Source organism: Heteronotia binoei, chromosome 11 (genome assembly GCF_032191835.1).
Source record: "Heteronotia binoei isolate CCM8104 ecotype False Entrance Well chromosome 11, APGP_CSIRO_Hbin_v1, whole genome shotgun sequence".
Classification (NCBI taxonomy): domain Eukaryota; kingdom Metazoa; phylum Chordata; class Lepidosauria; order Squamata; family Gekkonidae; genus Heteronotia; species Heteronotia binoei.
In genome coordinates this window covers 5,523,461-5,594,697 of record NC_083233.1, presented here as the reverse complement: position 1 = coordinate 5,594,697, position 71,237 = coordinate 5,523,461, and the positions used below count along the sequence as shown (strand labels likewise).

Below are 71,237 nucleotides of genomic sequence, written 5' to 3'. Positions count from 1 at the left end.
AGTGGAACAGGCTTCCTCCTCGGGAGGTGGTGGGCTCTCCTTCCTTGGAGGTTTTTAAACAGAGGCTTGATGCAATCTGACAGCAAGGCGGATCCTGTGAATTTAGGGGGAGGTTTTTGTGAGTTCCCTGCATTGAGCAGGGGGTTGGACTAGATGACCCTGGAGGTCCCTTCCAACTCTATGATTCTCTGACACCCAGAACTGTGCTCCTGTGCGTTCCTGCTCAAAAAAACCCTGCTCTGAAAATCTTGTGAGTCTTGAGGGTGCGACTGGTCTTGAATCTAGAGTCTCCTGGGTTGTTTGTTTTTTTTTTTGGGGGGGGGGGGGGGTCAAAGACAGGCTGGAGTTGGGCAAATGACAGTCCAGAGGCCCTTGATCTGCCCCTCCGTCTGCCGAACCCCCTGCTCCTCCCCACAAGCAGGAGAGTGGGAAGCTCACAGGAGATGACCAACAAATTCTGGGATTATAAAATCTAATATTATAAAACCGAAAATAGTTTTAAAAGTCATTTCCTCCAGTTTCTTGAGTCACCAGGTGGGGGTGAGCAGACAGACTCCTTGGGAAATGGAGCTCCGGTGGGGGGGGCATTATTTCTTGAGAAGGCCTTGGCCTTCATTCCTGTTGGATCCAGCAGAACATGGAAATTAGGCCCCTCAGAGGGAGAGCCGGAACATTTTGGGCTCTCCTGTGCAGCTCAGGGAAAGTGCAAAGCAGGGTCTCCAAGACGGTTGCCAACCTCCAGGTCTCTTAGGCGTAATTCAACACCACAGCCTTGTGCAGTCAGGAAGTTTTCTGCTTCAGGCAAAATTCCAAATAAACATTCCATTTATTAAACATCCCAATCATGATGAGTTCAGCCGCTCTGAGCTGCCTCATTTTGCATATTTGCTTTGCCCCAGTTTAACAAATTCCTCTATGCAATTTCCAATGGGGACATTCACAATCCTGTCTCCTTCCGTACGGTTATGTAAAGAGGAGAAAGCTTCAGTGGGAGAAGCGGGTCTAAACTTCACCCAACTCCTTTTGAGCTGCAGCTAAAGGCTGCCAGCCTGAAACAAGAGAGGTCCAGCTGAGGCTGCCGATTTCAGGTTGGGAAATGCCTGAAGATTTGGGGGCAGAGCCCGGGACAGGCCTGAGTTTTGGGAGGGGAAGGAACTCAGCAGGGGTGTGATGACTCAGGAAACATTTGGGGGTTTGGGGATGGAGCCAAGAGACTTTGGGTTGGAGCCGGGAGGAAGGGTAACAAGCACGACTGAACTCCAAAGGGAGTTCCGACCATCACATTTAAAGGGAGTATACACCTTCTCTCCATTGGAAACAATGGAGGATGGGGCACTTTCTTTTGGGGCTCATAGAATTGGGCCCCCTGGTCCAATCTTTTTGAAACTTGCAGGGGAGGGGGGGTTGAGGAGAGGCACCTATGCTGAAAATTTGGTGCTTCTACTTCAAAAAACTGCCCCTCCAAGCCCCAGATACCCATGGATCAATTATCCAATATACCCTATGGGTGCCAGTCCCCAAAGGGTATAATGGAGCACCCAGCAGCTGTTCTCCTCCACCCACTTACTGATAGTCCTAAAGTGGGGGAGGGGTTCCAAACCAGGGGATCCCCTGCCTCCCCCCAACTGGGGCTCCAGTTCACTTTCTGCAGCTGCCATTTTCTTCAGAGGGATTGACAGGCTGGCCTGCTCGGGACCTCAACAGGGGGTAATGCCATAAAACCCACCCTCCGAAGCAGCCATTTTCCCAGGTGAATTGGCCTCTATACTCCAGAGCTCTCCAGGCTTCACCTGGAGGTTGGCAACTCTAGGACTTGTTCACTGTACTCTGGAGATGACCTCATCCTGAGACAACCCCAGGACCCACCAGATTTGCAATGGTTGCCAACTCCCGAGCAAGGAGACCTTGGTGATCTGGGGGCGGAGCCTGGGGAGGTGGAGTCTGGGAAGAGGAAGGAGCTTGGCAGCCAAGTGGTGCCCTAGAGTCCACCCGCCCCCCCAAAAAAACCCCACAGCCCTTTCCTCCCAGAACACTGATCCTGGAAGTCTAGAGGCCAGCTGGAATTCCAGGGGAGCTCCTGGCCTCACTTGGAGGCAACCCTAAACATCCCCCCCCCCCAAAAAAAAAAACCACCTGCCAGATGAACACAGTTCTGCAAAACATTCTGAGAGCCTTTGGAGTGTGAGGTCTCCTCATGTGGACCAGAGAAAGCTGTTCCACCATGTCAACACACCAACTGAAAGCACTCCAGCACGAGCCGTGGTTGGATTCTCTGACCTGCCTCAAAAACGGGATCTTTGAGACCTCCTGGCAGGATGCCTGTAGCTTTGGGGTGGGGGGAGAGCGCCGATGGTGCGGCTGTTGAGAACTTCAGAATCGTAGGCTACCTGAAGGGTCACACTGGGCCGCTGCCACATATTGAGCCGCTCATTCAACTGGGAAAGCTGCCCTGGAGAAGGGCAGGGATGTTTAACACTTTTATTCTGCAGAACAAAATTTGATCCAAAGTTCGAACTTCTGATAACAGTGAAATGGGAATTACCAGTCCATACATATAGGGAGAGTGTGAGCAGCAAATTAGCGTCCAGCATAATGAGGATGTTTGACAGATTCAAGGACCAAACAGGAATAAAAAATTTGGTTTATATGGTTACCATTTGTTTGGGTTTAATTCCCGGGGGAAACATAGTGAAGAAAATAAATATGTCAGACCTGGAGATTGATGTGCAGATGTCTCAATTACGGAATGCTGGCAGTAGTTAATGGAGACCCTGCCATTACTCTCCATCCGTCTCCTCTCAAGCACGAAGGGTCTTGGTTAATTACTGCCAGCATTCTGTCAAGCATGAGATCTCAAAATAACCAGTCCTTAAATCTTGAAACAAAGTTTGGTTTATTGATAATCCATGTGGCTCATTCGAACTGAGAATTGGAACTGATACTGTGTAACATTAGAATATATGCTTTAAGATGGCACATCAAAGGTTCTATAAACAATTCTACATTCACATGTGAAATTCACACGCTGGGCTCCTTATCTATACTGCGACTAGCACATCCTGGGTTCAGGCCTGGCTGAGCCTGAGAACAAGTCCCAGGAGGTCTTATCTTCAAAGAGGACATTCCTGCATCTGTTAGTAAAAGCGAAAGAAGAAAGGTGAGGGTTGCTACTTTGATGTGCCTAAGTTTAATTCAGGGTTAGTAACAATTCTTTAATGAGCTCTATCTGCCCGGGTTTGATGTTAGAGTTTTCCTTCTCTTGGCTGGCGAGGTTGGTGAGCCCAGCCTGCCCATCCGGTTATACCGCCGGACATTCGGTCGCACCATGACGTGGCAAACTCTGTGAGAAACGGGGGGGACCAGCGTGAAGGTGTTGCAACGGATGCAGTAATGCAGGAGAGGCCATTGCAGTGACCATCTGCCAGGCATAGCCGGACAGTGACCACGCGGCGTTCACTACACCGGGAAGGAGAGGCTATGTATTGCGCATACACTTTCCCTGGGGAAATATTAATGTAACACCTACCACCTGGAGGACTCGCTGCCGGCATCCCGGCTTACTGGGCCATGGCAGATGACCCCAAGGTGAAAGGGTGGAGCCAGTACCGCGCACACTGTGCTTCACCTAAAAATTTCTCTGCGCAGGCCTGAAGGGCATATCCACATCCACAACCCACAACACACCAAGTCCTGCAGCGATGGGCAAGGGGCGAAACAGCAGGTGGAAGATGCCACTGGAAGCCGCAGTCCCAATCCTGCATGTAGGCGGTTCAGGGTATTGGTCGCCTGATGCTGACCCGGAGACGAAAGCATCTTTCGGCAGCACCCTGAACGACCAAGCAGCCTTATCTAGGGACAGCACTGCTTGCTCCACACGGAGAGGGGCCTAGAAAAGGTGGCCTAAACAAAGCTTGTCTCCCCCACCCCAGTTGGCTAGCCGCGGTCAATGGGCATCCTTACTTGCGGTCAAAAAATAACAACAAAGAAAAGGCATGCACCTGCCTCACAAAGTGTGCAAAGACTTAAGCTTGCGTGTTGGAACATCAGAACCATGCTTGACACAGTAGACAGTGGTCGCCCTGAACGACGCTCTGCTCTAGTTGCCCACGAACTTCTCAGGTTGAATATTGACATAGCAGCTCTCAGTGAGGTCCGTTTCCCTGAGGAAGGTAGCCTTCAAGAACATGGTGCCGGCTATACCCTCTACTGGTCGGGTAAGTCAAAGGCTGAGAGCCGCCTTTCTGGCGTTGGCTTCATGGTCAGGAACTCCATTGCCTCCAAACTCGAAAACCTGCCAACAGGTCACTCAGATCGCATCATGTCCATGCGCCTCCCACTTCAAAGCAAGCAGCATGCAACACTCTTTAGTGTGTATGCCCCAACCCTTCAAGCAGATCCTGCAGAAAAGAACAAGTTCTACGCTGATCTACGCAACCTCGTACGGAAGACCCCTACACAGGACAAGGTGATCATCCTTGGCGACTTCAATGCCAGAGTAGGTAAAGACTCGGAAGCCTGGAAAGGAGTACTTGGCAAACACGGCATTGGCAACTGCAATGATAATGGGCGCCTCCTGCTAGAATTCTTCACGGAGCACCAGCTCACCATCACCAACACTATCTTTCAGCAGAAGAACAGCCTGAAGACAACCTGGATGCACCCACGGTCCAAGCACTGGCACCTTATCGACTACATTCTGGTGCACCAGAGAGACCTTCGAGATGTCTTACACACCCGAGTAATGCCCAGTACGGAATGTCATACGGATCATCGTCTTGTACGCTGCAGTCTCCGTCTTCACTTTAAACCCACACCCAGGAGAGGAGGTATCCCTCGGAGGAAGCTTCAGGTTGGCAGCCTTCAGTCAGCCGAAGTTAAAGCTGCCTTCCAGGCAAAACTCCAGTCAAGAATTGAGGACCCCAGTTGCCCCACAGACCCTTCTCCAGAAGCACTCTGGGAACACCTAAAAACTACCATCCTGTTGATCTCTGAAGAAGTCCTCGGGTTCTCCACAAGGAAGAACAAGGACTGGTTTGACGAGAACAATCAAGAGATCCAAGAATTACTAGCGAAAAAGAGATCTACCTACCAAGCATATCTTGCTCAGCCCTCCTGTCCCAGGAAAAAAGCAATCTTTTGCGCTGCATGTAGCAACCTCCAGTGCAAGCTTCGAGACATTCAGAACGAGTGGTGGACCAAGCTTGCAGAGAGAACCCAGCTGTGTGCAGACACTGGTGATTTAAGAGGGTTCTACGAAGCCCTGAAGGCAGTATATGGCCCATCATATCAGGCTCAGAGTCCCTTGCGTAGTGCAGACGGCCAAGTGCTCCTCACAGACAAGGCATCCATACTGAACCGGTGGTCGGAGTATTTTCAGGCTCTCTTCAGTGCCAACCGCGTAGTTCAAGATTCAGCAATCCACCTCACCCCACTTCAACCAGTGAAAACAGAGTTGGATGAGATCCCCACCCTAGAAGAGACTATTAAAGCCATCAAGCAACTGAAAAGTGGCAAGGCAGCGGGAGTTGATGGAATCCCACCAGAGATCTGGAAGCATGGGGACACAGTACTACATAGCACACTTCACAAAGTACTTGTCACCTGCTGGGAACAAGGCAAACTACCACAGGACTTTCGCGATGCAATCATCATCACTCTACACAAGAACAAAGGAGAAAAGTCAGACTGCTCCAACTACCGGGGGATAACCCTGCTCTCCATCGCAGGCAAAATCCTTGCCAGAATACTCCTGAACAGACTGGTGCCCACCGTTGCAGAAGAACTCCTCCCAGAGAGCCAGTGCGGCTTTAGAGCTAACAGGAGCACCACCGACATGGTATTTGTTCTCAGGCAGCTCCAAGAGAAATGCAGGGAACAGAACAAGGGTCTATATGTGACTTTTGTTGACCTTACCAAAGCTTTCGATACCGTTAGCAGGAAAGGCCTGTGGCAAATCTTGGAACGTTTAGGATGTCCCCCAAGGTTCCTCAGCATGATCATCCAGCTACATGAAGACCAGCGAGGCCAAGTCAGACACTGCAACGACCTCTCAGAGCCCTTCCCAATAGGCACAGGTGTAAAGCAAGGCTGCGTTCTCGCGCCAACTCTCTTTACGATCTTCTTTAGCATGATGCTTCAAAGAGCCGCAGTAGATCTAGATGATGATGATGGTGTCTACATCCGCTATCGCACCGATGGCAGCCTGTTCAACCTGAGGCGACTAAAGGCTCACTCCAAGACAATGGAAAAACTCATCCGAGAGCTACTATTTGCTGATGATGCTGCACTCGTCTCCCACTCGGTATCAGCTCTGCAGCATATGACGTCCTGCTTTGCAGAGGCTGCCAAGCTATTCGGCCTAGAAGTTAGTCTGAGGAAGACAGAAGTTCTCCACCAGCCTGCACCCCAGGAAGATTATCACCCTCCCTGCATCACTGTGGGTGAATCAGTTCTGAAGACAGTCCAGCAGTTCAGCTACCTGGGGTGCATCATCTCCTCAGATGCCAAGATCGACAAGGAGATTGACAACAGGCTGGCAAAGGCAAATCGTGCATTTGCCCACTGCACAAAAGAGTGTGGAGCAACAAGCATCTGAAAAAAGGCACAAAGATCAATGTTTACAAAGCGGTTGTGATGACAACCCTCATCTATGGCTCCGAATCGTGGGTTTTATACCGTCATCACCTGCGACTCCTTGAGCGCTTTCATCAGCGCTGCCTTCGCACCATCCTCAACATCCACTGGAGTGACTTTGTGACCAACACTGAAGTCCTCAAGAGGGCGGAGGTTACAAGCATCGAAGCACTGCTGTTGAAGACGCAGCTGCGCTGGGCAGGGCATATTTCTAGGATGGAAAACCACCGCCTTTCCAAGATTGCTCTGTATGGCGAACTTTCCACCGGCCATCGAAATAGAGGGGCACCAAAGAAGAGGTACAAGGACTCCTTGAAGAAATCCCTTGTCACCTGTCGCATCAACCATCACCAGTGGTCTGACCTAGCCTCAGATCGCAAAGCATGGAGGCACACCATCCACCAGGCTGTCTCTTCCTTTGAGAACGCACGCATAGCTGGTCTTGAGGACAAAAGGAGATTGAGGAAGAATCGCACTGCTACAGCACCAACCCCAAATCAGACTTTTCCCTGCAGCCACTGTGGCCGGATCTGCCTGTCCCGCATTGGTCTTGTCAGCCACCAGCGAGCCTGCAGCAGACGTGGACTACTGCACCCTTCTTAAATCTTCGTTCGCGAAGTCAAGCCGAGAGAGAGAGAGTAACAATTCTATATTCTGAATACTATAATAGAGAATAAAGATACAATGCTTGACACATTCCACAATTAAGGATACATGATCTGTCCATCAATCTCCAAGTCTGACATACTTATTTCCTTTACTATGTTTCCCCAGAATTAACCGAAACAGCTTTAGTGTGCTGTAGTGGTTAAGAGCGAGAACTTTAATCTGGAGAACCAGGTTTGATTTCCCATTCCTTCACGTTCAGCCAGCTGGTTGACCCTGGGTCAATCACAATTCTCTCAGAACTCTCTCAGCCCTGCCTACCTCACAGGATGTCTGTTGTGGGAAGAGGAAGGGAAGGGGATTGTAAGCTGCTCTAAGACTCTGTTGGGTAGTGAAGGGTGGGGTGTAAAACCAACTCTGCCTCCTCCTCCTCCTCCTTCATGTATAGACCGGTAATTTCCATTTCATTGTTTGATAGAATTAAAGAACCACAGAGTTGGAAGGGGCCATACAGCCAATCTAGTCTGGCCCCCTGCTCCATGCATGTAGCCCAAATTATAGAGGAAAGATGAGCTTGTTCACCCACAGCAGCAGCAACAAAAAAGCTTGCAGAAGGTGTACAGAAGATAGCAAACACAAAGGCTGGAGAGACGGAGATGCTTACCGACTGCCCGACGCCGTTTTCCACCTCGTCCTGCCACCATGGTTTCAACACTTTGTGGCCCTATTTAGCCACGACTCTAGCTATGTTACTTCCCCTGAGCCCTCAGAAGCTAATTTACCTGACTGGCCTCTGGTCTCTCCAGAGAACATCAAGGAGCTCATTGCACAATTAAAAGCAGGGAAGGCCCTTGGCCCGGACATCATTCTTCCTGAAATATTAATCACAGATCCGGATTGGTCCCCCCCCCCCCCCCGGCAGCTCTGTTCACTTTTGTTGACAGTACAGCCATGATACCTCAAGCAGGACAGAACTCAATTTATAAAAAAGGGGATCACTCTAATCCGAACCACTTCAGACCCATAAGCTTGCTTTCTGTTATAGGCAAGCTATATGATAAATACCTTTTGGCCACTTTGTGGATGTCACAACATAAAATCTTAGGTCCCAAACAGATAGGGTTCTGCAAAGGAAAGTCCACCCTGGACCATTGTGCCGTATGATCCCATCTAACATGCAGCCTTTTTAGACTTAAAGGGGGCTTTTGATACAGTAGATAGGAACTTCCTATGGTCCAAACTTATTCAGTTTAATATCGACAAAAGACTTCTTTTAATTATCAACAAACTTTACACTTCTAATACTTCCCAAATCAAATGTTCCCTGGCTGGCCAGCTAACTTCCAAGATCCCCGTTGAGAAAGGTGTTAAGCAAGGTTGTATTTTAGTTCCCTTCTTGTTTAATCTTTTTTCTTAACAACCTAACTGCACCTAACAGATTCAGACAGTCATAGCCCCAAGCTTGGAGCAATCCACGTCCCTTTATTACTTTATGTGGATGACACTGTGCTTTTATCCTGTTCCAGAATAGGTCTAAGGCGGTTGTTGTCTTGATGCGCAGCTTTCCTCACAAACAGTAAGCTCCAGCTGAACCATGAGAAATCTAAAATTGTAGCCTTCTCTAAGAGAAGGAGCTCCTTTAGCTGATCCATCGGGGAAAAGGATAGAACAACTTAAGCATTTTAAAAAATTAGACATTAATTTCCAGAATAATGTGCGTAGTCTGCACATTGTAACTATGCTATGAAAGTCGCCAATGTTAGTGTGTCGGCCATAGCACGGTTTTTCTATGGCAGAGGAAATCAATTTGTGCCAGTGGCCATAAAGATCTTTAAGACCAAACTGATTCCACAACTACTTTATGGTATCCCAATCTGGATCCATGCTTTTGACCAATCCATTGAACGAATCCATTCAAAATTCCTGAGGAAACTCTTAGGCTGACCAAACTGCATTCCATACGCAGTAATATGCTTGGAAACTGGCATGTCTATATTGGCAACTGGAGCTTGGCTTGCTACTGTCAACTTCTGGCTCCATCTACACTATCTCTGAGCCAGAAGTCTACACTATCTCTCCCTCTCATGGATTGCTGCCTTAACACGGCAAGAGGGCTTGCGCGGTTCAATGAGGCTATGGGCTATGCCATGCAGGGCCACCCAAGATGGAAAGGCCACAGCTGAGAACCCAGACAAAATGCGATCCACTGGAGAAGGAAATGGCAACCCACTCCAGTATCCTTGCCAAGAAAACCCCATGGACAGTAACAAAAGGCTAAAAGATACGGGTGCTGGAAGATGAGCCCCTCAGGTTAGAAGGTGCCCAATATGCTACTGGGGAAGAGCAGAGGGCAAGTTCAAGTAACCACAGAAAGAGTGAAGCGGCTGGGCCAAAGCCGAAAGGACGCTCAGCTGTGGATGTGTCTGATGGTGAAAGAACAGTCCGATGCTGCAAAGAACGTGGAACGTGCTGAATTGGAACATGGAATGTAAGATCTATGAATCAAGGTAAGCTGGATGTAGTCAAACAAGAGATGGCAAGACTGAACATCGACATCTTGGGAATCAGCGAACTAAAATGGATGGGAATGGGTGAATTTAACTCAGAGGATCACTACATCTATTATTGTGAGCAAGAGTCCCATAGAAGAAATGTTGTGGCCTTTATCGTTAACAAGAGAGTGAGGAAGGCAGTAATGGGATACAATCTCAAAAATGACAGAATGATCTCGGTCCGTATCCAAGGCAAACCATTCAAAATCACAGTAATGCAAGTCTATGCCCAACCACTGATGCAGAAGAGGCTGAAGTGGACCAGTTCTATGAAGATCTACAACACCTAGAATTAACACCAAAAAAAGATGTCCTCCTCATCATAGGGGACTGGAATCCCAACGTGGGAAGTCAAAAGGTAACCAGAACAACTGACAAGTTTGTCCTTGGAGAACAAAATGAAGCCGGGCAAAGGCTAATAGAGCTTTGTCAAGAGAACAAGACGGTCATAGCAAACACCCTCTTCCAACTGTTAGGGAATTCTGTTTGAAATTCTATTTCTTTATCTCAAGCAGTGCGATGGATCACTGGATCAAATAATCATTGAGAGGCATTTAACATGAAAAAGCAAAAACATATTTATTTCTACAGGGAAAGGGCACTGGGAGATAAAACAACAAATACTAAAGAACTACATCCTCACACTAGAAGATCATGTGCTTAATGGAGAAATACCTCCTCCTTCTTCTTGACCTCTCTGCCTGAACCAAGGAAGTCACCCGACTAACTGACCAAACAGACAAAACAGGTTTTCCCGCTTCTAGACCTTGATTGACAGCAGACAGTATCTTCTTGCTATGTCATGCAAACAATAGGGAATCAGGCACAGTGTTAACCCTATAATGACTGGAACTGTAGAACATTGTAAAGGACATACAAAACAGATACATATTTCCAACACCAGCAACCTAAAAGGTGACTCTACACATAGACATCACATGGGCAACACAGAAATCAGATTTATTATATATTCTGCTTGACACTGAATAGTCAAAGATGGAGAAGCTCCTTACAGTCAGCAAAAACAAGACCAGGAGCTGACTGCAGCTCAGATCATGAGCTGCTCATCGCAAAATTCAGGCTTAAACTGAAGAAAACTGGAGAAGCCATTAGGCCATTCAGATTTGACCTTGATCACAGCTCTTATGAATATACAGTGGAGGTGAAGAATAGGTTTAAGGAACTAGAGTTGATAGAAAGAGTGCCTGAAGAACTATGGACAGAGGTTCGTGATATTGTACAGAAGGCAGCAATCTGCACCATCCCAAAGAAAAAGAAATGCAAGAAAGCAAAGTGGCTGTCTGATGAGGCTTTACAAATAGCTGAGGAAAGAAGGAAAGCGAAAGGCAAAGGTGAAAAGGAAAGATTCACCCAACTGAATACAGATTTGTAGAGAACAGCAAGGAGAGATAAGGAGGCTTTCCTGAAGGAACAATGCAAAGCAGTAGAGGAAGATAATAGTGTGGGAAGGACAAGAGATCTCTTCAAGAAAATTGGAGAAATCAAGGGAACATTTTGTGCAAAGATGGCCATGATAAAGGACAAAAATGGTAGGGACCAAACAGAAGCAGAAGAGATCAGGAAGAGGTGGCAAGAATACACAGAAGAATTATGCAAGAATGATCTCAATGTCCTTGACAACTATGACAGTAAAACCACTAACCTTGAGCCAGATATTCTGGAGTGTGAAGTCAAATGGGCCTTAGAAAGCATTACTAACAACAAAGCAAGCTGAGATGACGGTAGCCCAGCTGAGCTATTCGAAGTCCTAAAAGATGATGCTGTTAAAGTGATGCACACATTATGCCGACAAATCTGGAAAATGCAACAGTGGCCACAGGATTGGAAAAGATCAGTTTATATTCCAATCCCAAAGAAGAGTAATGCCAAGGAATGGGTGGGGCTGTATCAACAGAAGTATAGTGTCCAGATCACATGATGTGATGGTATCACTTTACTCTGCTCTGGTAAGACCTCACCTTGAGTATTGTGTTCAGTTTTGGGCAACACATTTTAAGAAGGATATAGACAAGCTGGAATGGGTCCAGAGGAGGACGACGAAGATGGTGAGGGGTCTGGAGACCAAGTCCTATGAGGAAAGATTGAAGGAGCTGGGGATGTTTAATCTGGAGAGGAGGCGGCTAAGAGGTGATAGGATCACCATCTTCAAGTACTTGAAGGGCTGTCATATAGAGAATGGTGTGGAATTGTTTTCTGTGGCCCCGGAATGGCTTGAAATTAATGGCTTGAAATTAAATGGCTTGAAATTAAATCAAAAGAGTTTCCGGCTCAATATTAGGAAACTTCCTGACTGTTAGAGTGATTCCTCAGTGGAACAGGCTTCCTTGGGAGGTGGTGGACTCTCCTTCCTTGGAGGTTTTTAAACAGAGGCTAGATGGCCATCTGACAGCAATGAAGATCCTGTGAATTTAGGGGGAGGTATTTGTGGGTTTCCTGCATTGTGCAGGGGGTTGGACTAGATAACCCTGGAGGTCCTTCCAATTCTATGATTCTAATGTTCAAACTATCGCACCATTGCACTCATTTCACATGCCAGCAAGGTCATGTTAAAGATCCTACAAGCTAGGTTTCAGCAGTATGTAGATCGGGAACTACCAGAAGCTCAAGCTGGGTTTTGGAGAGGTTGAGGAACTAGAGATCAAATTGCCAACATTCACTGGATTATGGAGAAAGAACGGGTTATCAGAAAAACTATTTCTGTTTCATTGACTACACTAAAGCCTTTGATTGTGTGGATCACAACAAACTGTGGCAAGTCCTTAAAGAGATGGGAGCACCAGACCACCTCACATGTCTCCTGAGAAACCTGTATGAGGGTCAAGAAGCAACTGTCAGAACAGGATATGGAACAACTGATTGGTTTAGAATAGGAAAAGGAGTTCGACAAGGATGTATATTGTCACCCTGCTTATTTAATTTATATGTAGAGTACATCATGCGGAATGTTGGCCTGAATGGAGCAGAAGCTGGAATTAAGATTGCCGGGGAAAACATCAACCACCTCAGATATGCAGATGACACCACTTGTCAGAACTGATAACTTGTAACTGTCCTGTATGCTGAGCATGATTATATTAGCCTAACCGACTCCATATTGTAAATGCCTACTAACCCAATGTCCTTGCAATGCCATGCCTGTTAACCAAATGCTTTTTTACACTTCAAACAAACTGTAACCACTGAAGGGTGACTGATAGCCTCTGGCCAGCATCTGCAGGTGTCCTTTGAAGCTGGCCAGCTAGAGCAACGCAGCAGGGCTCCTTCCTCCGACTTGGAGATAAGGGACCCTGGGAACAGACAACTGTCTCTTGGAGTGTGAGAAATGGTTTTATTGTTTCTGTTACCACTGCATAAAGAATGTGCCGATAACTGTACTGGTTATCAGAGTCAACTTGTACCTTCCATGAACACAGTTCTCAATAAACGTCTTATACTTTTGCAACAAAGTAATGAGTTTCGTTTGAAGTTCTCCAGTTCTGACACCACTCTAATGGCAGAAAGCAAGGAGGACCTAAAGAACCTCTTGTTGAGGGTGAAAGAGGAGAGCACAAAAGTAGGCTTGAAACTCACATCAAAAAAACTAAGATCATGAATCTGGCCCCATCACACCTTGGCAAATACAAGGGGAAGACAGACTTCACATTTCTGGGATCCAAGATCACTGCAGATCACTGCAGATGGTGACAGTAGCCATGAAATTAAAAAGATGTTTGCTCCTTGGGAGGACAGCTATGGCGAACCTGGGCAATATAATAAAAAGTAGAGACACCAGACCTGACAACAAAAGTCTGTATAGTCAAAGCGATGGTATTCCCAGTAGTAATGTATGGCTGTGAGAGCTGAGCTATAAGGAAGGCCAAGCACAGAAGAATAGATGCTTTTGAGATGTGGTGCTGGAGAAGAATCTTGAGAGTCCCTTGGGACTGCAAGAAGTATCCAATCAGTCAGTCCTAAGGGAAATCAACCCAGATTGTTCCCTGGAAGGTCAGATGCTGAAGCTGAAGCTCACATACTTTGGCAACCAAATGAGAAGGGAGCACTCCCTGGAGAAGACCCTGATGCTGAGAAAGACAGAAGGCAAAAGAAGAAGGACGGTAAAAGAGGAGATGGCTAGACAGCGTTACTGATGTAACAAACACGATTTAAGAACATAAGAACATAAGAGAAGCCATGTTGGATCAGGCCAACGGCCCATCGTCCAACACTCTGTGTCACACAGTGGCAAAAAATTTTATATACACACATACACTGTGGCTAATAGCCAGTGATGAGACCTGTGCTCCATATTTTTATCTAAACCCCTCTTGAAGTGGCTATACTTGTGGCCGCCACCACCCTCTGTGGCAGTGAATTCCACATGTTAATCACCCTTTGGGTGAAGAAGTACTTCTTTTTATCCGTTTTAACCTGTCTGCTCAGCAATTTCATCGAATGCCCACGAGTTCTTGTATTGTGGAAAGGGAGGAAAGAATTTGAGTAGACTTTGGAGGATGGTGGAAGACAGGAAGGCCTGGCAAGACTTTGTCCATGGGGTTGCAAGGAGTCAGACTCGACTGTACAACTGAACAACAACAACAAACACTATCTCTGAACTGAGAGCTTTTCCACCAGATGCTATCTGAATATAAATTTTCCACCTGATCAGAGAATACTGCAGGGAAAATCAAGTCTTTGGCTTATCCCTGGAATAATTGCCCATGCTGTTGTTTTTGGCAGCATTTTACCAAATTAAAAGTGGACATTGAACACCAGGAGTTATATAGTCTGGCCAATAAACCTGTTCTCCTCTGTGTTTTGAGATTCCTCTCACCATGGGGGAAATGGCTTCATGCTTTCCCCTCTTATTGACACCCCAGCACCGAAGAGCTTTCTCTCTTGCTAGATGCAATGCTCTGCCCTCTGCCACACTTCTTGGCAAGTTTAACAAGACAACCTCCTCTCAGATCCTGTCCTTGTGGCCACACAGCCGTTGAAACAGTCCCTCATGTCTTGCTCCACTCTTTGCTGTATTCACAGCTTCGTAACTCACTTCTGCAACCCACCTTAGAGAAATCAGGAGGCTGCTAGGATGCCTTGAAAGTCTGTAGGCTCCTGAGTGGTTTCTCCCGAAAGACACTGAAATGGTAGCTAAGTTCATTTTTCTGGTCACCATGATACGTCAAAGGATTTTGTAGCCATAGTTTTAATTGGTAATGATATTTCTAAATTTTAACTGTATCTTTTGTATTTTATGGGAAATTTTTATTCTGTATAACTTGATAACCCTCTTACTCTGTATAAGTGATTTTTGTATGCCAATAAAGGCTGATGATGAATTGTTTGATAGAATCACAGAGTAAATTGTAGAAGAAGAAGAAGTTATTGGATTTATATCCCGCCCTCCACTCCGAATCTCAGAGTCTCAGAGCAGCTTACAATCTCCTTTACCTTCCTCCCCCACAACAGACACCCTGTGAGGTGGGTGGGGCTGAGAGGGCTCTCCCAGCAGCTGCCCTTTCAAGGACAACCTCTGCCAGAGCTACGGCTGATGTAAGTCCATTCCAGCAGGTGCAAGTGGAGGAGTGGGGAATCAAACCTGGTTCTCCCAGATAAGAGTCTGCACACTTAACAACTACACCAAACTGGCTCTGTAGAATCACAGAGTGCTTGCACGCAAAAGCTTATATCTTGAATAAAACTATGTTGCTCTTCAAGGTGCACCTGGAGTCTTGGTTCTGCTGCTCCAGACCAGCACAGTTACCCACCTGGATTTACTTTTGTTCTATGCTGTAGATTACCCCCATCCCCGCAAAAGCTAGTCTGGGTGGGGTTGCCTTCAAATGGAACCTGGTTATCTGGGGTGAAAGCTCTTCTCCAGGTGACCGAGATCTGTTGCCCTGCAGAAACTGGCTACTTTGGAAGGCAAACTCTGTGGCCTTCTGTCCTTGTGACAGACTCCCTTCCCAAATCACTTCCTCCCCAGACTCTACCCTTAAATCTCCAAGAATTCCCCTACCCAGGAAGTCTTCTTCTTTCCCTGTTCCTTGCCCCCAAGGAACTAACAGAAGCTGGGGAGAGTTGTGGTTTCAGTTAGGGAAACAGCACAAGCAGAAAGAGGAAAACTACCCTCTTCCCAATCAAATCTGCAGCAAACAGGGATGCTTTGAACTTTTAAAGAACGGAGAAATCCTGAACATTCATCTCCTGCCTCCCGCCCAGGAGAGTCCCCAGAATGGGAGTTAGATGCTCAAGGCTATCCCACAAGGGTTATTTGTGTGTTTGAGGTCTTCCAGCAGAAGCATTGCTAAGGATGCTAGCCTCCAGGTGGAACCTGGGGATCCCAAAATTTCTGCTCATCTCCAGACTACAGAGATCAGTTCTCCTGGAGAAGATGGCTGATTTCGAGGTGGACTTGATGGCCTTGTACCCCACTGTGGTCACTGTCCTCCCCAGGCTGCACCCCAAAATGTCTAGGAGTTTCCCAACCTGGAGCTGCCAACCCCAGCATTGCTGTCCTCAGGAGGGCCCAAAATTAGGAGGACAAGTGAATGGGATCTATAAAAGAGGGGGGGGGGGGTTGATGTGGTTAAAAACATGATGTTGAATTCTGTTTCAACAGCTTTTGCGGAAGTTGGCTAACCTGGGCAGAGAACACAAGGAACAATTTTAAGCAACAGAGTAATTTGAAGGGAAGAAATTGGGCAACACAGGAAGCGCAGTTTCTGAGTCTCACATTTGTTATCAGTAATTTTCAGCAAGAGCCCATCTGCAGATACTCAAATCTATAGATCAGGGCTGTGGAGAAGGAGGGAGGTTTTTCTGCATGTTTGGAGGCACCCCCAGGATTACAGGGATTTATTTTTTTTAAGGATGGGGGAATAAACTTTCCCATCCACAGAGGACTGTTGTCTGCAATTGCACGGGCATCCCTCAGGCAGAGGGACAGGAGCAGGGAGGTGGGTGGACATTGGAATTGTCTTTTTCTCAACCAAACGACCAAGTTCAATAGTAAACTTCACAATTTTTGATTAATATGGTGCGTGATGTACTAAGGTTGTGAAACCCCCAGCCCCAAGTGACATTAAACATGGGAAATGAACACAGTGGGGAAACCAGCAAAGAAAACAGGCAGGACAAAAACCCTTGGAACAAAGCAATGGGGAGCCTTTAAGAAATGGAATTGGCACATTTGAATATCCCTGTATTAAAGTCCGTCCAAGTGGTGAAATTGTACCTCACCAAAGACTGTCCGTATGGTCAAAGCAATGGCATTCCCAGTAGTAATGTATGGCTGTGAGAGCTGGACTATAAGGAAGGCTGAGTGCAGAAGAATAGATGCTTTCAAAACTCAAATACTTTGGCCACCAAATGAGAAGGGAGCACTCCCTGGAGAAGACTCTGGTGCTGGGAAAGACAGAAGGCAAAAGAAGAAGGGGACGGCAAAAGAGGAGATGACTGGACAGCGTTACTGATGTAACAAACACGAATTTGAGCAGACTTCGGAGGATGGTGGAAGACAGGAGGGCCTAGTGTGACTTGGGCCATGCCGTTGCAAAGAGTCGGACTCAACTGTGCGACTGAACAACAACAAAAAAGACAGTGACGGTTAGCTGGGGTTTTCTTATCATCCTTGGCTCATCTGACAGACAACTAAAGCCTCAAAGATGCTTTAAAAAAAAAGAACTCTAAATAAACATGACAGAAACATAATCTTTCTCCAGCAGCAGCATCCTCTCCGTCTGTTCAATGGACACCACTGTGAGAACAGCATCGGGCTGAAGAGCTCCAGATTCTCTGGAAGTGGTAGTAAGAAGAGTGGCCATATGCACATGCAGAGTGCCTTTTCTCCGCCACAGGAAATCATAACAATCAGATGCTTGTTTCAAGGAGGTCTGGGGTTCAAGTCAGACCCTCTTGCCTTCTCAGTAAGCTTCTATTCTTCCTGACATTCCTCAGTTAGGCTCTGGCTGGGAGGTCAGGGGCTGTGGTGGAAGAAGAGCTCCGAACGCTTTGGGAGAGCAGGGCCATTCTTTCTGTCAGGGCACTCAGTTTCCCATCGCCCCCTCCGCATTGCAAAATACTGCTCTGGATGTGTGAGCGATGCAGCCACACAAGTGGAGTCAATAGTGGGGCTGCTGGATTCAGGTCAATAGCAGCTGTCTGATGAAGGGAGAGCTGATTCTCAAAAGCTCATACTCTGAAAATCTTATTGGTCTCTCAGGGGGTCCTGGCCTTGCATGTTACTCAGAAGAGAATAGCAAAATCCTCACAATTCAGTATAAATAATATCAGATGCAACAAAGACTAAAAACCCACTCCAAAAGGTATAAGGCAAATTAATGCAAAGTCCATTGGGGTAAAGCCCTTGCAGTATCTTCTGAAGATGACCAGTCTTCTTAGGTAGAAATTGAGCTTGACCATTTCCACAATGAGACAGTATTCATATTTCCCCATTTCACTATAGCTTTATCAAGCTTCTCCAGCTACACATAAGAATTTGCAAGAACACTTCCACGTCCAGTTCTCTTTCAGTAGTAGAAGATGATAATATTGGATATTATCCTATAGGATATTATCCTATAATATTGGATATTACCCTATACTCTGAATCTCAGCGTCTCGGATCTTATAATCTCCTTTATCTCCTTCCCCCACAACAGACACTTTGTGAGGTGGGTGGGGCTGAGAGAGCTCTCCCAGAAACTGCCCTTTCAAGGACAGGGGCTCAGAGCGGCCTACAATCTCCTTTCCCTTCCTCCCCCACAACAAACACCCTGTGAAGTGGGTGGGGCTGAGAGGGCTCTCCCAGAAGATGCCCTTTCAAGGACAGAGTCTCAGAGGGGCTCACAATCTCCTTTCCCTTCCTCCCCAACAACAGACACCCTGTGAGGTGGGTGGGGGCTGAGAGAGCTCTCCCAGAAGCTGCCCTTTCAAGGACAACCTCTGCCAGAGCTATGGCTGACCCAAGGCCATTCCAGCAGCTGCAAGTGGGCAATCAAACCCAGTTCTCCCAGATAAGAGTCTGCGCACTTCACCACGACACCAAACTTGCCAATAACTTCATGAGTCATTCTATCTGGGGGCCACCACATCATCTTTCTTTCAGGAAGGCAAGGGCTCAACCGAGGGTTGCTAGTTACAGGCACCTGTTGCTCACTGCTACTCCAGTGGCGAGTGGAAGAAACACAGAGCAAAAAGTGCTGTTGGCGCAGTGACTTGAAGTCATTTCTGGAGAAACCATCATACCACTTGAGGAATTGCTGGAAACTCTGGAGTGGCATGACATTGCTTTCTGGTTTTCCCAGGAAGTGACTTATCTCTGTCCTGACACTCTGTGCCCAGAGGTGATGTCCGCACATCTCTAGAGGACGCTGGGGATGCTCTGGCATTTCTCCTGATGTCCCTCCCCCTTTCCTGCCATGTTTTCCCACTGCCAGTCACCTAAGCAGCACCAGGGGAGCGGGGAGTGCCTGCTGGGGGCAGGGGATCTCGCACCCCAGGGAGGGAATGGCCAGATTGCAAGGCTGGCTGGCCCAGAGTAGGAAGAGGCCTGGAAATGCTTTCAGAGACGTGCAGAACTGCTCATAACCAGTTGGGTGTAGTGACTAAGTGGTGAACTGGGGTTGATTCTCCCACTCCTTCACATGCAGCCAGCTGGGTGACCTTGGGCCAGCCACAGTTCTCTCAAGAGCAGTTTCTGTCAGAGCTCTCTCAGCCCCACCTACCTCATAGGGTGTCAGTTGTGAGGCGGTGGAGGGAAAGAAGACTGTAAGCCGCTCTGAGACTCCAAGTGAAGGGCTGGGTATAAATCCAACCTCCTTCTCTTAACAAAAAAGAAATGCCAGCATCATGCAAAACCTGAAGATCTGGTATTCAGCTCTCATTGGCCTATGGAAACAGAGTGTTGCCCCTTTTCTCTCTAAGGTGAAATTCTTCGTATTTGAAAATCAAGTGAAAATTAGTTTAATTTCCTACAGAGAAGAGGAGAGATTGGATTTATATCCCGCCCTTCACTACCCGAAGGAGTCTCAGAGCGGCTTACAAGCTCCTTCCTCACCCCACAACAGACACCTGGTGAGGTGGGTGGGGCTGAGAGCTCTCCCAGAACTGCTCTTGAGCAGAACAGCTCTGAGGGAATTTGTGGCTGACCCAAGGTCACTGCAGCAGGGGCATGTGGAGGAGTGGGGAAGCAAACCCGGTTCTCCACACACTTAACCACTCTTCCAAATGGGGCATCCCAGCTTCCCCCAGTGACATGCTTCTGGGTTTGGGGGAATTGCTGGCGATGTCATTCCATTCCCAGTGAGGGCCTCTCCCACCAGTGAGCCCCTCACTTAACCCAAATGTTATTTCTTGCTTGTCTTCAGAACAAAATCCATTCCTAAAAAGCAGTGGCATTAAAAATTGGGTCAGGGACCCTTTCAGACCTGACATTGCAGACCATGTCCAGGCATAGGGTTGCCAACTCTGGGCTAAGAGATTCCTAAAGATTTACGGGTGGAGCGGGGGGTGGGAGGGAACAAGGCGCATGGAAGAGTAGTTTATCTGACCACATCCCCTTTTCCCCTCCGACTGTGTGGCATCAAGAGAGCCAGTTTGGTGTAGTGGTTAAGTGTGCGGACTCTTATCTGGAAGAACCGGGTTTGATTCCCCACTCCTCCACTTGCAGCTGCTGGAATGGCCTTGGGTCAGCCATAGCTCTGGCAGAGGTTGTCCTTGAAAGGGCAGCTGCTGTGAGAGCCAGTTTGGTGTAGTGGTGAAGTGCATGGACTCTTATCTGGGAGAACTGAGCCATCCGTTCTGAGCCAGCCGCCCTGAGCCATCTGTGGGAAGGGCGGGATACAAATCATAGAATAAATAAATAAATAAACTGGGTATGATTTCCCCACTCCTCCACTTGCAGCTGCTGGAATGGTCTTGGGTCAGCCATGGCTCTGGCAGAGGTTGTCCTTGAAAGTGCCAGTTTGGTATAGTGGTGAAGTGCATGGACTCTTCTCTGGGAGAACCGGGTATGATTCCCCACTCCTCCATTTGCAGCTGCTGGAATGGCCTTGGGTCAGCCATAGCTCTCATAGGAGTTGTCCTTGAAAGGGCAGCTTCTGGGAGAGCTCTCTCAGCCCCACCCCCCTCACAAGGTGTCTGTTGTGGGGGAAGAAGATAAAGGAGATGGTGAGCTGCTCTGAGACTCAGCGTGGAGGGCAGGATATAAATCCAATATGTTGGTGGTGGTGGTGCTGTTGTTATTTTCTTCCCAGTTTATGGATGGAGTTTGGGGAGGGACTCAGCAGGGTGTACTATCACGGCATCCAGCTGCCGAAGAAACCATTTTCTGCAGGGAGGCTGATCTGCTGTGATGCAGGGACGGGTCCCTGCTGCAGGGTCTGCAATGTCCTGATGCCCTGGCCTGAGAGGGGTGTGGCTTGCCAGGGCTGAAGATCAGAGAAGTTACAGAGATGGTCCCGAAACTCATCAAACCTACAGAGCATGACCCATTTGGGGTTTTTTTTACAATTTTATTTACATTATGAAGATAGAAAAATGCCATCTATAAAGTCATAATCTGTTGTTTACATACAAATAAATTAAGGCCAAAAAATTAAAAACTAGATGATTAGAATGTCCCTTTTTGTTGTTTTTATACAAAAATAACAATAAATAATGCCACTTAGTGCAATATAATCCCACAACCTGGTACATAAACAAGAGGGAAAGGGAGTCAAATTTACCAATAGGTACAAATCAAGAAAGTATAATGTTCTTGTGTATAGCACGCTTATTAATTGAATCTGTGTACATAGGGTTAACATCAATTTTGTCTAATATCAGATACCATCTAGCATAAAACTTCTGAGCAGCTTTTATAGGATCATTTACATCTAAGTCAGCTGTGATTCTGTCCATTGTAATGCAGTCCCCTGTTGTGATGGTCTGCATGGGAACCAACGACTTGGTCATGAACACCGCTGAAAGCATTAAAGCTCCCTCTCGGGAGGCAGCTGAAGGGAACGGGGGCACAGGTGGTGTTCTCTTCCATCCTTCTTGTCGTAGGAAGGGGGATACAGTGGAAACAGATGGTAATGGAGCTGGACCAGTGGCTGCATTGGTGCTGCCAGTGGAGCAATTTGGATTCTGGGACCACGGGCTAGATTATCTGGATGACAACCTACTCACACATGCTGGACTTCATCTGTCAAGGTCAAGGAAGAATGTGTTTGGCAGAAATCTAGAGGAGATTCCTCAAGAGGGCTTTAAACTGAAACGACAAGGGTAAGGAGATGAGCAACAGGGATTGAAATGAAGGAGAATAAACAACAGAGGCCTGCTTGGAGGGGCTGGGTCTACTGGAGCCAGAGGTGCGGGCAGGGATCTTTTTTTCTGGAAAGAGGGAAATGAAGGAGAAACACACAAGGTGATTTGAAAAAAAATATTTCAGTGCACTACAGACTTTCCTATACTTTAAAGCAGTTTCCAAACTTTAGGTGATGTCACCAACTTCCTCAGTTCTTTTTGCGGTTCTGCTTTTGGTGCCTGATGCTGAACCTTGCAGCATCCATGTTTTAATGTACTTTGTTGGATCAAAGACTTTGAAGGGAGGTCCAACAATTTTTATAATCAAGAAAGATGTTATTGTTTTGACTGACAAGGAGGACCTTTCTAGAGTGACAATCCCCTGTCACACTCACTGGAGGAAATGGCTATGGAAAGGAAAGGAAAGGAAAGGAAAGGAAAGGAAAGGAAAGGAAAGGAAAGGAAAGGAAAGGAAAGGAAAGGAAAGGAAAGGAAAGGAAAGGAAAGGAAAGGAAAGGAAAGGTCCCCTGTGCAAGCACCAGTTGTATCCGAATCTGGGGTGATGTTGCTTTCACAACATTTTCACGGCAGACTTTTTACAGGGTGGTTTGCCCTTGCCTTCCCCAGTCTTTTAAACTTTCCCCCCAGCAAGCTGGGTGCTCATTGGACCGACCTCGGAAGGATGAAAGGCTGAGTCAACCTTGGGCCGGCTACCTGAACCAGCTTTCGCTGGGATAGAACTCAGGTCGTGAACAGAGAGTTCAGATCACAGTACTGCAGTACTGCTGCTTTACCACTCTGCACCACGGGGCCACGTATATTGTATTGTATTGTATCAAGAGTGCACCAAATCCAAGGCTGTTCCTTCAGCATTTCTTCTCAGGATGTTAGATGTTCTCTGAAGGCTTCTCTTTCATTGAGCTGAAATCTTCTTGCCAATATGTGCCTTTCTTCTTCCCCGAAGAGAATGCTGTCCCTTGAGTTTGCTGGCTAGTTCTTAGAATCCAGAACTCTTTCATGCATTGACAGCTCTGTGTCTTCTTTTGAAAGCTGCCTTTTCTGAAGAGAGATTTTAAGTCATTCATAGAATGCAGCTGGGGAACTTGGTGGGTCATCAGTTCTGGGTTCTTCTGTGCAATGAGACACCTTTACATTGCGGGTCTTCTGTCGCCTCCAGGGCTTTCTTAGGACAAGGACTTGGGCAGTGCTCCTCTTTCCACAAACATCAGGAAAGGAAAAAGGAAAGGTCCCCTGTGCAAGCACCAGGTGTCTCCGACTCTGGGGTAACGTTGCTTTCACAACGTTTTCATGGCAGACTTTTTATGGGGTGGTTTGCCATTGTCTTCCCCAGTCATCTACACTTCCGCCCCAGTAAGCTGGGGACTCATTTTACCACACGCTTATTCTTGCTGTGGGCTTTGTACGGATCAATATTTCACTCTTGCAGATCTAAACGCAGTTCTGACCGTTCTTACAAAGCATCACAAATTAACGCGAGATCCAAAATAAACCCAACTGATGTAACCTTTCTGTGAAGGCCTTCATAGGCGCACGTCTCCTTTCTGTCTCGACCACTTGCTGATTTCCCTTCTTCAAAATGAAGCACAAGCAGCCAAAACAATTGTGAGCCACCTCGGGAACAGGATCCTGCCAAGTTTTAAAATCTCCATTCCTAACATAACTGCACATGACCTGAGCTGCCTTGCACTTTTTGGAGATGAATGCGACATAACATGCAGCTGGTCCAAAAAACCCCTCTTTAATGTATTGATGCAAGAAACTTCTTTTACAACATCATGCACTGACAATTCCAGCCTGTGGCTTGTGCAGGGCCATAAAACACTGGCACGGAATCTGGCCTTGAGAAGTGTTGCAACTCCTCCTCGGGGTCCCAGCATCACTGCAGCACCATCACATGCCAAGGAGACAGAATTTTCCTTCAAGAATTCTTCAGTGAGCCCCTGTGGCTCAATAGGAGACATCCAACATGTATATTCTGTCCATTGTTACTCTTCCAACTCTATCAGCCCAATGAAGAGATTCACAGGTTCTTGCATGTCTTTTTCTTCAGTGTAGGTGTGAGGATACACTGTCAGTACAAATCTCTGACTCACAGTAGTAGATTCATCAAGTACCAATGAGATTTATCTTTCTGATTAATGTAGTTCTCATTTCATTGCCAATGTGATTTATAATATTTATACAGGCAGTAGCTAAGTGCAAAATTCTCCCCATATCAATACCATTTAATACCTGTAAATCAATTTCAGCTTCAAAATTATTAAAAACTGGTTCTTCTTAGCCACCTTATATGCACTATGGACTTATTTTATTGGCAGTTTCTTTCTCTCTTGCTAGTGTCTTCAGACATAATATTTCAAGATCTTTCTTTCTTTCTTTCTTTCTTTCTTTCTTTCTTTCTTTCTTTCTTTCTTTCTTTCTTTCTTTCTTTCTTTCTTTCTTTCTTTCTTTCTTTCTTTCTTTCTTTCTTTCTTTCTTTCTTTCTTTCCTTCAACTGCAGCTTTATGACCAGAGATGTTAGTTGCTGTTTCCTGTTTTCTCCACTTTCTCTGAGCAACCAAACTTGCCTTCATGAAAAAATAACCAATCATTCCCCGCCCCCCCCCCCCCCACACACACACAAATTCATTCTTCTGTGCTACAGTCCAACAAGGCCAGAAATCAAAGCGGAACTTCCTAAGTCGATGGTTGTATTTTGACCTTCGAAACCTGATTTATTGGACAAACCTCAAGGTTCCTCTAGGCCAGGAGTGGCCAAACTGTGACTCAGAAACCACATGTGCCTCTTTCGCAGACATGGTGTGACTCTGGAAGCCTCCACCACACTGTCCGCTGGCTGGGAGAAGGCAACTGTTTCTTTAAATCACTTCTCCAAGTCAAGCCAGATGGCAGCTTAGAGAACTCATTTAAAGTGAAAGTTGCTTTCTTTCTACCTCTCCTCCCTCTCCAATCTATTTGCCTTCCTTCCTTGTCTTGCAGGTCTCAAATATCTGATGTTCATGTCTTGTGGCTCTCAAACATCTGACATTTATTCTATGTGGCTCTTATGTTAAACAAGTTGGGCCAGCCCTCCTCTAGGCTGATCCTGCATTCCACAGGGGGTTGGACCAGATGGCCTGCATGGCTCCTTCCAGCTCTCTGAGTCTATGGTTCTATTAAGCAGCGGCTGGGCAAACACTTGTCAGGGATGCTCTAGGCTGATCCTGCGTTGAGCCGGGGTTGGACTAGATGGCCTCTATGGACCCTTCCAACTCTCTGATTCTATGAGATGTCCAGGACCCACATGTGGGTTGGTGACCCTATGTCCAGACAATGCAAATGAGTTACTTAAACTTGATTTTAAAATGTAGTTGAAGTGGTATTGTTTAGGGGTGTGCATTCAGAGCCAAAACTATACCTGAAAAATAATATTGGTATTTTGGGGGTATATTTTGATATTCCAAAGATATTTGGAGGCTTTCAGAAAGCTGGAGGGGGGGGGGGGGGAATCCCGGATATATTTGGGATTTTCCAGGGAGATTGGGAGGCAGCATTGCATTTTCATATTGTTTGTTTCTGTGCCTGGGGCTTTGATGGGCTCCCCCCCCCACCCCCTCTTGTCCATTTCAAACTAAATCTTGTCCGTTTCTAGAGAGTTTTTTCCTTTGCAGGCCTTCCTTTGGGTTCCCTTCCCATTTTCTTGCACAGATTTGCAAAATCCCACCCTCTTCTTGGATTTGTTTTGACTCTTTGCTTTGAGATCAGTCCTTTCAAGTTTGCAATGTTGGCGGCATTCTTCATACTATAACTGGTTGTACTGGGCTTGCAAAATCCCCTCTCCCACTTGGATTTCTTATGACACGGTGCTTTTAAGCTTAAGTCCTTACAGTGCATTGGTTCTGCTGGGTGTGCGACCCACCCCACTGTCTTGGAGTGTGATTCTGTGCTTCATATCAGTCTTGTTAAGCTGGCATTGCCAGAATTGCACTGGGTTTTTCTAGGCATTCTGTGACTGCACTCGTTCTGCTGGACTCTCTGTGTTAGCAGTGATACTGCTGGGCTTGCAAAAATTAACCACCACCACCACCACCTTTCCATTTCTACTGCAGAGACTCTCTGGGACCTTAGTCCTGTTAGGCTTGCACTGCTAGAGTTGCACTGGCTCTGCTGGTCTTGCAAAAAGGCCCCCCTTCCATTTCAACTGTACAGATTCTCAGGGACTTTAATTCCATTCTGCTGGGCGTCTATTGCCCTTGCTTTGCCCCCCCCCCCCCTTGAAAACAACGGAGGATAAGGGCACCTCCTTGTTCCAATCTTTTTGAAACTTGGGGATTTTTCTGAGGAACACCAACAGCTATGCTGCAAATTTACTGCCTCTACCTCAAGAAACACCCCTCCCCCTTCCAGATCATTGGATATCCCCAGATAGATTCCCCATTGAATATAATGATGCCCGTAGGTCATATGAAGGCAAAAAAAAAAATAATCATCCAGGATTCCTGAAAATTCCTGAACCCCAATACCATAGCGGTACCATAGTAGCATTAAGATTTGGGAATATCAGAGAACACCCCTCCCCTTTTTTAGTCCGCTATAGTCAAACCACTCAAAAACTCCAGAGATGCCCATCTGGCCTCGACAAGGGGCAGAGCCTTTTCCGCCCTGGCCCCTGCCTGGTGGAAGGAGCTCCCCATGGAGATCTGGGCCCTGTGGGATCTGCTCCAGTTCCGCAGGGCCTGTAAAACAGAGCTCTTTCGCCAGGCTTTCAGCTGAGGCAGCGGACGTCACTTGTTACCGGCCTCCCCCCTTCATCCCATCCCAGTGCTATAAGATCTACTGAACCTGGACAACAGGCCATGTCTGTGAGGCAGAGCCTGCCATTTCAGTCATTCTGAAGTTTTAGATGTTATATATTTAAATTGATCTCTTATTGTTTTTATTGATTGTTTTTATGATGTAACCTGCCCTGAGCCTGTCCTACGGGAAGGGCAGGCTAAAAATTGAATAAAATAAATAAATAAACTATTTTTGGCACAATCCTAATATTTTTTTGTGTTACTATGAGGCTGCACAAGAACGGAGGCCTCCCTATATGGCCTGCCGTGGGGTGTTGGGAAAGGATTAGAGATCTGCGCAGCATTGCAAATTATAACCGGCTCCCCCAGTTTCTAAAGCCTGAGAGAACTACGGCTCTAGCAGAGCCCAAGTAAGTCATGGAAATCCTCACGTGGGCACGCAGATGGTCTGCCTTGTACTGGGGGGAAGGAAGAGGGCTTACAAAGATTGTGGGGAAGCGTGATAAACTTTCTAGGCAGTCCCTTCCTCCTCTCCTATTTATTTCTAAATATGTCCAGCTTTTTCCATTCCCCTTTTATAAGAAGCCTGAAACAAAAGAGGAAGCAAAAAGCAGCTGCCCCCCCCCCCCCCCGGCCACCCTTCTCCTTGGGGATGGGATTCGTCTCTGCCTGCTGCACAAAGGCTGCCCATGGACTTTCCAGCCTTTGCAGGGATCGAAGGAGAGGAGCAGTCAGGACGACTTTCCAGTAAAGCCAAAGTTGGGCGTTCCAGCACTTTCCACACAGTCGAGGCCAGAGAGTGTGCCGGCTGCTGCATTTCTCAACCCTGTCATGTTGTCACTTCACATCCAGATATTTCCTGTCATCTAACCTCAGCTTTATCTTCCCCATTTTCAGCTTCCTCTTCTAAAGAGGAGAGGCCCCTTCAAAACACACCCTGGCTTTCCTTGGCAGGACTCTGCTGCTCCTCTCAAGTGGGGCGCTGTGCAGGAGCTGAAGCAGAAGGTGCGCGTCTGCCCAGCGCATGAGCAGGTGAGGACAGGTAGGCTATCCCTCTTCTGCTTCCTCTCCTAGGCTCAGCTGTTTGCCCTTTTCAGGGTGGCCCCAGAGGTAAAAGATCTAGAGCAGGTATATAGTCTGCTAGGTGGAGGAATCACTACTCCTGCCTCTCAGTCCACTTGCACCTCTAAGTGCGGGACTGGAAAGTGCCGTCAAGTTGCAGCCAAGTGATCGCGACCCCCTCGAGGGGTTTTCGAGGCCAGAGGTGGTTTGCCCAGGCCTAGCCACCTTGGACCTCCTAGCCAGGCCTAACCCAGCTTAGCCTCCAGATCAGGCTAGCCTGCGCCACCCAGGTCGGGGCCTGACTAAATAGGCCTCTGGGATTACTGGAAGCCCCAGGGCACTCCCCTCGTTCAGCTTGCTTTGGGCTCCAGCTGAAAGGCCAGGGTTGCTTGTGGGAAAGTGGGGCCAGGGCAGCAGGAGGCGAAGGGCTTGAGCTGCTGTGTCAAAAAGCCTGCAAGCCCTGTTTTACCAGGAGGCGAAGTGGGGCCAAAGAAACCTGCCTGTGTGCTGGGAGAAGGGGTGTCTCTTTCAACCAACGTCCATCTCCATGGGAAATCCTTGTCTGTCTCCAGACTTGGGAGATTGGGAGAGACATCAAGTTGACCAGTGGTCTTACAATGATTGCTGGACTCCGGGGTCTTTAGCAGAGTCAGATGATTCTGCAACGGAAGGCTTCTTGCATTGCTGCCTCTCTGGGCTGTGGTAGCAACACGTAGAGGACCCCTGGCCCAGACAATGCTGGCAACCTCATCTGTGAGGAACAGCTGCTTGGCTTCCCAGCTTTTCTCTCATGCCTCTCCAAAGAGATCTCCTTGTCTTGAGGGGAGAGGCCGTGGCTCAGTGGCAGAGCACCTGCTTGGGATTCAGAAGGTCTCTGGTTCAGTCCCCGGCATCTCCAGCTAGAAGGGCCAAGTAGCAAGTGTTGGGAAAGTCTTCAGCCTAAGACCCTGCTGCCAGCCGAACCTTTATGGATGGAGGGATGATCAGTATCTTCATCTCCACGTGTTCATGTCTCCTCACATTTTTCTCTCGTTTTAGAGCATCCTTTCCTCAATATGGAGGGTTGGTGACCTGCCATTTTTGCCTCAAACGGTATCTTGATCTGCAACAGCTAGAATGTGTTTCTGTGCTATGAAAACAGCAGCAGCAGCAGGAGAGTCTAATTGCTGTCTGAGGTGGAGGCCTCAGACCCCAGAGAGAAGGATGCTTCCCATTCCAGCTGTTGGGGGTTGGTGAACAGGTGTAGTTATTTAGTGGAAAAGATTGTTCAGGTTTTAAATCCTCCAAAGTGCTACAGAAAACTGAAGTATGGTGAGTTTTCCTGAAACTTTTTTCCTCTTGTTTTTGCTGTTTTTACACCTGAAAACTTGTCCCCTTTCCACCTACTGGAGTAAGACTAAATATCCCCCTCCGATACTTATGACAAACTGTGATGCAGCAATCCTAGAAACATTTACTTAGCAGTAACTCTCAGCTAATACAGGACAGGCAGCCCACATCTAAGTAACTATGCACAGGATGGAGCTGCACAGTTCTTGCATTTTTAAAATGTTTGGACCTTTCCTCACTCACCCTCCGTTTCCTCCTCCAGTGGTTCTGCACAGGGCCAGCACCAGCACACCCTAAACGGGCCTAGAGCTTCCTGCAGACCCCCACCCCCTGTGCCGCTCCCCTGCATACCTCACTTCCAAGTGCTCCCCCTCCAGTGCTCCTGGCTGTCCTGCACCAACAGGGGACAAGTGTGTGGGAGCAGCACCTGCTGCTGTGGAGATGGGGAGGCTGCGAGGGGGGGGACAATGGAGGGATTCTGAGCAAGCAGGGGAAAGGGGGGGGGGGAAGAGAGGTCTGAGTGGGGGTCCTGGCGGTGGGAAGAAGAGGGGAGGGTGCCCTCTGAACACCCTCTGCTCAGGCCACCTCAAAACCTGGAGCCAGCCTTGGTTCTGAGGCCCAAAGTCTACAGATGTCAATATTGTTGTTCCAGAAGACTCTTCTGGCTGTCTTTTCTCTCTGAAAAAGGAATGTAACACTGTTTGGTATAAGCAAGGGATAGTGGTACGAGAGTTATTTTGGTTTGCCTTTTTAAAAATGTAGCTAAAAGAATGCTCATCATTTTAGAATCCCAGATGGCAGGAAAGGAATTTAGACAATGGGCACAATCCAGAAGCCAGCGTGAGATACGGGGCAGTCTTAGGCATGTTTACTCAGAAGGAAGATTCAGGTGGGTGGCCAGGTCAGTCTGAAGCAACAAAAGGAAATTAATCTTCTTGGTCCATACAAAGAAAAGTTTGCAACCAAAGCTGCGCTGAAAGCAAGTGCATGAGGCTGAAGCTCATCTGGTTACTTGCAACAAATGTTTACTGAATTGTGCCCCGTATCTTTCACTGAAAACATGGCAAGCGTTCCTGGTATATTGAGGTGGACTCATCATGAGAATGAAAATGGCTTCCTTCAACTTCCCCCTGTTAACTGGTGCAGGATAGAAAATCATACAATATATTTAACAGGGGGAAATGAATTACTGAGGACTAAGAAACATCAGGGGGACTTAATCATGTGGAGCAGCCCAGAGTGAGGGGATCTGACAGAATGCTGCAGACTGAGGACTTCTGCATCTGAAAATGTCCATGACTGCCCAAGAGACAGTGGCTGGGCTTAGGTAGCTTTGATTAGGAACCCCAAATGATTGGGCCACCAGAGATAGTCAACTGAAGCATCTTTGAGGGCAGAGTAGGAGAGAGATGGGGCTGACCCAGGGGCACAGGTGATTTGGGGGTTCAGTAGAGACCCCACTGAAATGGAGGGGAGCTGCACAGGCCCCTGCTCTCCTCTGGGGGGCACCCTGCATGTCCTGCACCCAGTGGGGGGGCTGTTTCTGTGCCCAAAGAGGCACACAGCAGAGGGGAAGGACAGGAGCCCCTGTTGCTGCTGGGCCACATGCCCAAGATGCATTGGGGCCTCACACCAAATGTTAACAGAACAGCAAATGCTTTTAAAATGGGAGGCCAAGGAGCTGCTCAGATCTCTCCTGCTGAATCCCTGGAATGAGATAAGTTCCTAGAACTGGCAGCATCCATGGCTTCCTCTGAGGTGAGGCACACCTGACTTTGCAGTCCTGGCTAGTGGCAGGCTTGGAACTATTTCTCCAGATGACTTCTCAAGCTGCATTTTAATGTGTATTTTGTATACTTTAACCTGTACTTTGAAGGTTCTGGGGAGGCAGCATGTGAATCCTCTAGATCAGCCAGTGACTTGATCCTTGCTATCACCACGTAAGGGGCAGGGATAGCCCAGGGGCAGCAGCCAGACAAACAAGACAACAAGTGATTCCACCTTGAGAGCCGTTCTGCTAATGGCACCTTCTTTGGCATCATTGAAAGGAAACATCCCATCTTAGAAACGTTCTTGTCCCTTTCTGAAATGCATTTCCTGACTTGGAATTGGCTTGTATTTGAAATACATTGTCAGGGAAAATTCTGGATTTGTGAATTGCAGACATTTTCAATTTTGAAATTCAGCTTGAGGAACCCATAAGAGAAGCCACATTGGATTAGGCCAATGGCCCATCCAGTCCAACACTCTGGGCGTTTTCGCACTGACCTTCAAGTGGCGCGACGACCCTCCTCACACCGGAGGATCTGCACGGATTTCGCACAAGAAGCGCCGGCGCACCCAAAAGAGCCGGCGACTTCCGTCGCGGAACCCGCTCAAACGGAAACCGCCAAGAAGCAGGAAAACGTTTGAGCGGGTTTCGCGACGGAAGTCGCCGGCTCTTTTGGGTGCGCCGGCGCTTCTTGTGCGAAATCCGTGCAGATCCTCCGGTGTGAAGAGGGTCGTCGCGCCACTTGAAGGTCAGTGCGAAAACGCCCTCTGTGTCACACAGTGGCCAAAAAAAACCCAACCCAAGTGCCATCAGGAGGTTCACAAGTGGGTCTAAAAGCCCTTCAACTTTGCCCACCCCCCCAAGGACCAAGAATACAGAGCATCACTGCCTCAGACAGTTCCAATAATATACTGTGGCTAATAGCCACTGATGGACCTCAGCGCCATATTTTTATCCAATCCCCTCTTGAAGGTGGCTATACTTGTGGCTGCCACCACCTCCTGTGGCAGTGAATTCCACGTGTTAATCACTCTTTGAGTGAAGAAGTACTTCCTTTTATCCGTTTTAACCTGACTGCTCAGCAATTTCATTGAATCCCCATGAGTTCTTGTATTGTGAGAAAGGGAGAAAAGGACTTCTTTCTCTACTCTCTCCATCCCATGCATAATCTTGTACACCTCTATCATGTCACCCCGCAGTCAACGTTTCTCCAAGTTAAAGAGCCCCAAGCGTTTTAAACTTTCTTCATAGGGAAAGTGTTCCAAACCTTTAATCATTCTGGTTGCCCTTTTCTGGACTTTTTCCAATGCTATAATATCCTTTTTGAGGTGTGGTGACCAAAATTGTACACATTATTCCAAATGAGACCACACCATCTGGGGCATTATGATACTGGCTGATTTGTTTTCAATTCTCTTCCTAATAATTCCCAGCATGGCGTTGGCCTTTTTTATTGCAACCGCACACTGCCTTGACATTTTCAGTGCGTTATCTACCATGACCCCAAGATCTCTCTCTTGGTCAGTCTCTGCCAGTTCACACCCCATCAACTTGTATTTGTAGCTGGGATTTTTGGCCCCAATGTGCACTACATTGCACTTGGCCACATTGAACCTCATCTGCCACGTTGACGCCCACTCACCCAGCCTCAACAGATCCCTTTGGAGTTCCTCACAATCCTCTCTGGTTCTCACCACCCTGAACGATTTAGTGTCATCTGCAAACTTGGCCACTTCACTGCTTACTCCCAACTCCAAATCATTAATGAACAAGTTAAAGAGCATGGGACCCAGTACTGAGCCCTGCGGCACCCCACTGCTTACCGTCCTCCACTGGGAAGACTGCCCATTTATACTCACTCTCTGCTTCCTATTAATTAGCCAGTTTTTGATCCACAACAGGACCTATCCTTTTACTCCATGACTCTTGAGCTTACTAAGGAGCCTTTGATGAGGAACTTTATCAAAAGCTTTCTGGAAGTCCAGGTAAACGACATCTATTGGGTCCCCTTTGTCCACATGTTTGTTCACCCCCTCAAAGAACTGTAACAGTTTAGTGAGGCAAGATCTTCCCTTACAGAACCCATGCTGAGTCTTTCTCAATAACTTGTGTTCATCAATGTGCCTACTCATTCTGTCCTTGATAATGGTTTCTACCAACTTTCCCGGTATTGAAGTCAGACTGACTGGCCTGTAGTTTCCCGGATCTCCTCTGGAAACATTTTTAAAGATGGGGGTGACATTTGCTATCTTCCAGTCCTCAGGAACGGAGGCAGATTATAATGAAAGATTACATATTTTTGTCAAGAGATACACAAGTTCACCTTTGAGTTCTTTCAGAACTCTTGGATGTATGCCATACGGACCTGGTGACTTATTAGTTTTTTTAATTCGTCAATCAGTTATAGGACCTCCTCTCTTGTCACCTCAATCTGACTCAGGTCTTTCAACACCCCTTCCAAAATTAGCAGTTCTGGAGTGGGCAAACACTTCTCATCTTCCACAGTGAAGACGGAGGCAAAAAATGCGTTCATCTTCTCAGCCATTTCCCTATCCTCCTTCAGTAATCCTTTTACCCTTGGTCATCCAAGGCCCCCACCGCCTCCCTGGCTGGTTTCCTGCTTCTAATATATTTGAAGAAAATTTTATTGTTGGTCTTTATGTTTTTTGCAATATGCTCCTCATAGTCCCCTTTTGCCTGCCTGATCACAGTCTTGCATTTGATTTGCCACAGCCTGTGTTCCCTTTTATTAATCTCACTTGGACTAGCTTTCCACCGCTTAAAGGAATCCTTCTTACCTTTTACAGCTTCCATTACTTTGTTTGTTAACCATGCAGGCCTTTTCTTATACCTGTTTGTGCCTTTCCTAACTTGTGGTATATATTTTATCTGAGCTTCTAGGATTGTATTTTTAAATAGCCTCCAGGCTTCCCCAAGGGTTTTGACTGTATTTACCTTTCCTTTCAGTTTCCTCTTCACATGCCTCCTCATCTCAGAGAATTTACCCCTTTTAAATTTAAACGTGGTCGTGCTGCTCTTTTGGAGCAACTCTCTATTTATACAAATGGTGAAATCAATAACGTTATGGTCGCTGTTCCCAAGCGGTGCGATCACTTTTACATCTCTCACCAAGTCTCGGGCATTACTTGTCCCACTGATTCTCCTCATTCCACCAAGTTTCTGAAATTCCCACAATGTCTTTGTTTTCCCCCAACATAAACATTCCAACTCACCAATTTTACTTTGAACACTTCTAGCATTTGTATACAAACATCTATAATTTCCCAGGCAAGTTAGGCCTGCAGCCTTCCTCCTGCTGCCTCGAGACTTTGACAGAATGTCCATACTGTTTGTCACCATCTCAGTGGACAACTCTGATCCATTAACCAGAAGAAAAGTAACAGCTAACCCTTCATCTCTTTGAGATGAGTCCTCCCAAACCAGAGACATTTCATCTCCTGTCGGCTTTCCCCCAAGATTTTATTTAAAAACTGCTCTACTACCTTTTTGATTTTAAGCGCCAGCAGCCTGGTTCCATCTGGGGACAAGTGGAGACCGTCTCTTTTGTACTGCTCCCGCTTGTCCCAGAAAGTATCCCAGTGCCTAACAAACTTAAACCCTTCCTCCCTACACCATCGTCTCATCCACACATTGAGACTTCTAATTTGTGCCTGTCTCTCCAGTCCTGCACGTGGAACAGGTAGCACTTCTGAGAAGGTTACCTTGGAGGTCCTGGCCTTAAGTCTCCTGCCTAGCTAAAAAGGACTTAAATATAAATGAGCTTTAAAGCACTAACGTTACGTGTCAACTTGCCAAATTCAGTACACTATTTAAATACCTCCCTGTTCTTAAAAGCTCTGGATACAACAGAATATATAGCTGAGCATACTATACGCAAATAATCATTTATGGAGAACAAAAAATACCATTATTGAAATAATCATTCTTATAAGCAGGTGCTAAGTTATTCTGCAAATAGGAACCTGAAGATATTTTACCTTTTTTTGTATTCATATGTACATATGTGTGTGAGATAAGAGCCCCGTGGTGCAGAGTGGTAAAGCTGCAGTACTGCAGTCCTAAACTCTGCTCACAACCTGAGTTCGATTCTGGCAGAAGCTGGGTTCAGGTAGCCGGCTCGAGGTTGACTCAGCCTTCCATCCTTCCGAGGTCAGTAAAATGAGTACCCAGCTTGCTGGGGGGAAAGTGTTGATGACTGGGGAAGGCAATGGCAAACCACCCCTTTTCTGCTGTGAAAACGTGAAAGCAACATCACCCCAGAGTCGAAAATGACTAGTGCTTGCATAGGGGACTACCTTTGCCTTTTATGCGTGTGAGTGTGTGTGCGTGCACCTGGAAGACGTGGCGACCTCTGGTGACTGACCCCCTACTGGAGGCCTGGAGGGTGTTCAGGGAGGGGGCTGAATGAAGCCTGTCTCTGCCTCTCACCTCCTGGTATTCCAAAGGAGGTTTCCCATCCAAGTCCTTGCCAGGGTCCACCCTGCTGAGCTTCTGAGATCTGACAAGACTGGGCTTGCAGCTGGGCTATCTAAGTTGGGATGCTGATATCCCACGCTATTGTTAGAAACAGGAACTACTAAAACCCCTCTGATTTATTTGTCCTTGTCGTGTGTTTGTATGGTGAGAAGGCCGCATGGTCCAACCCAGTCAGGTCATAGAATAGAACCCTAGAATCCTGGAGTTGGAAGGGACCTCCGGGGTCATCTAGTCCAACCCCCTGCACAATGCAGGAGACTCACAAAGACCTCCCCCTAAATCCAAAGCGAAGCAGGGTCAGTCCTTGGAAGGCAGCCTTGGCAGAGGTGGTCCATGGCAGCCGCCTCGCCTTCAGCATCGCCTCGAAAGCCCCTGCCCGGGATTGCCAGCGGTCAGCGGGGACTTGAGGGCACTTGAGCCCCACCGCATTGGTGTGTCCAGTGCCTGTTTTCACCTCGGTCCACTAGCATGCGGGAATGGGAGCGCTGGAATGGGAACTACCTTGGAGGCTCTGGAGGCGGATCCTGCGGAGGGCGGGGTTTGGGGAGGGGCATCAGTCCCCTACTGTCCACCTCCCAAGAGGGCCATTTGCTCCAGGGGGGCTGTCTTTTGTTGCTTGCGGGTCAGTTGTGACCCCAGGAGATCTCCAGCCACCACCTGGAGGCTGGCACCCCTGTCGTCCCGCGTGGGGGGTGGCCAGGAGGCTCTGGGGAGGGAGGGAGCCGCCTTCCCGAGCGCAGAAGAGAGGAGCAGAGGGCGGCGGGACCCCCCCCCCCTCCAACGCCGCTCGCCCCTCCTCCTCCCTCCCCGCCTTTCCTTTGCAGGCCAGCAGGGGGAGTGCTTCGCCGCCGCCGCAGTGCTGCGCTCCGTGTATTTGACGAGCTGAGTTCGACACTCAGTCTGGCAGTGTCAGTTTGTCAAATATGCAAAGGGCGGCATTTGCCCCGCAACGCCCCGCAGCCCGGAGGAGCCGCCCGCCAGCAAGAGGACGGTCTCGGAGCGCAGGGCTGCCCCCCCCCCCGGGGAGGGGAGAAGGCCCTCCAAGAAAGCAGCCCAGCCGGCGGAGAGGCAGCCGCGCTTCCACTGCAAGGCCAGATGCTGAAGCTGCAGCTCCCAGGAGAAGCCCCGGAGGCAGCGGGCCGAAGAGGAGGTCACCAACCCGAATCTGAGCAGACTTCGGAGGCGGGTGGAAGACACGAGGGCCCGGCGGGGCTTGGTCCAGGGGGTGGCAAAGAGTCTGACTCGACCGTGCAACCGAACGACAACAAATGCAGCAGTTGAAAAAGTAAAGCTCTGGCCCCTTTTGATGCAGAACAATGCCTTTCCCTTTATACCTCCACAATGAAGAGGACTAGAAGGTTGGGTATTTTTAAATGGAAATTGGCAGGCCTCAGATTCAGCAGGAGCTCACAGGAGCACAGCTCCTGAACCTTTCTGAGGGTCCCCCCTCTGCCTCCCCCCCTCCCTTGTCCATTGCATAGGAGGTGCCGCTGCATAACAATCCCTGGATTAGGAGAGCGTGCAGCCAGCCAGCCACCGGGAGCTTTGCCCCCTCCCCCCCCAGCAGCCCTCATTCACCCCTGGAGAAGCCCACGCCACCCTTTCTCCACATCTTAGGTGATTTTGGGCGGCAGGTAGCCTTTTGACTGGGAGGGGCAGCCCAGGAGAGCCCGAGGTGAGCAAGGCCTGCTTGGGCTGGCTGGATCTCTAGCCCAAGCAGGCCTCGCTTGCCCGGAGCTCTCTTTTCTTGCATTGGGTTGCTTTTGGCTGGGGGGGGGCAGCATATGCTAATGAGCTCTGGCACCTCTTTTTCTACAAAATGACCTCTGTTGATATTGTTAAAATGACACATTGGTACAACACCAGGAGTCATTTAGTAGAAAAAGAGGTGCCGGAGCTCATTAGCACAACTCATTTGCATAACTCATGTGCACCCCCCTGACATCACTGGAAGGTGTGCTAAATTATATCAACTCAGCGTCTACCTTAAAATGCTTCTTGTCATAATAAAACCTTACTCTCATCATACATTTTAAATTATTTTCTCCTATGTGGCCACAGTGGCATGACGAAGATTTCCATCTGTCTGCTTTATATGGGCACTCAATGAAATTGCTGAGCAGTCAGGTTAGAATGGATAACAGATATTGGATGATACTGGATTTATACCCCACTTTACACCCTGAATCTCAGAGTCTCAGAGCAGTTTATAATCTCCTTTACCTCCGCTACACACACAACAGACACCCTGTGAGGTGGGTGGGGCTGAGAGAGCACTACCAAAAGTTGCCCTTTCAAGGACAACTCCTACGAGACCTATGGTTAATCCAAGGCCACTGCAAGTGGAAGAGTGGGGAATCAAACCCAGTTTTCCCAGATAAGAATCTTAACCAGTGTTAAGAAGGAACTGCTTCTTCACCCAAGGTGTGATTAACACATGGAATTCACTGCCACAGGAGGTGATGGGCAGCTACATGCATAGATGGCTTCAAGAGGGATTGAATAAATGTATGGAGCAGAGGTCCATCAGTGGCTATTAGCCACAGAGCATAGATGGAACTCTATCTGGGGCAGGGATGCTCTGTATTCTTGGTGCTTGGGGGGGGGGCAAGAGTGGGAGGGGTGGAGTCTGGGGAGGACCGGGACCTCAGTGAGGTACAGTGCCATAGAGCCTACCTTCCAAAAAGCCCCTTTCCCCAGGGGACTGATGATGAGCTGGAATCCAGGGGATCCCCAGGTCCCACCTGGAGGCTGCTGGCATCGCTATAATAAGCCACACCTCTCAGGGTGGTCCACCAGAGTCCAGGCCTTTTCCATCCTGGCTTTGGCTCTGTGGGAGGGGCTCCCGGAAGAGGGGGGACGTCCCTTCCCTCCTTGGAGATCTGCAGGAGGCGCTGCCTGGACTGCCTCCTTGCCAGGGCGTCCAAGGGGAGTTGAAGGGGACAGGCACCTTGCAAGGGGGTGAGAGAGAAGGGAGCTCTAATTTTACTTTTGGATTTAGCTGGGGATGTTAACTGTTGTAAGCTGCCTTGAACCATGAGGACAGGCAGAGTGTATATGTTTTAATAAATAAATATGGACCCTGCAATTCCTGTTTGTTGCTTGCTGCTTTCTTCATATGACTATGAGGGGGCTTGAAAGGCAGCATTTTGGTGTTAGTATCATCTTCCTGTTTATTGCTGTGATCACGGCTTTTTTTGAGCCAGAACACCATTCCAGCTGCCTTCACCAGCAGTCCTCTCTGCACAGGCTCCTCCAGGCACCTGGGGGGCAGGCTGCAACCGGAAGCCCAGCTGCGCTGGGTGGCGGCTGCCCAGGGCTATGCTGTGCAACAGCATGTGGTGATGGTGAGACTTTTTCTTTCTTTCTGGTGTCGTGGTGAAGTGGGCGGACTCTTATCTGGGAAAACCGGGTTTGATTCCCCACTCCTCTTGCAGCTGCTGGAATGGCCTTGGGTCAGCCAGAGCTCTCTTATCTGGGAGAACAAGGTTTGATTCCCCACTCCTCCACTTGCACCTGCTGGAATGGCCTTGGGTCAGCCATAGGTCTCCCAAAGCGGTCCTCGGAAGGGCAGCTTCTGAGAGAGCTTTCTCAGCCCCACCCACCACACAGGGTGTCTGTTGTGGGGGAGGAAGATAAAGGAGATTGTGAGCCATTTGGAGACTGAGATTCGGAGTGGAGGGCGGGATATAAATCCAATATCATCTTCTACTACTACTACTTCTACTTCTTTCAATTTCTTTCCCTCCCTCCCTTCCATTTGTTTCTTTTCATGTTTCTTTTTCCTTTCCTTTCTATTCCCTTTCTTTCAATTTATTTTCTCCCCCCCCCCTTCCTCTCTCTTTCTCCTTTCTGTTTTTCTTTCTGTCTCTCTTTCTTTCTCTCTCCACAGATTTTGAAGTAACTTTCAGCTTGTAATTCTATTGGGCAAAGCCTTTTTAAAAAAAAAACAAAAAAAAAACCAAATTTTCCATGCAGGCTAAATGTATACTGTCCGCATACTTAGAGTGGCAGTGTTCCCATTCCGAAGATTCAGAACAAATTGGATAATGGAATGATAACTTCTAAATGAAACAGTGCATGCTTTAATAGGGTGGTGTCAATCAACTAAGGACAGGGAGAAGTTCCATATAAGATTTGTAATAGTAATTTACATTTCATGTATGTATGTTTGGTATGTTTTGTGAACTGATTTTTTTCTTTTAAAAAATTAAAAATGTAGGCCCACTTTTGGTGATGTCAGTGGGTATGGCCTAATATGCAAATGAGTCCCTGCTGGGATTTTTCTACAAAAAGCCCTGGTTGTGATGCTTTTCCTGTTTTTATAGCTGCCTTTTTACTATTGTACCCCACCTTGTACATGTCTACGTAAAAGGAGCAAAACACATTTTAACAGCAGATGACTGAGCTGTCTGATTACTGCAGTCCTGTGAAGGAAATGAGATAGATCCCCATCATGTGCCACCACTTCCCCTTCAGAATCTGTGCTTGCAGTGGCAACGGTTCTGTACACAGAAGGGTTATCTAACTGTGGACAAAGTTAACAGAGCTAGGCATGTCCATTGCTCCACATATTTGGTGCATGCCATTAAAGAGAGAAAAAGGCAACAATGACTAAAAACACTTTAATAGTATCCTGAAACACCTGCCTAGATTTTCGGAATCCCCAGAACATGTCGCATGCAAAAATGGCTTGGCTTCTCTGTTATTGGAGATGATACAAAAGCCCTCCTGTCCTAAGCCCAGCCTTCGTTACTTGGGTCTATAAGTGTCCAAATATTTCAAATACAATTTCTTTCCCCAAAATTTCATTTGCTTCATGTATGGGTTTACTATTGGCTTCAACAGCAAACATATCTCCATTTTGCTTCATTTTCCATGCAATTTGGATGTTATTTGCATGATGTCACTCTCCAAATGAACCCTCCTTACTGAATTTCAAAGAGGTGGGAGCTGGGATGCTTTCCCCAAGCTTCTCATAGACAAGACAAAATACAGGCAAGAGATTTTCTTTAGAGAGAGAGGAAACATTGCAGCTGTGAGCATTTCTTGCCTGTATTTTGTCTTGTCTATGAAAAGCTTGGGAAAAGCATTGAGTGAAATGCTTTCTATTATACACATTATATTGGAATTTGGCTTAATATTTGGAATATTATTTTTATTTTATCAAATTTATATCCCGCCCTCCCGTAATGGGCTCAGGGCGGCTCACAACAATTGAAATAAACATAAAATTTAAATTCTCATCTAAAAAATATTGAACTGGACTTATTAAAGTTTAATTGACTCAAAATTTAAAAGGACAAATAGGAATTCAACATTGGGATATTCCGCTTCTTGTTGTAATAAATATGCTGTTCTCATTGGATGGATAAGAGAATCTACTTTTGATGAAATATAATTAAAATAATAATTCATTCCCTGTCATAATTGAAATTTCTCTATAGAGCAAGCCGCTAAGGGTTGCATGGAGGCTCCAGGTGTTTTTTCAACCTCCAGTTGGGCCCTGGAGATCTCCTAGAATTACAAATGATCTCCACATGACAGTTCCCCTGGAGAAAATGGCTGCTTTTAGAGGGTGGACTCTATGGCATAATATCCCCAAACCCAGCCTTCCCCAGGCCCTACCCCCAAATCTCCAGGAATTTCTTAACCAGGAGTTGGCAACCCTGGGCTGGGTGTGCCAATATCCTCTTCACTATGCACATGTAGATAACCCACGGTCATGGCAGCTGGGAGTTAGGGTTAGGACAAACTCATGGGTAGGGTTGCCACGTCCAATTCAAGAAATATCTGGGGACTTTGTGGGTGGAGCCAGGAGACATTGGGGGCAGAGCCAGGAACAAGGGTGTGACAAGCATAAATGAACTCCAAGGGAGTTCTGGCCATCACATTTAAAGGGACAGCACACCTTTTTAAATGTCTTCCTTCCATAGGAAATAACGAAGGATAGGGGCACTTTCTTTTGGGACTCATAGAATTGGACCCCCTGGTCCAATCGTTTTGAAACTTGGGGGATTCTTTGGGGAGAGGCACTAGATACTATACTGAAAATTTGGTGCCTCCACCTCAAAAAACAGCTCCCCCAGAGCCCCCAAAACCTCCAGATTAATTCCCCATTATACCCACATAAGGGTATAATGATCTCCATATAAGGAATAATGAAGTGCTCACCAGACGTTTCCCTTAAGCTTCCCAACCCCCCCCCTGCCGGGGGACCCCTAGATTAGCAGCCTAATCCCCCGCTCCCTAAAAATCTGATAGCGGGGGTGGGGGGGTGGAACGACGTCGCGTCTCTTCCCTGCCTGGCTTCAGGCTTCTCCCTTCCTCCGAGTAACAAAGACCCGCTCACCGCCAGCCTGCTATTCGCTCCAGTCCGGCCTCCCTTCACGAGGTGTATTCTGTGACTTGTAGTCCTTGCATCCTCTCACGTCTGCTGAGCATTATTCTCTATGTGGAGATTGAGTCTCAGGGTATAATGGGGAATTGAACTGGAGGTTTCAGGGGCTCTGGGGGAGCTGTTTTTTGAGGTAGAGGCACCAAATTTTCAATATAGTATCTAGTGATTCTATACAAAGTATCTCCCAAGTTTCAAAACGATTGGACCAGGGGGTCCCATTCTATGAGCCCCAAAAGAAGGTGCCCCTATCCGTCATTTCCTATGGAAGGAAGACATTTAAAAAGGTGTGCGGTTCCTTTAAATGTGATGGCCAGAACTCCCTTGGAGTTCAATTATGCTTGTCACACCCTTGTTCCTGGCTCCACCCCAATGTCTCCTGGCTCCACCCCCAAAGTCCCCAGATATTTCTTGAATTGGACTTGGCAACCCTAGTTTCCCTCCCTCCCCCCCTCCCCCGTTTCTGGCGACTGAAGCGAGGGATTGGCCTCTCTACTCACGAGTTGCTGCCAACTTCTTCAAAGTAACACAGACACCCCATCCCAAGAGGAAGCCTTTCAATCGGAGACTGAAGCCTCCGGAGCTGGAAACGCACATGGCCCTCTGGAGGCGGGGCTTCCCCCCCCTCCACCGGCCAGCTGACTGGGGGCGGGAAGTAGCCTGGGAAAGCGGAAGAACCCCAGCTGGGACCTGGGGATTGGCAAGCCTACTCATGGGACTGGCTCTAATGAAGAGATCTTGAGAGAGAACCTCAAGCAACACAAGTTCCTAGATGCCCCCGAGGAGAGGGCGGCAGAAGAGGGTGTTTCTCCTCTTCCAAAATGCCTGAGGGTTCATTGCCAGCTTGGCCTCCACGTGGCCACATGAGCCTCCTGAGGAGTGGCTACCGCTTCATACTCCGACTCCATCTTGAGCACAAGGATCTCATATTCACCGTCTGGCTTTGCATCCATTCGCACATATTCAGGGGCCTGAGCAGGTTCCGTGGTGTAGTTGTTCTCTGGCCTTGGGCTGACTTGCTCAGATTCACACCTGGCAGAGCCGGCTTCTTCCCTTCCCTCCACAGGACTGTTGCTGAAAGAGAAAGCGGAGGTCAGAGCCGTGCCAGGATAAGTGAAGACGGCTCAGTGGAAGTGTGCTTGTGGAGTGGGTTGTGCAGTTTGCCCGGCATCTCATCTGCAAGGTCTCTGGTCTGCAGGGTTTGAGATCTGCGGCTCTGGTTCAAAAAGGGAAGCAGGCTTTATTTAGCCAGTACAAGTCTGATTACTGTCTTGGCACACAATTAAGGCACAGTGGACCTCTTGATGGCACCTGGGTTTTTTGGCCACTGTGACACAGAGTGTTGGACTGGATGGGCCTGATCCAACATGGCTTCTCTTCTGTTCTTCAGTGCCAGATGAAACCCTGTGGAGGCCCCTAGGCAGTCAAAATCTGAGGGCCCCCCTTGCAAATTATCTCAAAATTGGAGCGCCCGCCCCACTGCCTGCAGCCCCCCTGCAGCCTGCAGGCACTTTCCCAAAAGGCCCCATGACAAAACTGCAGGGGAGAGGCAGAGAGAGGCAAACTTGGTGACAACACCAGCAGCAGCCGCACCAGGCAAATCGGGCAAAGAGCGGCTCAGTTGCTGGCTGCGTGTGCAGGCTGGGAGGGCTGCAGCAGGGGGGAAATAGGGGGGGAGCCAGCCCAGGGCCCTTAAAAGTGTGAGGGCCCATAGGCCAGTGCCTACTTGGCCTAATGGTTAACCCTAACCCTGTCTTGCTCTCTCCCTCTCCTGAAATGTGCAACTGAAAGGGTTCCCCCAGGTTTTGGGGCCTCCACCCCCCAGGCACAGAGCTGGCTGCTGGGGGAATCTCCACCCCCAAAGAGCTCCTTCGGCACCCAATGTGCCCAGCACAATGATGCCACAGTGATGCCATCATGCCACACGCATCGCATGGAGCATGCTCTAGCATTTGGGTAAGAACTCTATGACACCACGGCACTATGCACACGAAAAAAGCATCCCCCCGCCCCTCCCCCCCCCCCCCCCGCCGCCAGCAGCCAGGCAAGACCTGGCATCCCTAGCATCTGAACCCCCTACCCTGCTGCAAGAGAAGCCAGTGCACAGCTGGGGAAGGGAGATGGCCCTCGCCCCATAAACTGAAGCATACCTTTGAAAGGGGGGCCCCCGTCACCAGCGTTGGCAGGTTTTTACATTTCTCCAGAACCCTGAAAGCCTGACTGGTGGGATACGAGAGGTCTGAGAGCCAGTGTGATGCAGTGAGCAGAGTGGGCAGCCTGGTTTCATGGAAGCTTGCTGGGTGACCTTGGGCCAGTCCTCCTCTCGCTCTCAACCGAAGGCACCTCTCAGGATTTATTTATTTATTGGATTTCTCTCCCGCCCTCCCCGCCGAGGCAAGCTCATTGTTGGGAGGCTCCAGCAGAGGAGAGGAGGCCAGTGGGAGCTGCTTGGGATCCTACTGGGGAGAAAGGAGAGGCACAAAGAGGTTTGCCAGCTCCAGGCGGGGGGGGGGGGGGGTGAAGAGCCCGCAGAGGGTGGGCCGAGGGGAGGGGAGGGGCCCTGCAACCCACCCCCTCAAGGGGAACTGATCTCTGTCCTCTAGAGACCAGCTGACTTTGAAAAGGACTATTTGGACATTTTTCAAAATCCGAAAAGTCAAACTTGTTTTATTTCAAGTTTATGGGAAAAAACTGTAGCTGTGTAGTTAAATAAAATATGATTCATCGAGAGAAAACCCAAGCAGTCCAGGAATCAATGGAATATCAATACAGCTATTTCAAGCTACAGAAATGGATCAAAATTTTAACCAGATTGTGCCAACAAATATGGAAAATACTTGACCCCATAATTTGCCTTTCTTTATCCTACAGTATAGGAGTGCTAAATGGAGGTGGTAGCGCTCTGTCTAAGCGGGCTCTAGTCCATGATGACTACAGTGAACTTTCCACAGGACTGCTCTTTGACCTTCTAGGGTGGTTTGGTGGGAAGGCAGCATGGCACCGCCCACCCCCGTCAAGGGAGACCAATAAGGAAGGCTCCGCAGAGGAAGGTGGGGCAAACCACCTCTGCTGCTGCACTTCCCTTGCGGGGCTTGGTGGCGCAGACTGCTTTGAGGGGGGGGGCTCCAGTGCCTCGGCATGCAGGCAGAAGTGCCACCAGTGGCTTTTGGGGTTGTGCTCTTTCTTATCAGATTGCATCTGTTAGTTTGAAAAGTACTGGCCCAAATCCATCATGCTCAACAGCAGCCTCCTCACGGAAGAAATGCTGCCGTCGCCTTTTGGAGCGCCTGCACCCAGTATGGGAGATGCAGAAGGAGGACGGCTAGTTTGGTTCTTTTTCATTGTTTTTCCTGTTCGGTAAAGTTTGCAAACAAGTCGACAATTATGGTTTAGTCAGGTGTCCCTTTTAAAACCAGAAAAGACCCTGCTGTGCCCGGCGAGCCTGATCTTGGCAGAGCCCAAAAGCTAAGCACGGCAAGAACACCAGCAGTCAGGAGGGCAGGGCAGGCTTGATTCAGCCGCCTCTCTGAATATCCTCCACCCCCCCAGGAGGGGGCAGTCACCAGGACTTCCAGGTTCAGACACACACACACACTCAAAAAAAAAGAAAAAAGACTGTTCTGCTGAGCACAGCAGAGAACAATCTTGCAACACCCTTTAGAAGAGCGGGTTGCTTTCCCTACTCGTGACCCCTTCCCATTCTCCCCCACCCACCACCGTGGGAGCTCTTTTCACTTGGTCTGTACATTCCTATCACGAAGGTACTTTCATCCAACATTTTTACCTTGCAAAGCCCAAAAGCTACTTACTAGGTCACTGCATAGACGTGATCTGAAAAAGAAACAGCAGGGCATTATGTGAACATCATTCCATCAGCAAGTGTTCCTTTTAAAACAGTGAATAGCATCCGCTGAAAATCTGAAAGGAAAACCAGCCAGATAGCAGACCAAGATAGCAGTCTTGGCCACTGGGAATGCCCCAAACCTCTGATCCAAAAGAGGCTGCCTCTCATACGCCTGAGTCACCTGGCACTGGTGCAGCTGGTGATTGGCTGAGTGAGTCTCTTTATCACTGTCTCCTGACAATAGGCTGCAGACAGAAAGTTTTCAAGAGAGCTGAGGGGGGCATGGCAGATCTGACTAATCAAACCCACCTTTTTGAGGCACTCTTTAAAATATCTAGAAAAAAATCACTGTGTGCACTCTGGGCATATGTGGCTCTATGCCATCCTTCAGCTCTCTGAAAAGGAGTATTTCCTGTCAGGGATTTGCACATTTGGACTTACATTTTAAAAGTGAACAGAAAATGATCTAAAATGATCCCAGTGGCTGCCTCGGGCAGGGGTGTCAGACATGCCACCCAGGAGCCAAATCAGGCCCCCTGAAGGCTCTTATCAACCCCCCCAAGCAACTGGCTCTTGTCTGCTTCCTTCTCCCTCTCTCTTGCTTCCTTCTGCATCACAGCTTGCTTTGCTAGGCTTGCTGAACCACACAGGAGCTACAGAGCAAAGTCTCTATTTTCTCCATTGGCTGAGGCTCCTCCCTTGGGGAGGAAGTGGGGGAGGGATAGCTTGCTTTGCTAGGCTCTCTCAATCACACAGCAGAGCTACTGAGTGTCAAGATGCCTTGCCATTTTTTCCTTAAAGCACTTTCGTTTCCTTGCTTCTCTAGTTGCATTGCACCTGTCTCTATGTAACAGTTATCACATTCCTTTCCGCCTAGTCTCAAGGTTACCAGGGGCTGCCAAGGTCACCCTCAGAAGACTATGTGCACCTGTGAAGGGACTTGGGAAAGACTTGGGGGGAGGGACTGCTGCTTCCTGCTTTCCTTTGAACATGTAACAGTTTTACCTAAAGCTATAAGAGACAAGCGCAAGCCCGCCAAGCCAGTTTTTGCAAAGTCCGTCCTGCCTTGAACTGCTGTGTATCAATAAACAATCATTCCTGGAATGAGCTGCGCGTGATCACTGAACTGCCAGGGTCTTAACACTGAGCCAAGCCTGTCTTCCTTCTATCAGCTGAGGCTCCTCCCTCTCCTGGTTCCCTGGGGAAGGAAGGAAAGAGCCAGAGCTTCCTTTGCCCAGTTCTCTGTATCACATGGGAGAGATACAAAGAAAGCACCTTTAATACCAACGAGTGCTAATGTTTTAAGCATGTTTTCAGTTTTTTCAGTTTACTTGTGTTTGTGTCCTTTATAAAGTTTATATCTCTGCTACCTAACCTTAAATAGATACACACAAGGTCCAGCCCTACAAGGCCAGATCTGGCCCTCATACAAATGACCCCCCTGACCTGGGGCATGGGTTGGAGGAGGGGGCACTGGATTGGGCCTTCACCCCACCCCTGCCTCCAGGGCAACTGATTGTCTGGGAGGAGAGGCCCGCTAGGAGGAGGCCATGCGCCACCCAGCCTCCTCTGCAGCGCCCGCCCCAGCCCACCATCTGCCCCCTCCCACGGCCCCATAGGCAAAGCCGGAGGGTGGAGAGGGCATGCATGGCAGTGCAGCAAAGTCGCCCAGTTGCCATCACTCCACTTCCACTTCCAAAAGGCGGAGCAACAGTGAGTGGGCGGCACATGGCCTCTCTGTACTGCCGCGTGTACCCTCCAGCTTTGCCTGTGGGGGCAGGGGGGTGCCCAGGTCGCCCCTGAGTGGAGTGACAGCAGAATGCTTGGGAAAGGATGTGGAAGGAATTTAAAAATCTGATGGGAGAGTGAGGTGAGTGTGCAAGTAAATATGGAGCCAAGTTTTTGAAGCAAAGGGGGTGGGAGGAGAGAGCCATGGTAAACACAAATGCAGAAAGGGCCACAGAATCCCTTCGAAGTGTAGATCAACCCTATTTAGGGAAAAGCAATCTCTCTCTCTCCCCCACCCCGTGCACTCAAGATGGAGAAGCAGGGTGCCTCTCAGCATCCCCACCCATCTGTTAGTTAGACAGCACAGGGACTGTCTATCTCTCTACCCCACATTATCCAGCAAGCAATTCTAGAATAAAGTGGTAGTTATTTTGTTTCAAGGGCACTCTGTTAAACTAAATAAGATTCTTAAAACCAGTACCCTCCTGCAATCCAAAGGGTCCCAGAGAACTCCCCAGTGCCTCTCCACTCTCTCCTTGCCAGCGACTCACCAGGCTTGAGCTTCCTTCTACAGAAGACGACCATCAAGACTGCGAGGAGCACCACCAGGCAGAGCACAGCAATCAGGATGATGACATAGACGGGCAGGCTGATCGTCCGAGGAGCTGCAGCAAAAGAGCAGAGACTGCTTCCGTGTGGCTGGCTTGGAAAGCAGTGGCTCCAGTTGCTGCCCTTGGCAGGCTGTCCTTAATCTCAGGATCCCATCTGGGCAACTGAACCATCCCAGACCTTCTGCAAGGCAGGATGAATCCCTGTGGCCTGGCCCCCTTCTCTTCAGGATGGCCTTTCTGCGCCTGCCTGCCAAGGTCTCCTGGCACGTTCTCGTCTGCTTGAGAGGGCAAGTGAGGTGGGATGCCCTGCTCGAGGTTTCTTGGGTGTGGCAAGGGGTGTGTGGCATTTTAATACCATTTGCTATTTGATTTTACTGCGTGAGATAGAAATATCCACTTGCAAACAGTCGCAGGGTGAAAGCCCACTGTGCAGCCAGCGTGGGGTGGGCTCATCTGGCTGTGCGGCCCGCCTGGTTTCTCATGCCACTGCTCCCTGCCTCCCCCTGAACAGCTGATGGGTGGCTCCTGGGCAAGGTGACAACAGCGGGCTCCACTGGGCATCGCTCCTCCCTGCCCCAGGTCCCAGCTGGCTGCCCCCACTTTCTGAAAACTCTTTGACACGTGCCAGGAAAAGGCTCAGGAGGTGCCATGGCACCCATGGGCACCACGGTGGGGGCCCCTGCTCTGGAGCATCAGCAGAACACTGGGGCAGCTCCCCTTTCAGCTTCCCATACCTGAGTGGACAGTCGTGTGCTCTTGAACTTCACCATCCCTCCTCTGAGGCTCTCGGGAAGTTGGAACCAGATCTGCAAATCAAGCCAAAGATCAAGGTGAGGCAGGAAAGAAGCAGCTGGCATCTGTGAAGCAACTGCAGGGTGAGAGAACTTGTACACAGCTATTGCCATCCTCCTCCAACAACTCCCCCTGCCTGAGGTAGGCTCATGAGGCCAGGGGGTATTATACTGTTCCATCACCCCTATCTGGGTCAGAAAGAGCCAGGAGAGGAACTACAACAATATCCAGAGCCCTAAACCGATAAATACGATTTTGAAGGAAAGAGTTGGAACATCCTTGTGTGTGAGAGAGAGAGACAGAACAGAAGGGAAGGGGAATCTGTCATTATATCACAGATCCTAAAATGTCACCGCATGCAAGGAGAGAGAGCCAGAAGTTCTGTGGCGTGTGTGTGTGTGAGTTTTCAGTCTCATATTATCCAGGTGGAATGGGAGTCAGATGCCCATCCGGCCCCCTCCAGGAGGAGAGCTTTCTCAGGCATCTCCACACCAGTTTTTGAGGCCCCTTCACTGATGCAGCTCCTCCCTTTAATGATGCCTATTTATTATTTATTTAGTCCATTCCGCCCCCCCCCTTCTCCCCACTGAGGACCCGAAGCAGCTCACATTGTTCTCCTCTCCTCCATGTGAGGCTGGCTAGATAGAGAGGGTGGGACTGGCCCCAGGGGTCACCCTGCAAGCTGCCAGGGCAGGAGGGGCTTTCAAACCTGGATCTCCCAGACCCTAGTCCATCATTCTGCCCACTGCCCCACACTGACTCTCGCTGTCCTGAGGACACAGGTGAAGGGGGGGCACACCTGCCTCCTTGGACACCTTTGAGGATGATGATGAGGAGGAGGCTCTGAGGTTTTGTCACCAGTTGGCCTCCCCCTCCTCACCCAAAGTGCCCAGGAGGCATTTTATTGACAGGTAGGCTTCCAGGAAGACCAGGTGCTGGCATGCTCCCATCTAGTGGGGGAAGGGACAGAGAGCTGGAGGTCTGGCAGGCTCCCTCTTGAGTCAAGAACAGGGGGCCTGTGGGAAGGGGGGATGAGAGGAAGCGGCCTCTTGGCTTGGAAAGAGGGGCAGATGCAATATGCAAATGTATGAAACAATTAATATGGATATTAAGCTGAAATCCGGGGATGCAATAGAACCCAGCCTCTTCTGGCTGGCTGCAGGCCATCCAAGGTCCCTCTTCAGCATCTGCAGCCCGAGACCTTTCAGCTGAACTTGAGAGGGCCCTCCCCCCACCCTGCAAAACACATTCTCCGTGGCAGACAGACCCACCATCCTGCATATTTGGCATCTGACAGTCTTCCCGGCCTTGTGGCAGGAGGCCAGGCTGCCTGAGTTTGAGCCAGTTTTGACTTCTTTTACCACGATGGAAAGCTAGTTTGTTTTGTTATGGTGACCTGCTCTATGCTGTAGCACTGAGAATCAAGGCTAAAAGAAATGTGATGCTTTTGCATTGAAAGTGTCAGAAGAAAGAGGGCTTTTGAGCACTCTGGGCAGAGAGTCTGGAGAGAATAGGTCTCAGACGCGTCCAAGAATCCCACTAATGATGCTGGAGAACATGGCTCTCTCTCGCCCCCTGGAGGCCAGCCATATCTGCAGCAGGCTGTGGCAGGCTCTTAGGCCTGACTGTTGCACCCCCAGGGAACGTTGGACACACTCCTCTCTTCTCCATGAGCGCATGGGACCAGACTTGTGGAGAAGGTATTGGCTGGCATGCCTGCTTCCCAACTTGGGTTGCCAACCTCCAGGTGGAGCCTGGTGATCTCATGGAAACAAAACCAACCTCCAGAGATCAGTTTCCCTAAAGAAAAGGACCACTTTGGAGGCTGGCCCCACTGAGGCCTCTGCCTTTCCCAAGCCCTTTCTTCCCCAGGCTTCGCCCTCAAATCTCCAGGAATTTCCCAAACAAACATTACAACCCTGTTCCCAACCCCTAACTGCTGGGAAAGAAGACTGGCCCCCAACGGTCCTGAGGAAGACACACGCATGCACACACTTCAGATTTGCAGCCATTCTGCTGGACTCCAGAAGGAGAGAGTATCCTGACCCCTCATGGCACAGAGGCCAAAGAAACACAGGCATTCCTCCCTCAGGCCTTGACTCTGAGCTCTGCCTTCCAGGTCACCTTTAAATATCACTGATTCTGCCTCCCTCACACAGAATTCCTAAAGTTATCCCCTTCCTTTTAAAGAGCAGTCTTCAGCCGCATAGAGGGGGGGATGACAGCCCCTTCCCACCTGGATCAGAATCAGGGCTGTTCCGTTTGCAAGAGCTGGCTCTCCCAGCATGCCTGGCTCTCTCAGCATTATGTTTCTTGGACCACAAGTTAGAACCCTTCCTGCTGAGACTGGGACGCTGGTTCATGTCAGGTTTAGCGAGGTGTCAGCTTCAATAAACTTCTCAGATGGATTCACTGATAAAGGCTTTACTAAAACTGAAGAATAAATCTAATGCATGGACAGCTCTCGTCTGGACTAACTATAATGGTCAACTCCCTACTTTTATATGGAAGCAATCAACGGTTAATGCTGAGTGCCAAACTACCCCACCAGAATATCCCAGCTCAAAAGTCCGTTCAAACTTTTCCCCATCCAGGTGTCTCCCAACAAACTATTTCCAGTACCTTCAAAGCAGTCGGCCTAGAGGAGAAATCCTGGTGGAGAATGACATCACTAGGCCAACCTGATAAGCATCCTGGTTGTGAAAGAGCTAGTGAGGCTGAGCCCCCCCCCCCCCGCCAATACAAAGCAATTAAGTACAATTATGAATTCAATACAGAAGGAAAGTGATACAATGTTGGAACCACCACATACAGCTGAAACTAGGCATATGCACACAACCCTGGAACCAGAGAAGCATGACAGGAATGCTTTCCTTACATTGTTCCCCTTCCTCAAAGCAAGGGCATCTGACTGTATCCCCAGTTGGTCGAGGTACTTCACCAACCTAAAAAACACATTTAAGGTGGAAGGCCCTCTGCTTATGAGAAAAGGCTGGAAGGTGTGTTAGGTGAGGTGTGAGCCTCCCTCAGAAGGGGGGGAGTGCTAGGAAGCATCCTCCAGAATAGTTAAAGGATGAAAAGTAGTGGGTCAGATGCTATAGGGATTCCAGCAAAGCTCTTTTATTAGCAAAAACCCAACTGAAAACACATTTGGGATGTGGCTAGCCACAACTATATACACAGAAACTCCACCCAAAAAACACCTCCAGCAATAAACACCCCAACAGAAAAACAAACGCTCAGAACCCTCATTTGCATGGGCTTCATTCAAATGGATATTACCTGATTGGCTGGCTCAGCAAGGGTGGCCACTCTGAGTGTGGCTGCAAGGAGCCTCTCAAACAGTGGACTTCATTCAAATGGATATTACCTGATTGGCTGGCTCAGCAAGGGCGGCCACTCTGAATGCAGCTGCAAGGAGCCTCTCAAACAGTGGACTTCATTCAAATGGATATTACCTGATTGGCTGGCTCAGTAAGGGCGGCCACTCTGAATGCAGCTGCAAGGAGCCTCTCCAACAAAGGGTCTTCGTTTGAAGCTCCCAGTAAACTACAAAGAATGTGTATGCCACCCAGTACACTGAAGCGTGCAGGGGCAGCCCCAAGGCATCTGGCATCCTAGGCGAGGCCCCACCCCCACTGTCCCCATGGGCAATGCTGGAGGGTAGGGAGGGTGCACCTGCAGGCCCAGCACGTGGGGTTCTGCCGCCCAAGGCAGAACCCCAACGTACACCACCCCAAGTACAAACTTTTGCGTGCTCGTCCAATCCCTCAGAGCCGAAAGAACATTCAGCCTTTCCCTTCCCCGACGCCCTTGGAGGTTGCGGGGGGAGGGAAATGCGGCTCTTTCAGCTCTGAGGGATCAGAGCTAAAAGAGCAGCAGAGGCTCAGGGACGGTGCAAGCAGGAAGGGGGCCCCTGCCCCTGCTGGGAGCTGGTGCTCTAGGCAATCACCTAGTTTGCCGCCTCCCACGCGCCAGCTCTGTGCGCGTGGTGGTGTGGCAAGGCTCTGAAAGCCTCAAGGTTATGTCTTTCCTCACCTTTTTCTGTAGGGGTGAACCTTCTGGTGCTGAGGGGGCTGGCAGTGGTTGCCCTGCCTTCCCACTCTGCAGTCACTGTTCCTGCAACAAAGTTGGACATGTGTCAGAAAAGAAAATCCCCATGAAGGGGGGGAGGGGTGCAAAGTCACAGCTGACTTCTGGAGACTCCACAGGTTTTTCAAGGCAACAGAGGTGGTTGGCCATGGTCTGCCTTTGCATAGCTACCCTTTATTTCCTTGGGGGTCTCCCATCCAAGTACTAACCAGGGCTGCTTAGTTTCCAAGATCTGATGAGGGCCTGTAAGACAGAGCTGTTCTGCCAGGCTTCTGGCTGAGGTAAGGGACACCAAACTGCTTTGGCCTCCCCCGCCTCTAGCCCCTCCCCAGTGCCTTGCTGTCTTCTGTTATTTCCAGACTCTGCCATTTGGGGGTCACTTCTATGTACTTTTTTCTGTTATTAATTGCCATTCCTTTTTTAACCCATTTATTGTTTTATCCTGCTGGGTTTTATGATGTCAGTCTCCCTGAGCCCATTTTTGGGGATAGGGTGGGGTATAAATGGAATAAATGAAAATGAAAAACAAGACGTGTCTGGCTGGGGCAATCTGTGTCCAAAGCGGCAAGTCAGCCCCATCACACCTACTTTGGCCCCCGTAGAAAGGGTCGTGTCTCTGATGGCCTTTGAAGAATCCATAACCCGCCTCCAGTCTCAAGTGCAACATACATTATCCAGCTGCATAACTGCAACACTCAGTAAATGGAATGTTTTCAGTACCCAGCATGGCTCAGATTAATGCTATTGAAATTATCCATTTTAGAGGAAAGAATACTTGAAATCTTAATACAGAGAAGGGCTCTCCAATGGTTTTCGGCTTGCAGGCACCTTTGGAATTCTGAGACAGGGTGGTGGGGTCAACAACAAAATGGCTGCCACAGAAGGTAGGGTTGCCAGGCTTCGAGTTGAGGGCACTAAATCAGGGGGCAGGGCCCCCACAGCCCCGCCCCCCCATGGCTATGGGCCTGCATGCCGGCCACAAAATGGCTGCCTTCAGGCACATAGGGAATATCATTGTGCTGTGGTGGGAGCTGCTGCCAAAATATTTTTTTAAAATCTGAACAGCCAATCAAACCTCCAAAGGGCAGTCAAAGCCTCCACCTGACCCTGCCTACTATCTTAAAAACACTTGGTAGATGCCAGTAAAGGTGTTAGCCAGTGCCGTGGCTCCCCCACTCCCTTGCTGCGGGTCCCTTTCCTAGAGTGTCCCTGTGCAGAGGAACACGGGCAGCTGAGGTCATTTCCATGTCCAAGGAGAGAGCGGCTTCAGCAGACTGAAGGCCAGCTGCCCATCAGATTACCAAGCGCCACCTCAAGGTCATCCCTTGCATGCAAAACTCAACCCTACAAAATAACACGTAGAGGAAGCTGTGGAGTAGCTACCCAACAGACAAAAAAGAGGCACACAGCTGAAATTACTGGAAAATCCTAGTTACTGGAAACTCAACCCTACAGCAGCTTCCCTCCAGTCCCCATCCGGCATCCCATTCAGCCACCCTTCAAAATGGCTCCCCTCTTTCAGCAAGGGCAGTCTCAGAGGCTGGACTCGGGGCAGGGAATTCTGAAAGGAGAAAGCACCAGACATCAGACTTTGCCACCCCCTCCGTTAATAACAGAATCTTTGGTGGTCTGCCTGGGAACATCTCGTGATGGTAAGGAGAGGGACACACACACTGGCAGCTTCCCCAGAAAGCGTTGAGAAAACCTGAGTAATGAAAGCAAACTAAAATGTTATTTATTTCGTTTTACAACGTTTATACTCTATGTTTCTGCCCTTCACAGAGGCCATTGAGTCGGCTTATAACTTTAAACCTACATCGCTAAATCCAGGTGGGCAGCCGTGTTGGTCTGAAGCAGCAGAACCAATTTTGAGTCCAGTCAGGCGCCTTTAAGATCGTATCTAAAATCACATCTTAAAACCATTTCTATCAACCCCACCAAAATCACATCATTAGAAGAGAACGAAAGGCATACAAAGAGATAAAAACAACCAAGAGTTGGTCCTGCTGAAGGAAGGCAGGACGAGCTGCAGCCAGCACCGTGCCATCCTGTCTTTGAAGGAAGGGCTGTCGTGTATCAGGAGCTTCAAGCAAAGACCCTTTGGAAGAAAGGATCCTGGCAACTGCACTCAGATTGGCCAGTCTTGCAGAGCCAGCCAATCAGGGAACCTCTAGTGACTAGTGCTCAGTGAATGAGGTTTGCACAATGTCTGCTGTTCCTATTGGTTAGTTGTATGCGGGGGTGTTTTGGTGGCAGGTTTTGTGTAAGGGCCCCGTGGCGCAGAGAGGTAAAGCTGCAGTACTGCCGTCGGAGCCCTCTGCTCACAACCTGAGTTCGATTCCAGCGGAAGCCGGTTCAGGTAGCCGGCTCGAGGTTGACTCAGCCTTCCATCCTTCCGAGGTCGGTCAAATGAGTAACCAGCTTGCTGGGGGGAAAGTGTAATGACTGGGGGAAAGGAAAGAAAAGGTCCCCTGTGTAAGCACCAGTCATTTCTGACTCTGGGGTGACATTGCTTTCACAACGTTTTCACGGCAGACTTTTTACGGGGTGGTTTGCCATTGCCTTCCCCAGTCATCCACACTTTCCCCCCTGCAAGCTGGGGACTCATTTGACCGACCTCGGAAGGATGGAAGGCTGAGTCAACCTTGGGCTGGCTACCTGAATCTAGCTTCCACCAGAATCAAACTCAGGTCATGAGCAGAGAGTTCAGACCCACAGTACTGCAGAACTGCTGCTTTACCGCTCTGCGCCACGGGGCCGCTAATGACCGGAAAGGCAAGGGCAAACCATCCCGTAAAAGGTCTGCCATGAAAACGTCGTGAAAGCAGCGTCACCCCAGAGTCAGAAACGACTGGCGCTTGCACAGGGGACCTTTCCTTTCCTTCCTTGCCACATGTATTCTCAGTTTGGTTTTCGCTAAATAAAGAGCTATGCTGAAATCACTCTAGCATCTGAACGCACTGCTTTACACACACACACACACACCCCTGCTTCCCCCCAACCGTTTAAAGGGAACGCTGCGGGGGAGGGGAGTGGGGGGCTGCTGGCTCCTGCCCTGCAACAGGCAAAGATTGCGCCTCGCGAGGTGGGAGCCAGTGGCACTGCTTGAAAAGAACAGGCCCCACATGCTGCTGCCTTGCAAGGAGCAAAATTGTCCCTTGCAAGGCGGGAGCTAGAAGAAAGTCCTCTTTTTGAGCAGGGCCCCAAGTGACAGTTGGGGGCAGGGCTTCCCTATAGTAGCCAGCTGGCTGGCATCAGAGGGGAGCCCTAAAATTGGGGGGATCCCTGCCACCACCTGGAGACTGGCATCCCTAACAGGAGATGGTCAACTGCAAAACGGCTGCCACAGAAGGTGAAGTCAACCACAATACGTCAGGGAGTGAGGTTATGCATACCTCTAAGAACACTCTTCACTATTTCTGGCAGAGGTTCTATTTCCTTTTCAAATGAACATCTTGTTTTAAAGCATTTTCTTGCAAACACACACCTTATCTTCTGTCACACAGTGACGATCCTAGTGCTGTGGGAGCAGCTGTTGCCAAAAGCAATGTTCTTTTTTAAATCTGCCAGCCCATCAGATATCCCAGGGGCTCCTGGAGGTTTGGCTCAGCAGGAAGTAGCTTTGTATAGAATCACAGAACCATAAAGTTGGAAGAGACCTCCAGGGTCATCTGGTCCAACCCCCTGCACAATGCAGGAACTTCACAACTACCTCCCCACCCCCACCCCAGTGACCCCTTCCCCATGCCCAGAAGATGGTAAAAAACTTCCAGGATCCTAGTAAAAGTCCTACCAGGCAAAAGTCCCACCTGGTCTCACCTAGTTTCTAAAAATGTTAGTGGGCAGCAAGAAAGGTACTGGTGGGCACCATGTTGGGAGACCCCTGGTCTAGGGGGTGAAACTTTACTAGAAGATGCTTTTTAATGGTGTTTCTTAAAATCCTTCCTCTTTCTGTCACTCTTTTATGTGATTCAGAGTTCTTACCTTTCACAGTTAGCTGAAAGGCATCACTCCGCTGGACAGCAGAGCTAATTTGGTTTTCTACTTCACAGAAGTATGTTCCTGTGTCCGATTCCTGCAGACTGTCAAAGCGGAGAACAGCGTTCTGACCAACTTGGTCTTCATTTCCTCTTTCCAGTGCCCTGAACCATCGGTATGTGATTGGAGGGGAGCCACGGGTGTGGCAGGTCAAGCTTGTATTCCACCCTCTGGGCAGCATGGACCCCGGGCTCTCAGTTGTGATGAGGGGCTTGGTCACTGCAACTGGAGAACAGGGAGAACGTTTATTGAGCAGCTACGGCAGCCAGGCACTGAACAAGAAACAGACACAGGAGGAAGCGGAGGGAGGGAGGGCAATCAAAGGATGGGAGTGCAGAGTCAGCCAGAAGGCCACATTTCTGGGTAGAGAATAGCTTGGGGAGCCTTCTACCCTTCATCTGCATTGCTCTTGGGAAAGCCAAACTGTCAGTGCAGGGGCATTGAAGTTTCAACAATGAACAAGCTTAGCTTTGTTGAAAACAAAGTTTCCTTTTATTGATTACAGCAATGCATTTCACTAGGCAGGTTCGTTGATACTAATAACGAAAGGGGTGCAAGCATGAGCATATATGGATACACATCAAAGGACAGGGGTTTTAAATCATTTCCCACAATAAAACTGGGGCTTCTCTGTTGAGAATAGCCAGGGCGCCTATCTGTTATCTCCCACCTACAAAGCAGTCTCTCCTCCCCTGCGATGGCCTTGCTCGTCTCTTCTTGTTCCTGCCAGGCGCCTGGGAACCGGCTAGATGTTTTACGCTTCAAAAAGCCTATTGGCACTTTGGCTTCCCCCTCCTGGCCATTCTCCACATTCCTCTACAATACTATGGTTAGTATGGTACAAGGCATGGGGTTAGTTAACAGTAAATAAACAAACCAGGTCATAAAGCAAACTTCAATGTATACAAGCTGACACAAACAAAGCTTAGAAACTTGCATAAGGAAAGCTCAGTATATACAAAACGTGTTATATTTTTACCCACTGCCTGCCCCGCAGCCCCTGGGGGTCACCTTTGACAACGCTGAGGACAGTTGTCCTTTCTTTTGTCATCCTGCTCTTGTTTCTTGACACCCAGACAACTTCGCAGGTGTACGGTCCACGATCCCTCATCTCCAGATCCTCAATTAGGAGGGAGACATCTCCAGGCGGGACTTTTGGAACACGGATTCTGTTTTTGAAATGTGTCAAGAGCGTCTGATCCCCAGAGATAGGATCCCGGCGAAAAATGGTCCTAACGCTGTGATCTGTCAGAGAGGTTTTCCACAAGACAGTTTCCTGTTCGAAGCCAGCAGAGGGCGTGTACACACAAGGCACACAAACAGATGCTTTCCAAGTCCCTTCAATTTCCTGGACACCAGTTAGATCCAGCAGGGCTGCAAGCAAAACAGGACAGCTCTAAGCAGATGACAACCCCACAAAATCAGTCGAGCAGTCTCTAGATCGCAGAACAGCATGCCAGGGAATGAATCACAGGCTCTCTTACACAAAGGTAGTCTCAGAGGGCAGCCGTGGTACTTTGCAGTAGAAGGGCTAGATTATTTGAGTTCAGGAGCACCTTTGAGACCAAAAAGATTTGAAGGGGGGTGGGGAGAAAGAAGTTTTTAGACAGTCAAAGCTCTCTTTGTCAGGTATCCCACAAGGGAGCTTTGACTGTCAAAAGCTCATGCCCCACCCCACCCCAAATCTTGTTGGTCTCTGTGGTTTTACCAGACTTCTCTTCCACAGAAGTCACTTTCATGCTAATAAGAACCTGGACTGGGACAACTGAAACCAGAAACAACTTCAGCCAACCTGGAATGGCCTCCTTTACTTCTTGCAAACAAAGAACAGCCATGTTGCATATTGTTGGATACATTTAGCAGAGCAATGTAGTGCAGCCAAAATAAAGCAGACTCAGATGTGAGTGTGCTTAGCTTTTAAGAAAAAGAAAGTTTACTACATAGAATCAGCGAAGAGTTGTATGGAGGAAAAACAATATCCTGACCAACTAACCTTATCTCTCTTTTTTTGAGAAAGTTACTACCTTCTTGGATCAGGAGAATGCTGTAGACAAAGTTTATCTTGATTTCAGTAAGGCTTTTGATAAGGTTTCAAATACTATCCTTGTTGGCAAGTTGGTAAAATGTGGTTGGATCCTGTTACCATTAGGTGGATCTGTAACTGGCTGACAGATCACACTCAAAGCGTGCTTGTGAATGGTTCCTCATCCTCTTGGAGAGGAATGACAAGTGAAGATATTGGATTTATATCCCGCCCTCCACTCCAAAGAGTCTCAGAGCGGCTCACAATCTCCTTTACCTTCCTCCCCCACAACAGACACCCTGTGAGGTGGGTGGGGCTGGAGAAGGCTCTCACAGCAGCTGCCCTTTCAAGGACAACCTCTGCCAGGGCTATGGCTGACCCAAGGCCATGCTAGCAGGTGCAAGTGGAGGAGTGGGGAATCAAACCCGGTTCTCCCAGATAAGAGTCCACACACTTAACCACTACACCAAACTGGCTCTCCACACCAAAGTGGAGTGCCTCAAGGATCTGTCCTGGGGCCTCCTTTGTTCAACATCTTTATCAATGATTTGGATGAAGGAATAGAGGGAATGCTTATTAAAATTACACATGATACTAAATTGGGAGGGGTTGCATATACAGTAGAAGACAGAAACAGGATGATCTTGACAGGCTGGAAAACTGGGCTAAAAACAATAAAATGAATTTTAGCAAGGATAAATGTAAAGTCCTGTATTTAGGTAGGAAGAATCCAATGCTTAGTTATAGGATGTGGGAGACTTGTCTTAGCAGTAGTATGTGTGAAAAGGATTTAGGGGTCTTAGTGGATGCCTAGGGTCCATTAGGGGTCTTAGTACAAAAAAGGGCAACTAGAATGATTAAAGGATTGGAACGGTTTCCTATGAAGAAAGGATAAAATGCTTGGGGCTCTTTAGCTTGGAGAAACGTCAACTGCGGGGTGACATGATAGAGATTTACAAGATTATGCATGGGATAGAGAAGGTAGAGAAAGAAGTACTTTTCTCGCTTTCTCACAGTACAAGAACTCGTGGGCATTCAATGAAATTGCTGAGCAATCAGGTTAGAACTGATAAAAGGAAATACTACTTCACCCAAAAGGTGATTAACATGTGGAATTCACGGCAGCAGGAGGTGGTGACAGCTGCTGGCATAGACAGCTTCAAGAGGGGATTGGATAAACATCTGGAGCAGAGGTTCATCAGTGGCAATTAGCCATAGCATATTGATGGAACTCTCTGTCTGGGGCAGTGATGCTCTGTATTCTTGGTGCTTGGGGGGGCAACAGTGGGAGGACTTCTAGTGTCCTGGCCCCACTGGTGGACCTCCTGATGGTGCCTGTTTTTTTGGTTTTTTTGCCACTGTGTGACACAGAGTGTTGGACTGGGTGGGCCACTGGTCTGATCCAACATGGCTTCACTTATGTCCTTATGAGGAGGCAGCTGAGAGGTGATATGATCACCATCTTCAAGTACTTGAAGGGCTGTCATATAGAGGATGGTGTGGAATTGTTTTCTGTGGCCCCGGAAGGTAGGACCAGAACCAATGGGTTGAAATTAAATCAAAAGAGTTTCCGGCTCAACATTAGGAAGAACTTCCTGACCGTTAGAGTGATTCCTCAGTGGAACAGGCTTCCTCGGGAGGTGGTGGGCTCTCCTTCCTTTTAAACAGAGGCTAGATGGCCAACTGACAGCAATGAAGATCCTGTGAATTTAGAGGGAAGTGTTCGTGAGTTTCCTGCATTGTGCAGGGGGTTGGACTAGATGACCCTAGAGTTCCCTTCCAACTCTATGATTCTATGACCATATGCTGAACATGAGTCAACAGTGTGATGTGATGGTTAAAAAGGCAAACGCAATTTTGGGCTGTATTAACAGAAGTATAGTGTCCAGATCACGTGAAGTGATGGTATCGCTTTATTCTGCTCTGGTAAGACCTCACCTGGAGTATTGTGTTCAGTTTTGGGCACCACATTTTAAGAGGGATATAGAGAAGCTGGAATGGGTCAGAGGAGGGCAACAAATATGGTGAGGGGTCTAGAGACCAAGTCTTACAAGGAAAGGTTGAAGAGCTGGGTATGTTTAACCTGGAGAGAGGGTGGCTGAGAGGTGATATGATCACCACCTTCAAGTACTTGAAGGGCTGTCATATAGAGGATGGTGCAAAATTGTTTTCTGTTGCCCCAGAAGGTAGGACCAGAACCAATGGGTTGAAATTAAATCAGAAGACTTTCCGGCTCAACATTAGGAAGAACTTGCTGACAGAGCGATTCCTCAGTGAATCAGGCTTCCTCCTTGGGAGGTGGTGGGCTCTCCTTCCTTAGAGGTTTTTAAACAGAGGCTAGATGGTCATCTGACAGCAATGAAGATCCTGTGAATTTAAGGGGAGGTATTTGTGAGTTTCCTGCATGGTGCAGGGGTTGGACTAGATGACCTTGGGGGAACCCCTTCCAGCTATGATTCTATAATTCCTACTAGTTCTACATCTTGCTTCTTTGTTCAAACTCATGTTTGTGTGGGTGTGGAACAAAGGAAAAGAAGTTCCCCCCAAAGCTCCACCCCATTAGTACATGCAAAACAGCATGTATCATCACTCAATACACTGGTTAGCCAATTTTCAATCTCAATTAGTAAGAGCTTATCTCGTTAGGAATAATTCATTCCCTTCTCTGGTGGAAAGATTCAAAACAACATCTCATTGGACCAATGCTAATTAACTAATATTAACATACAGAAACAACAGCTTTAGCTTTCATGACTGAAGGATGACACTTGCAAAAATCCCAACATACATCCACATGGTATTTTATTTATTATATGTTCACAACCAGCCATTATGAATAATAAAATCATAGAGTTGGAAGGGACCTCCAGGGTCATCTAATCCAACCCCCTGCACAATGCACAAAATTCACAAATACCTCCTCCACAAACACGCACACAGACAATACAAGAACCCTGCTCTGAGCCCGGAAGATGGCAAAAACCTCCAGAATCCCTGGCAAAACTGGTCTGGAGAAAAATTGCTGCCTGACCCCAAAGTGGCTGTCGCCACTCGGGGGTCTTACCAATTGCTGCCACCACTCTGGGTTAAGGATTCCCTTGAGAAGGCCCAGAACTCCCTCCCAAGCACTTCCAGGCCTCCCTTAGCTAGGCCAAATAATGGGCGTGAGGTCCGGGCAGAGTGAACAACAACCCGAAAGGTTTATTCCAGTGCAATATAAATTAACAAGGTGCATAAAACAGTAAAAGGGTGAAGGGAAAATAAACGAATGCCCTAACCATCTATCTCTACCATCCCTACTCTAATGCTACACTTCCCCCCTCCCCCCCTTGGATAAGGGCCTTTCCTTTGCTTCCAGCTCTCCAGGCACAGCCTGCCTCTAGCTGAGCCTTCCAGGGAAAGAACCCCCCACTTCCTGGGCTCAGCCTTTATATTCTCTTCCCAGGCCTCACCCCTTTCTGGGCCGGTTTCCCTCCAAACCCCTTGCTACCCAATCAGAGGGGATCCTGGGAGATGTAGGCTTTTCCCAGTAACTCCTAAGCAGGCTTTCCTGGGGCCTGCAAGCCTCGCTAGGCCCAGGATCATGACAGTGGCAATCAACGTTTCCCTGGGTGTGTAAGAAAGGGCCACGAAAACTAAACAGTGATGCAATCCTTCCTGCCTTCCCTCTCATGATCTGTCTAATTCACAGAATCAGCATTGCTTTCAGATGGCCATCTAGCCTCTGTTTAAAAACCTCCCAAGGAAGCCTGTTCCACTCAGGAACTGCTCTGTCAGGAAGGTCTTCCTGATGTTGAGCAACAAAACTCTTGATTTCATTTCAATCCATTGGTTCTGGTCTGACCTTCAAGGACTTGACGATGGCGATCTTATCACGTCTCAGTTGTCTTTTCACAAGCTAAACCCTCATGAAGCCTAGATCTGAAGACTCACAGAATGCTTACACGGCATTAGGACTAGAGGACCCTGGAACATATGACCCTTCCAGGAGACACTCATGTAGATAACAGTGGTGTGCTTCACTTGTGAGTGAGAGATTTCAGTTTTGCCTTTGCATGTCTGACTAGGCTTCCCAATTCCCCGCCCTGGGCGGGGGACCCCCCCGATTTGGAGCCTCCTCCCCCGCTCGCCAAAAATCCGGAAGTGGGGGAAAACTGGGGCCCTTTCCTTCCCACCCAGCTCCGATCTCAGCAGCTTCTCCTCGCCCCTTCTCTTCCCTTCCTACCCAGCCCCATTGCAGCAGCTTCTCCTCGCCCCTTCTCTTCCCTTCCTACCCAGCACCATCGCAGCAGCTTTTCCTTGCCCCTTCCCTCCCCCTCCCACCCAGCCCAGATCACAGCAGCTTTTCCTTGCCCCTTCCCTTCCCCTCCCACCCAGCCCAGATCACAGCAGCTTCTCCTCGCCCCTTCCCTTCCCCTCCCACCCAGCACCATCGCAGCAGCTTCTCTTTGCCCCTTCCTTTCTCCTTAGGCTCCCCAATCCCCAGGTCCCAGCCGGGGATTCCCAGTTTTACAGGCTTTCCCCAGCCAGCTGGCTGGCGGGGGAAGCTCCTCCCCCACAGCCACCCTGTACCTCTAGATCTTGGGGAGGACCTGGAAACAGGTATAGTTTTAAAATGTGTGTATGCCTTTAACTTGGAGCAGGAAGTACTTCATGGGGGAGGGTTAGCAACAGCAGACCTCTTGAGAGTGCAGCCCCTCTGTTTGTTTTGCTTTCCTTTCGGACAAGGGAGTGTGTGCGTAAAAGAGCAGGTAGCCCCTGTACTTTCCAGACCTCGTTGTGGAGGCACCAGAGACTCCTGCTTTGTTCTACTGCTTCAGACCAACCCGGCTGCCCACTTGCACCAGAGACAGTTAAGCGGGTGTGTGAGTGAGGGAGAGAAAACGGGGGGAGGGGAGTGAACTCTATTGTTCCCTATGGAGACTTATTCTCATAGGAAGTAATGGAGAATTGATCCACGGGTATCTGGGGCTCTGGGGGAGCTGTTTTTTGAGGTAGAGGCACCAGATTTGCAGCATAGCATCCAGCATCTCTCCACAAAATACCCCCCAAGTTTCAAAAAGATTGGACCAGGCGGTTCAATTCTATGAGCCCCAAAAGAAGGTGCCCCTATCCTTCATTATTTCCTATGGAGGGAAGGGATTTAAAAGATGTGTAGTCTCTTTAAATGTGATGGCCAGAACTCCCCTGAAGTTCAATTATGGTTGTCACACCCTTGCTCCTGGCTCCGCTCCAATGTCTCCTGGCTCCACCCCCAAAGTCCCCAGATGTTTCTTGAATTGGATTTGGCAACCCTATGTCTGACCCCAAAGTGGCAATCAGCATTTTATCTTGAGAGGAAGGACAGGAAGGGTTGCATCACTGTTTAGTTCTCGTGGCCCTTTCTTACACGCCCAGGGAAATGCTGATTGCCACTTTGGGGTCAGACTTGATTAATTAAGAAAAGTATGAAGAATATTCAGTTCTAAGATTTTTTCTTTTTAAATCATTTTCAGAGCATGTGTTTATGTTTCAGTTGGCCACTGCAAATTCCCTCTTCCAGGAATCCAAGGTCAGTGTTGTGAGTGAAAGGGCAAGAGAACTCAGTGTTTTCTTTCCTGTAGATGGGCTTGGTTTGGTCTGAGTGATGCTCTCTTTATGAAGGCAGTTTCGTGCCCTTCAAAAGGTAAAGGCAGTCCCCTGCGGAAGCACCAGTCGTTTCCGATTCTGGGGTAACGTCGCATCACAACGTTTTCACAGCAGACTTTTTACGGGGTGGTTTGCCATTGCCTCCCCCAGTCATCTACACTTTCCCCCCAGCAAGCTGGGGACTCCTTTGACTGACCTCGGAAGGATGGAAGGCTGAGTCAACCTCGAGCCAGCTACCTGAACCAAGCTTCCACCGGGATCGAACTCAGGTCAGAGCTTAGGGCAGAGCTTAGGACTGCAGTACTGCAGCTTCACCAGTCTGCACCATGGGGCTCTTTTGTGCCCTTAGTTTTGCCCATTTGATAAACCATGTTTCAGTTCAGGAAAATCTTGTAAACATTGTGGAGTACATTGTATGATTTCTTCCCTTTGGATAGAATGAGATGTCATGGGCTGCAGTCACACAGACTAAACAATGCACTTCCAATCCACTTTCAGTGCACCTTCCAACTGGATTTTACTGTGTGAACTGGCAAAATCCACTTGGAAAGTGTATTGAAAGCAGGTTGGAAGTGAATTATTTAGTCTGTGTGACTGCAGCCATGGTCTCTTTTCTTGGATTTTTCCAATAACTAGAGAATCTTTTTCAACATTTGGGAACAAAGACCCCCATAATGCTGGCAAGCTGTGAGTCAGCCAGTCCTAAGTATCTTTTCTACATTGCCTAGGTGCATGCTCTGGAAGCATTCCAGTGAAGGTGGGGCCTCCCCCCCCCCCCCAGCATCCTTCCCTGGCCACCAGGACTTAGGAAAGGCTCCTTGTGATGGCGGAAAGCAAAGGAAAGCGCCACAAGGTCCAATGAAATGAAAGAGAGGGGTATTAAATAATAATTATTAAATATCAATTAATCAATAATGGTCCGGGTCTTTTTGTACACATGGAAATGCAAGGGATTGGAGAACAGTATGTAGAGAATTTGATCCTAGGCATGGGGCAGTCCTGAATTCTGATTATACAGCTGCCGTCTTCTATGTGCACCCACCCACATCCCGATAGACTTTTGTGAAGAAGCTATCATACCAGAAAATCATGCAACTTGGTCAGCTTTTATGCACTGGGGGAAAAGTTCATTGTCCTTGCTCAACGGGATGGTGTTGCTACATGGAAATCAGATGCGTCCTGCCACTTTGCAACAGGCACAAACACCTCAGATGCTTCCACTTAAAAATAAATAAATAAATAAATAAAGTAGCACTTATTAAATAAATCAAAGGAAGTTTCTTTGCTTATATGATCAATTTCAACATCTGAAAACTAACAGGTCAGGCTTCTTTTGGCACCTGAAAGCCTACTACATTAACTCTCCAATCCACTAGATGGCTGAAGAAATCATTGAAGTGGGCAGGTAAGTATTTCACACACAGTGTGAAAGTAGGCAGGTAAATATTTCCCCAACACAGCAGTGAGGATGTAGCCGTGCCTGAAGGGAGGAGTCAATTTCAGCTCATAAAAACAAAGAGCACATTCCTATTAGGAAGATATATAAAACATGCTTTGCCACAAGCCTATATTTAAATATGTTGCAAGACAGCAGATAAATCATCCCTGGGTCTGTAATTTTGTACACCTCACCCGCTTTCTAATGTGAATGCGGACAGGAAGCTTTTCCCACTGAACTAAAGTCCAATCACTTTTGTTAAACATAACTCTGGATTCAGGTGGCTCCTGTGTTGGTCTGAACCAGGAGAACAAAGTTCTTTTGTTAGGACTGCCAGCTTTGGAGACAGCAGCTTCCTTCTGAAAATTAAGTCTAAGCAGAATCTCAATTTTCTACCGATATAAGTGCCAAATTATTTGTCCCTCCCCCCCCCCGCCCCCCCAAAAAGAACTTGCATTGTATGTTCCAATTGCACTGAGAATCAGCTTGACACCGAGTCTGTTTTGCCCCAGTGAACGGATTGCCCAGGTCTTGTGACAGGAGCAGCTAGAGAGAAGCGCTCAAGGGCCAAGCGCAATCAAGCAGTCTTCTGAGCCTCTGCAGTTGGCTGACACGGCATCTCTGCGTGGTTCACAGCTCATCTCCTCCGAATAATGCAGAGAGGCTCTGGGTTCCCTTCCTCCCCAGAAGGCTGCCTGTTGCATCGATCTGTGTGAGTCAAGGCTTCCCACTTCCCTCCTGCCAATCAAGAGGCACGTAATGGCATCTCATGCACAAGAGCAAGTGTGTGGGGAGGGTGTGCAGTTATGACTGAGGATGTGCAATTGTGACTCAGATTTTAAAACCAGGGTGGGGTGTCTAAAAGTGAAATGCCTCCCATTTTAATGAAGGGGGAAAGTGCTCCTTGTTACTGGCCCAGTCATTTTTGTCCTCTGCTTCTGGTCCAGAATCTTTGCAGCCATTCTAATGTTCATGGAGACTTCCACAGCCTTGTTCAGGACTGTTTCTGCAGCTGCCAGGAGGGTCACTGCAAATGTCTGTCCTTTTGTTTGGACTCTCAACTAGCCTACAACCAATGAAGAGAGGGACAGTGGCTCAGTGGTAGAGCATCTGCTTGGGAAGCAGAAGGTCCCAGGTTCAATCCCTGGCATCTCCAAAAAAAGGGTCCAGGCAAATAGGTGTGAAAAACCTCAGCTTGGGTGCGGCCAGACCTACCACTTAAAGCGAGATGGAAGAGCCTTTTTCTGGACCGGGGCAGAAAAATCCGACATGGCGGCGTTCACATGAACAGTGGTATAAAGGGTTGGTCCCGTTAGTGAAAAGCAGTTGATTGATCACACGGTGATGGTGATTTCTGGGAGGGGGGGTCCATTGAACATGTGCCCAACTGTTTGGAGCTGGGAACTCAAACCTTGCTTCAGCGGCAGGGGGGAAGGGGGAAAGTTTCCGGAATTAACGTTGCCAATCCAAACCACGGAACTGCCAGGAATTATTTTTCTAGAAATTGGCAGTGACAATGATATCTGGAAATCCTCCACATTGAAAAAAAAGATTTTTTTCCTGTTCTGAATAGTGGAATAACGTTCCCCCGCCCACCCCCCCGCCGATCCTGTGTTGATTGGAGAAGCAGAAGCATCACCTCAGATTCCCGGATGATCTGGCAATGCGCATATCTGTGAGGTGAGAGGCAGTATCGCGCGTGAGCTGTCCAAACAACAAAAAGCCAATCCTGTGCTGCTGTTTTGAAAAAGGACCGGACTTTTTCTACAGTCAAATTAACCCGATATACATGCAGAGCAAGTCGGGATGATAATGACTCCACATCGTTTGACAGATGTGAATGTCTGAACGTCCACTTTAACTCCGCATTGGGGGCGTGGGTGAGTCGCAGTTAATGTTCCATCTGACCGCACCCCTTGAGACCCTGGAGAGCCGCTGCCAGTCTGAGAAGACAATACTGACTTCGATGGACCAAGGGTCTGATTCAGTATAAGGCAGTTTCATATGTTCATGTTCAAGAGATCTGCACACACAAGCAGCCTCGTGCACATAAGTCACCCCCTGGCATGCCAAACTCAAGCACAAACTTGGTGCCTCTGCAGATGTGCATCCAAGAGGGGTACAACTGATCTGGGCTGCCATATGCATCCCAACATCTGTTCGTGCCCACATTTGCTCAACAGACTCATCCCACAGGGTTAGAGGTCGAGAGGTTGCATCCAGTTCCATTAACCAGAATCCTTAGCATTTCACACCGATTGTCCCTTTCATCAGAGAACCCCTCCTCCACCAAAGGAGAACCCATCCACAACAGCCCCAATATTATATTTACAGCACAAAACAAGGTATTTTGTCTTCTTGGGGTTAAATACTGCTGCGGTGGGGATTCCCCATAATTACAACTGATCTCCAGACCACAGAGATCCTTGAGGAAATGGATGCTTTGGTGGGTGGGCTCTGTGGCCTTGGGCCCCACTGAGGTCCCTGCCCTCCCCAGGCTCCAGCCCCACATCCCCAAGAGTTTCCCAACCTGGATTTCAATTCAATTCAATTCAAAGACCTTTTTTGGCATATCTACAGTCAAAAGCAAATAAAGCATTGTAACATAGCAATAAGGTCTATAGAAGATTAAATGAATTTAAAAGCAGTAAAAGAGAGCCAGTTTGGTGTAGTGGTTAAGTGTGCGGACTCTTATCTGGGAGAACCAGGTTTGATTCCCCACTCCTCCCTTTGCACCTGCTGGAATGGCCTTGGGCCAGCCAGAGCTCTCATAGGAGTTGTCCTTTAAAGGGTAGCTGCTGTAAGAGTTCTCTCAGTCCCACCCACCTCACAGGGTGTCTGTTATGGGGGGAGAAGACATAGGAGATTGTAAGCCACTCTGAGTCTCTGATTCAGAGAGAAGGGAGGGGTATAAATCTGCAATTTTTCTTCTGTTGGAAATTTTAAAAAATTCCTAAGAAAATTGGCAGCATATAAAACATTGAGCTGAGGAAATCAGATCTAGGAGGGAATCAGATCCATACAGATAAGTATAGTAAAGAACATTGCTATCTGAAATTTTGAATTTTAAGAACTTCTGTAAGAAATTTGGCGACAGCATTAGTGATCTCGGGGACCAAATCATTTAAAAGGAATTGACATTTCTACTTAGTATTCAAATACCTTTTGGGATAGAGCCAAGTTCAGAGCAGTTTTTCATGGGGTAACTCATACAGAAGACATTCCACAATTATGGGCTTTGTTGTGTCCAGACAGTTAAGACTTCAAGGACATAGCTGTTCTTGTCTCGGGATCTGATAGCATCTGCTAGAAAGCATTCTAGAGGGGAATGTGTTAACCCTTGCCAGAAGAAAGACTCTGCGTTGGAGAGGGATATCAAGATTATAAAAATATTGGGGCATTTCTCCAAAGTGATTAGTGAGACCGAGCATAGCAGGAGAACAAATATGGGGTTGGGTGGAGAATAGCTTTTGCTGCTCAATGTCAAGTAATCGTTTGATTAATGTAGAAATATAAGATTCTTCTGATAATGATAAGTCATTGAGAGGGATACCAAATTGGCTTAATTTAGATATAATCTTGGAGTTCCAGGAGGCATAGTGCAGTCTGTTTTGCAAAAGAGATAAGAGAGAGCCTGTCTCAGTTCTAAAATAGAGCCTGAGCCAGTAGTGTGATGTTAAAATCCAGGCTTTGGTCTCAATTAGGTTTTCTGGTTTCTCTTCAAATCGCATAAATCTTCCCCCCACCTGGATTTGACAGCCCTCCCCACATCCGCTGCTGGTGGCCAAGCGGGACCTCTAGGCAGAGTTCTGTGCCCATTTGTGGAGTGGGCATGCCTGGCACTCACCTCTCCCACAGCCAGTGGATGCAAGAAGGAGTAGCCATAGCAACAGGGGCTGTTCCATCCTCCGGAGAGCTTCTCCCAGGCCTTCCCTGCTCTTCATTCCGAGAGCTCATGCCCTCCTCAGAGACCAGGAGTGAAGTAAGCCCAACTTCCTTTTCTTCTCTCATATATTATCTGGGATCTCACATGGCTTCTGCCCCCTCCTTCTTTACAAATGCATTGATAAAACCACAGGACAAAACTGTGATTTCGTAGAAATAAGCAACAAGGAAATGCACGGGCCTCAGTACCTGCGGCACCACTGAAAGATTCTGATAGCATTTATTTATCACAAAACTTCTGATAGCACAGAATGCTTTTCCAGCACATTTTTCTCCTCTCCTGTTTCTTCCTTTCCTCTCCTCTCCCCTTCCCCAGTATTGTGTCGCAGTGGAGGAGTCTCAAGGACCAGAGAATGTGCTGAAACTCTGACTCCTGATGAGCTGGAAAAATGTGCCAGGAGTTCAAGGGCTAGAAGTCCTGATTGTCCCATAGAAGCTCATGGCTGGAGAGATGACTGATGGCCTTGTGTTAGCCGGGAGTTCATAACGATGTTGCCTGTGCATGTCGGCATGGAAAGAAAGTGCAGCGGAGATGCTGGAAGAGCTGGAGGAATAGGTGGGCACTGGAGTGCGTGGGCTCTGGAGACCTGGGGGGGTGGGCAGCAGATCAGCAGACTCGCAGCAGCACCTCTCTTGGCCTCCACCCGTGTTCTGCTAGGCTTCCCAACCCTCCCGCCCTGGCGGGGGACCCCAGGATTTCCAGCGTCTTCCCCCGCTCCCCCAAAAAAACGGAAGCGGGGGGAGGGGGGAAACCGCGCCAAGGAGCGTGGCCCAGTGAGTGGCATGGGCGGCGGGACTGCGGCGATTGTCCCGGGCTGGCCGCCCTCTGGCCGCTTTTGGCCTTGCTCCCCCCCTTCGGCGGCTCCCGCGGGGAGGAGGGAGCGTCTGGGCCAGGCTGGGCTCCAAGCCCCCTTCGGCCGCGGAGAAGGAGGTGCCGAGAGCGGCTGGCTGGCAGGGCTGGCCACTTTTGGCCTTGCTCCCCCCCCCCTCCGGTGGCTCCTGTGAGGAGGAGGGGGCGTCCCTTTAAATTCAGTTATGCTTGTCACACCCTTGCTCCTGGCTCCACCCCAATGTCTCCTGCCTCCACCCCCAAAGTCTCCTGGCTCCACCCCCAAAGTCCCCAGATATTTCTTGAATTGGACTTGGCAACCCTATGTTCTGCTGGTG

General features: G+C 48.5%; 1 protein-coding gene across 1 annotated transcript; it reads right to left on the bottom strand.

Annotated features, from left to right (window-relative positions):
- Positions 1-40,145: 40,145 nt before the first annotated feature.
- Positions 40,146-70,109, bottom strand: VSIG4 (V-set and immunoglobulin domain containing 4). The gene is made up of 5 exons (XM_060249529.1): positions 69,973-70,109; positions 58,048-58,410; positions 56,983-57,261; positions 52,945-53,025; positions 40,146-41,334 (listed from the first exon to the last, which is right to left on the bottom strand). Exons 1-5 carry the CDS (start codon positions 70,067-70,069, stop codon positions 41,291-41,293), a joined length of 864 nt encoding a protein of 287 aa, XP_060105512.1. The 5' UTR covers positions 70,070-70,109; the 3' UTR covers positions 40,146-41,290.
- Between the last annotated feature and the right edge of the window lie 1,128 nt (positions 70,110-71,237).

Coding starts and splice junctions, on each gene's coding strand:
- VSIG4 (XM_060249529.1), bottom strand. CDS start 70,069: ATGAAGAGCAGGGAAGGCCTGGGAGAAGCTCTCCGGAGGATGGAACAG. Junction 53,026..56,982: donor CTTTCAGCTAACTGTGAAAG/GTAAGAACTCTG, acceptor ACTTTGTTGCAG/GAACAGTGACTGCAGAGTGG. Junction 41,335..52,944: donor GTTCACCCCTACAGAAAAAG/GTGAGGAAAGAC, acceptor CCACCCACAAAG/TCCCCAGATATTTCTTGAAT.